We start from the raw sequence: 72089 nt of genomic DNA on the forward strand, positions 1-72089 counted from the left end.
GATAACAGACTAGCTAGCATACATTCTAAACTTGTTTTCCATACAATTTAGTCTCCCTGAACCGCTAAGGCTTGGTTAAATCCCTACACAGCACAGAAGCCTCCCTCGGTCATTTACTGGGTATATTATCTGGAAAGCATATTGGATGCTGCTCTAAGATAGGTCTACGAGTGCCCTGGTTGCACACACAAATGGCTGTTTTGAGTATAAATAATGCAAGGCTCTATTTCCCTTTAACCGTAAGAATTAAAACAATACTTATCACCATACAGTTTGATATTACTTCCAATAAGTACAATATTTATTAAACATATCTTCAGTTGTTTTGTTACATAGTGTGCAACAAATTACAATATTCTGCAGCCACAAATTATATGCAGAGTATGAAGAAACTATTAATCAGATAGTGTAATCTTTCCGTTTATAACTCTACAAGGAAGAACTAGCAAATCAGATCTTACATATAACATCTCACTAAACTTTATGCATGGAAAGTGACAGACACTGGTTGTGCTGTTTGATACAAAATGGCTGAACTTCATCTTCAGAAGACTAAACCTGACATCTAAACATGCCAATATAAACATCAAAACAAAATATATTCTAACCAACCACGGGAAACAGTCTGGTATCAGGAAAGCAACAAGGATTACACACATTATTTTATAAACCAGCACACAAAGGTTTAAAACAGTTCTGAAAATGAAGTTAGCTGTCTTGAGTCAAGGGAATAAAAAAAAAGTCAGTATTGACCATTTACAATCTCTGACCTTTGTGGAGACGGTAAGAATCTGTTGTAGTGCAGCTACATACAGTACAATTCAGGCAATTTTGTTTTTTCACTTGGGTTCAGATTGCAAATTCTTTGCTGTGAGAGAAAGACGGAGGCAAATTTTAGCAGCAACCTCCACCTGACTGCTTGACCGGAGTGCTCTGAATTTTCACATTGGACTTCTCTGCACCACCAGCTGTTGCTCCAGGACCCATTCGCTTTTTAATCTCAGCTGCCATCGTCATGAAAGACTGTTCTACATTCGTTGCGTTCTTAGCACTGGTTTCCAAAAATGGAATTCCAAGGGAATCCGCAAATTCCTAAGAGAATAGGAAGGCTTAATTAACACTGACAATTTTTTCCCACCTAGTGCATTTCTATCATCTGAAATGGGGAGTGAGGAAGGACTAAGTTTAAGTGAATCCATAGATACTGCATGGATTGTCACTATCTGCGTGATCCAGTGCACTTATGTAGGCGGCTATGGCTGTCGTGTGACTCCACACCCACACACAATTCAAACTGAACACCTTCAAATTCTGGCTGAAAATCAAACTTGAAACATACCTTTGCTGTTGTGTAGTCTACTACTTTCTTTGTGGTCAGATCGCATTTGTTCCCTACCAACAACTTGTTGACGTTTTCACTGGCATAACGGTCTATTTCCTGCAGCCACTGTTTAACATTATTGAAGGACTCCTAAGAAAACAGACATTTTTAAGAATGATCATAGCTCTGGACACAACGGCTCTAAACAAGCAAGTAAAAGGTCTTTCCTGGCCTAAGAAGAAACTAGTGAGACAACTTGAGCTGTGCTGGGAAGAAAGTGAAGTGACATACTAAAATGACTAGCCGTACCTGCATGAAAAAGAGATTAGAATTTTAATGCTTAAGAAAGAGAACACACCAGTTCATCATTAAACTACAGCTCAGTCAAATCTAGCTGTTTTGGAATATGCAATTTAAATGCACCTATAAAAACCTGGTTTTTGAAATTTGATAAAACGCTGGTTCATATACTAGAGTGCCTACCTACATGTTAATACTAGAGATATCAAAAGATATTAAATAAATGGGTCCAAGGTAAAGAAAGATGTTTTTCTTTTTCACAGACCTATTGAGGGGAGGAAAATTTTGATACTTCATAATATGGTAATGACTTGAGATTTTTAAAATTAACATCATATCTTCTATTGACATCAGTGACCCAATACTTCTAATGGCACTAAAGTCTAGGATTCTAGCTATCTCTTAATTAGCTATGATTTCACGGTAGCAGTGAGATTTAACATCTGCCCCCAAGAAAAATGTTATTTTAATAGTCAAAGTTTACCTTTCATTATTTGATAAGAAAAAAATGACCCTGAAGTTTTCTTATCAAAAGAACATTCATGGCCCCTAGACCACCATCTTCACACTACCTCTATATCCCCTATGTTCTTTCAACAGCTTATCTTTAAAAAGGGGGGAGGGGAAAAATTTTTTTAAAAAGGGGGAGGGAGGGGAACAATGAGCATCTAAAGATTATTTTATTTTTTAAAGATTTTATTTATTTATTCATGAGAGAGACAGAGACACAGGCAGAGGGAGAAGCAGGCCCCACACAGGGAGCCCGATGCAGAACTCGATCCTGGGTCTCCAGGATCAGGCCCTGGGCCAAAGGTGGCACTAAACCGCTGAGCCACCAGGGCTGCCCCAAGATTATTTCTTTTAGAGTGAAAGAGCATGCTCAAACGGGAGGATGGGGCAGAGAGAAAGAAGCAGCAGACTCCCTGCTGAGCATGGAGCCTGATTTGGGGCTTGAGCCTGAGCTGAAACCAAGAGTTAGCCACTCCACAGACTGAGCCACCCAGGTGCCCCCTCATTGTCCTCTTAAAAATCTTCCTCCGGCTCATCCTATTTCGGACCCATATCCTCCACACACAGAGACCTCTAATCTCACTTTAGACAACTCTAAGAGGTCTAGCAAATTCCTGCTAATACTTAACACCAAGAACACAGTACACACTAAACAATCCACAGTTCCCTATGAACTCTTGCTGAAATGATCAAAAGATTTCGTTGATAATAAATATAAGCAGAGTCCCTTGAAAGCAAATGTAAAGCCAATTACTAAATTTTCTATTAAGGGAAAATAATGTAAAATTTTGGTTGGATATTCAAATAATGGAGGGGAGAAAAATACCAGTGTACCTGCTTTAAACTTCCTACTTTGTCACTAACAAAACGTACCCCCAGAACTTACCTGATCTGTCACGTCATACACAACTATGATGCCATGGGCTCCTCTGTAATAACTGGAGGTGATTGTTCGAAATCTTTCTTGGCCTGCTGTGTCCCACTGTTAAAAACAATCAAGAAATCCAAAAAATTCCATTAAGTAAGAGTTGGAGGAAAGGGAAGGAAGAGGGAGAACAGTTTAATTTACATAGTTTTGGAGATTATCAACATTTGACATGGAAACATGACACTCAGTGCTCACACTACTAAACTGCTAATGGTTATTAGCAAATACCTGAAGGCTCAGAAAATGGATCATACTTTTCATATACCCTAGAGCCCTTAGCATTAAGCAAGGCATTCAGTATGAATGCAGAGACAGGCTGACTTATTAGGCCGGCAGCTTTCCTAACACCTCGCTAACACTATACTTCCACTTACTGGCACAGGCACTGAAAGGACCCAAATCTGGTACCTACTAGTCAAGACAGCGCTTCAACCATCTCAGGAAGATACTATGTCAATCCGAGGAAAAACAATTTAAAGAAGATGATTCCTTATACCTTTATAAAACTAATTTTAAGAGCCATTTACCACACTTCAACCATGTAGGCTTAAGCAATGAAAAGAAATGCTTACGTTGTTACACTAAAATTCTGGGTTTAAAAAACACTGTTAAAAACATCAAGAGGCAAACTCAATTGTTAAGGCTTGGTTTTAAGAAGAGCAATTACTCCTACTCGATGACCTCTTCTTAAAATACTTTTGTAATTAGAATAGCTACCTACCCCACTAAAAGCTACTGGTAAAATATAACACCTTGACTGATGGGGAAATAGCACAGTGGTTACTTAATGGTTACCAATAACAAAACAAAACAAAACAAAAAAATGGATTCGATGCCTAAGTGGAGATTAAGACGTAACAGCCTTTTAAAAAATTATTAAAAATTTTATTTTTAAGCAATCTTCACACCCAACATGGGGCTCAAACTCATAACCCTGAGATCAAGAGTCCACTGACCCAGCCAGGCACCCCAACAGCCTTCAAAGGTAAGAACTGTAAGGTTTTGTAATATACCTATGAACTTGACACTGATCTCCACTAACATCTTAAATGGCAGAACTAAAGGTTCAGGAACACTCAGTGAAATTTTTTTTTTTTAAGACCCAGCCCACTTAGGGGTGTTAAAAACAAGTTGCAATCCGGGGGGACATCCAAATACAGACTGGATATTAGAGAATATTATGACATTAGTGTCAATTTTGTTAGATGTGAAAATGGTGGTTACACAGTAAAACAGATGCATTCTAGAGTATTTTTGGAGTAAAGCATAATGTCCATAATTTAGCATGCTCCAGGAAAAAAAAAGAATGAAGCGAATAAGGTAAAATGTTAACAACTGTTAATCTAAAGCAAACAAACAAAAACAAGTCACCACAGCTTGATTACCTTTTCTGTCCAAAGTACTAAGGTTGAGAGCGCAGAAGACTATTTAGATCTACTGTATAAGTGAGGAGCCTCAAAGTCTTTCAGGATATCCGTGAAGAAGCATGAGCTTTGGAGTCAAGGCAACCTGACTTCAAAACATCAAACCTACATTCCTGGTTATTTTACACTAGGGAGAGTCACCTAACACTTTCCTCATCTACAGATCCTAGGTATCACTCACCTTATTGAGCTGCTAACAGGGTTTAAATGAACTAATGTTTGCAAAATGCCTAGCCTGATTATAGAAGCTGCTCTGTAAAATAGGGGTTCCCTTTCCACCCACCAACCCTTTTCACAAAGAGAACGTTAGACAAGAAAAGGAAGAAATTGTTTCTGAACAAATGTTAACATAAATAATCGTAGCTAAGCAGAGACATCCAAAGAGTAAGATGTCTGATGTCTCCTCTCCGCTCTGAAAACTCCTGTGACTTTTCATCCTAACAGTACCTTCCTCTCTAACTGATCACCCTTTGTATCTAATTCTCCTTACCCCTCATAATCACAGGGTAACTGATTTTCCCACGTTTGTCTTTCCCACTAAAATGGAATCTCCTCCTATGGGGCCCTGTTTCCTTCATCTATCTCTACAACTTCATATCTGACTGGATTTTGAGGGATCCCTGGGTGGCGCAGCGGTTCAGCGCCTGCCTTTGGCCCAGGGCGCGATCCTGGAGACCCGGGATCGAATCCCACATCGGGCTCCCAGTGCATGGAGCCTGCTTCTCCCTCTGCCTGTGTCTCTGTCTCTCTCTCTGTATGACTATCATAAATAAATAAAAATTTAAAAAAAAATGAATGGATTTTGAGAAAAGGGCATGAATCCTGAAGTGCAAGGGAGGAGAAAAAAAATTCAAAGTCCAAATCAAAAGAAAATTTGCCACATGTAGTTCACACTGGCTGGACTATCTCATATTTGATTTGAGGAATCACATTTTAATAAAAGGCATTCATACAATGTGCAAGAGTGACTCGAACTGTAACAGGCTCTGGAAACATGCTTCCAGAAAGGAATGACTGACTTCAGGGGTAGAAAGTTGTGGTAAGATCAATCTAAAAGGCAGGTTGCCAATCAAAATTGAATTGTGTTTAGGCAGTGCCAAAAGGCAGAAGAATATGAGAAATTAAAGGAAACTGGCTTCAGCTTAATATAAAGAATTAACAATCAAAAGTTATTTATTAAGAAAAAAAAAAAGGTGTGTGGGGGGGAGGACAACCCTCAGCAGTTTAGCGACGCCTTCAACTCAGGACCTGATCCTGAAGACCTGGGATGGAGTCCCACATCAGGCTTCCACATGGAGCCTGCTTCTCCCTCTGCCTGTGTCTCTGCCGCTCTCTCTGTGCCTCTCATGAATAAATAAAATCTTTTAAAAAATTATTTATAAATGGAACTGCTTTGAAAAATGGTGAACTTCCCAGCAGTGTTCAAAAAAAGGCACCAGCTAGCGAAAGGAAATCCCCATTGAAGATGAAAGGAAGACTGAGTATCTGACCTGTAAGATGCCCTCCAGCCACAGGGAAGTAATAATAAATGGATGTTTCACAAACATACACTCAAATCTTATGAGCTCAATGATCACACATAATCATTTCACATCAATGATTAGACAGCTGAGTACATCTTTTTTTGCAAAAGTATTTGTGATACACCAAGTATACAGCTGGCAATCTACATATAACAGGAAAAATCAATATGGCACATACTCTCACCAGTTCAAAGAAAAAAAGCTATTTTTGATAACTCTATCCTTGCAAGTCCTAATTTATAGTATCAAGTATGTTCACTTGTATTGAAGTCCACAGTTCTTTTGTAATGTACCTTCTTTTTTCTTATCAAAGGCAGATGAGAAAAGGGAGCAACTAAAAAAAAAACCTGTCAAACATCCATTTATTTGGGTATGTCACATGACCAGTAGCATTTATATAATGCCCAAAAGTTTACGATGGGCTTTCACATACATCACTGTGTGCACATACAGAACTACTAAATTTGGTTCTCACAACTACCTTTTAAGTTAGTAAATCAAGTATCATCATGGTCATTTTAGAGATAAGAAATGGAGTCCCAGGAAGAAGGCTGAAGTAAGTTAAACGTATGACTCTTTCGCTAGTAAATACCAAAGTGAAGACAACATATCCAAGTTTTCCGACTCCAAATCCAGAACTCCTAGCAGTCACTGGTTTTCTATGTTACCTCATATGAAGAGTCAACACCAAAAGATACTAAGAAATTAGTGTTTTTAAAGACCACTGGTATGTCCATACTGGTAGTGCCCAAACCCATACAAAGGTGATACAACTGAACTACAATTGCCTATTTTTAATTTGGGGTTGGGGATGGAAGGAACCCATAAGGGGGCTAGGATGGCACAGGGACATAAAATACTGAAGAAAGCTGTAAGTCATTTGGTTCTGCCACTAACTGTGGACAAGTTATTAAATCCCTTGGCATTAATTTTCTGAGCTCTAAAACATGGAAGTTTCCTCTTCAATAAAATTCTTTCTACAGAGTTGGTACATACAATCTAATAAATACAAAAGAACTAAATAAAACTCTTCAACTGTCCACATATGAAAATCCTCTCCTAAGGTTCCTTTTAATGTTTCGCAGTATTCGGCACAGTAAGACACCAGAAAATGCTTAATCTACTTTCACTATTAAGACAAATTTCAACTGAGACCCTTACCCCAACACCTCCCAACCCTGCTGGTAAAAGCACAAGAACTAGGACCAAGTTTGACTTAACAACATGTATTTCTTTGCTTTATGAAAAGCAAATTCAATGAGGAAGGTAATCTTAGAGAAATCATTTTTTTTTTGAGAAATCATTTTAAGTCTAAATCTTATTCTACCATTCTATCATAGGTGCGTGATTCTTACGATCCTTTAAATTTTAGCGTATTAAAAAATAACATACTACATTCTAAATTTACCAAAATAATTTCCAAAAACAAATTCTAGTCTAAAAATGACTTACTATTTGAAGCTTGATTGTTTTCCCATCTAACTCTATAGTTCTTATTTTGAAATCCACACCAATTGTGCTGATGTAGCTTTCTGTATATGTATCATCCTGAAGGGAAAAAAGGTCAACAAATAAAATTAATGTTCAACAGAGGAAATAAGAAAACATGTCAACTTTTATCTACAAAGCTGAAAAAGCTTATAAGCCATAACATGTTGAGAACAGCTACTTTATCCCACTCTAGTACTCAGTTCATGTTCAGATTACAATACATTGTTTAATAGTAGTTTCTTCTTAGGATTTTCTAAAGAACTGTCCTCTAATGTTACCAAACCTCTCTAGGCAAATTCTTTACATACATCATATCAAAAGAGGTCGCATATTTTCATTGATTACAAATGATTTTTCGAATCGCCTAATCAGCAAAACTTCTGCTTCTCTGACCCTCCATCCAATGTATTCACCACAAAGAAATGATCATGTCATTCTCTTCCAGTGTTTTTAGAAGTCAATTTCCTAGCTATGACTTTTAAAAATCAAGATATAATGCATATACCATAAAATTCACTTTTATAAAGTACACAACTCAGTGGTTTTTAGTATATTCCCAAAGTTGTGCAACCATAACCATTATTTAATTGCAAAACATTGTTATCACCCTAAAAGGAAACACTGTTAGTAGCAATCGCTCCCTATTTCCTCATCTCCCCTTTAACTCCAGAAACCGCTACCAATACACTTTATGTCCCTATGGCTTTGTATATTCTGGACATTTCATGTGAATACAATCATGTATGTGGCCTTTTGTGTTTGGCTTTTCATTCAGCATAAAGTTTCCAAGGTTCATCCATGTTACAGCATGTACCAGCACTTCGTTCCTTTTTATGACTGAATAAGTTCATTGTGTGGACAGACAACATTTTGTGATCCATCCGTCAGCTGATGGACATTCGGGTTGTTTCCACTTCTTGGCTACTATGAATAATGCTGCTATGAACATCTGTGCATAAGTTTTTGTGTGAACAATGTTTAAACCCAAACTTTTAAAACTGCACCTGTTTTTCTCAAGTATCTGTTATTCAGAACGGAAACAAAACTTTTAAGTGAAAATGTTTTTCAAAAAGATATGTGAATAGAGAAATGAGGCTATCACCACCTAAACCCACTGAATAATCTTAAAGATGCAAGCACAAAGCAACACCTACCAAGTACTCTGCTAACGAAGATGGGCCTAAATCTATTAAGAGCAGCCTTAACAGGGCTTTGATGATGGAAAGGTTCTATAATCTGTGCTGGTCAATACAGTAACCACTAGCTAGTGAGAATAAGGAACTGAATTTTAAATTTTATTCAAATTTAATTAAATTTAAATAGCCACATGAGGCTAGTAGCTACTATAGGAATATCACAGTTCTGGGGCTTCCAAATACTGTGTAACACAAGAAATAAAGGAATAATTTTAAACTGGCCACAAAGAAACAAAGTGACAAATCTAAAATGTTGGATAATATATATGACAACTGCCTAAGTTCTGTGAAAAGTTAAAAGACACGAAAAATACATAAAATAAAAAGGAACGTTGGAAAAACTCTAAGATTTAAGCAGCAAACAACCAAATGGAATGTACAGACCATGCCTGAATCCTGATTGAAACCAACTATGATACCACACTTCGGCGACAATCAGTGAAATTTATTTTGTAAGCTGACAATTGCACTATTTTATAAGAAAATGACCAGTTTTTTACATTTTTTAAAAAGATTTTAAGTAATCACCTGCAATGTGAGGCACGACTCACAACCCCAAGATCAAGAGTTGCATGCTCCACCAATTAAGCCAGGCAGGCACTCCAAAAATGTCGTTTTTAGAAATGCATAATAAAGTACATAGGAATAAAATGACACATTTGGGGAAGGGAAGGGGAGGGGAGGGGAGGGGAGGGGAGGGGAGGGATCAGTGTGGGCAAGTCTCAGTAATGATGAATGTAATGTATACATGAAATTAAAACAAAAACGATCTCTTAAGAAAACTGTAAAATGTGATGAGAAAGAGTCCCAGGTGGCCAGAAGTAGCTATGCACATGCAGAATCACTGGGTAAAAGGATATTTTTAAAGCACTGAATGCAATGTGACAAAATGCTGGGTCACCATTACTAGGCATTCATTTTTTTCAAATCTTCTTTTTAATTGAATGTCTGGTAAGTATCAGGTACTACAGAAAGTGGATGGAGAATGAGTGCATTCACTTAGCACTCCCACAACAGGCATTTTGTTGTAAGTACTTATTATAAATGCTTTGTCAGAATTCTTCTAGGTCCCTAATGTGCCTTACTTGCATGCCACTGTGCCACTGCACATGCTCTTCCTTCTGCCCAAGCTTTCAACATCTCTTTCTGCGTACCTCCTAATCCCCAGCTCCTGGGTCACAATTTTTATTCATTCTTCAATGCTTAGCTCAGGTGCTACCGACTGTCCAAATGTTCTTGAACTCCTTGGCTAACAGAGATTCTTTCCTCTGTGCTCCTGCAGCTTATACATTTCTTTATTATACCTCTGCAACTCATCTCTATTCTAGGGGCCCGGAATCAGTATTTCTTAAATGCTTCCTGGGCAATTCTACTGTGCAGGTACGCAGTACTGAACACCTGAGACTTAGATCAAAAAGCATCCCAGAGAGGATTTTCTCAGACACAGACACCTCAGGCTGTAACTATGTTCATCAAGAGATGCCAGATTCTTCCAACATAACCTAGCACTGCTGATTTAATATTAGGGATGATTCCTGATTTTACTATTTACCAATTTAATAAAAATTAAGTACTACCTAATTTTAAAGTCCGTGATTTCAAATAAAACTGAAATTTTCATATTTATTGTCAATTTGTACTTTTTTTTGTGAACTGCCTGCTTGTGTAGTGTTTGCCCATACTTCCATTAGGACAAACATCCTTTTCTTATATATTGAGACTATCATCCCTTCCTCATAATATGTATTTTTGCTAGTATCGTGTTTCCTAACATTTTCATGGATGTGACATTAATTTTAATGCAATCAAATTTAAAAACCCTTTCTTTCCTGATATGTTTCCATGTTAGAAAATATTTTCATACATGATTAAAGAGCCACCTATGGGGGGGAATAAAAAGAGCCACCTATGTTTTATTCTAGTAGTTCCTTGGTTTCACTGTTACATATAATGAAATTATATATTTTTTAAATGATATTAATATAGTCACTCATCAGAAAAGTCACAGTATCTGGCATCCTATCAAACTCATAGTGATGAATTTTAAGTTTTCTAAACTTCTAATTTTCCCTTGAAAGCTTGAGTTTCATTACAGCAAATGCTATCAGATATTTTCCTTCAAAGATAGTCTCAGTTGATTTGAGGAAATGTCTGTGCAATACCACCAAATTCTACATTACCAGTTTGTCCATTCTTTCAAGTAAAACAAAAGAAACAAAAAAAAAAAAAAAAAGGAAAAAAAACAGCTATTTCAGCTCACAACTCAAACACCTATACAAGTGCTTTAATCTTCCTCAAGACAACTAACATACTTCAGTCTGCAGTACAATGTACTCCTCATTTTTTTCCCACACGCAACATTGAAAAAAAAAAAAAACTCAAGGATCAAGATTTTTAAAAATGAATCATTTTTACTGTTCTCATTGGACACTCTTAAGTGAAAATCCACCTCCCCACCACCCACCCCACGAATACAGGTAAATATTATGACTATGAATACAGTTCAGCACTTAGCACTGCCTTATTGTGGTGATGAGGCACCAGCAATTTTACCCACCACAGCATTTGCATCATCAGAGCAAATGTCAACACAGTGAAAAAGGCAAATGTCTTTTGTCTTAGTACTAAGTAAGTACTTACTTAGTAAATACTAATGGCTTAGTATTATTAGGATAAAAGTTTTAATCTCATGGACCCTCTGAGAAAGTCTTGATGATCCCCAAGGGTCTTTGGTCCATACTCTGAGAACCAATGACCTAGACAGTGAGAAGGAAAACATGCTAAATTTGAAGGCAGTTGATAAAGACTATGAAGGAGACTGTGGATTCTATTCAGTAGGTTCAAAGTTATATACCTATTCGTAAAGTGCAGCATATAGAACACTATGCCATTGTCAAAAAAAAGTTAGTACCAGGCCCTTTTTCTTTAATTCTACTAAAATTTTAGTTGAAAATTCATTTTTTCATCAAGTCACTTGAACACAGGCCAACTATTTGAACTCTACCAAGAGTATTAGACATTCTAAGTTTAATAATCATGCTTTGCTGAATTTCTTTTAAAAGCAAAAGCATTTCTTCTACTTTAAGAGTCTACGATATCACGGGGAATATATGCTTGGAGGCTTTTAAATATATCAATTCTGGAAGAACTACTTTAATCTGAATAAAACTGTTTAATCCTTTGTCTACCTAGAAAACACACACGGCATTAATATCTTTAAAGGCATTTCAATTTCAACTTACTGCAAACCTAAGAAGGAGGCAAGACTTTCCAACCCCAGAGTCGCCAATCAGAAGTAACTTGAATAAATAATCACTGCAAAAAGAAAAAGAAGATTATATTAATAAAAAGCATACTGCACTGTAAGTTCTACAACAAAAATATAGCCAAGAATAATAGCTCATCCGAGGACTTCTGAAAGGCCCATAAATGGCTTCAGAAGCCAAAACTGCAACCAACAGCAGAAACCCTTTTTATGAATCACTGGACATGACAGAATTATGTAAAGTTAAGATATAAGCAATGCCACCCATGGTCTCTTGAGATCAACGAACTTCTACTTCCAAGGAAGGAATGAAAGAACATGTAAGTAATGTGTACTCCTGGAGAGCCCAAGAGACTTATGCTAGATAAATCCAACTCCTCTGCACTATTAGAATACAGGGAGTTAACTTTCCACTGTTCTTGCCAATGAAACATAAATCTTTCTTTCAAATTCCAAGACCAGATCAGTATTTCATAGCAATACTCCAATGAAGGGGCTTTTACAACCCTTTCCTAGCATCTAAGTGGAATTCTCCCCATTAAAAAAAAAAAGGATCATTTAACTTCTGAAAACCTGTATCAAAATATTTTAGACTAGAGATGTGGTAAGATCAAATGCTGTTTATGTCAACACACAACAGGAATGCTTCCTAAGTGTGTTACAAATTATATTATGGTTAAATGAAATTAGTAATCAATTTTCCAAAAATCAACTTTTCCAATTACCATATTCTTCATTTAATTGATGAGAGTTTCTGATAATTTAAGGTTCACAGCTACTATAAATAATATGAACAGTTGAGCAGTCTTCTCTGCAAAGAGATAATTATTGCTAAAGACTACTTTTGTTCTCTTCCAAACCATCAGCTTTACTACATGACCAGAGAAACGGAAGAGAATGGCAAACAAAATCAAAATTGAATACACATACCTGGAGAGTGCAATTAATAGCATGTTATTTGCATTGGGGCATTTAAAATTACCTACAACTAAAAAAATGATAACAAAATCACCTACTACTGTAGTAGCTTATCTCTAAATTATTAATTTCCAAATGTTCAAGAGAATTCAGAGATTTGAGACTGCTTAAAAACATTTCTCTATAATTTATGAAACAGAACACAGTAAAAATATTGACAAAAATATGCAAATCTAAAAATAGAGCACACAGGTGAGAATTCTGGTATAGAGAAAGAATAATTTAACAACCGGTAAGACTTTACACCTATTTTTCCTTCATTCCCCAAGAATTTGGATTTTCAGTCTACAATATAATTTGACTTGAGTGAAAAAACTGTATTATTCTAGTTCAGGAATCTATAGAGTTACAACTGTTAGTAATCACTCTTCCACTTTAGATTTTCTAGCAAACCCTATTCACTGTTCTCAAATCAGAACTTCCTCTAGTTTTTTTCATGTCTAAATATTTAGACACTGAATATTTTCTCCTTGTAAGTAGTCTAGAGTTTATTTTTCCCTACTCTTATGTCTGACATACCTTGTCTATAAACCGAATTATTATTCTGTGTATCCAAAATCTAGCATTGTACTTTTACATAGCACATGCTAACACATTAAAGAACATTTTAATTTTGCATTTTTTTAAAAGATTTATTTATTCATGAGAGACACAGAGAAAGAGGGACAGGTAGAGACACGGCAGAGGGAGAAGCAGGCTCCGTGCAGGGAGCTCGATGTGGGACTCGATCCCAGGTCACGCCCTGGGCCAAAGGCAGGCACTAAACCGCTGAGCCACCCAGGGATCCCTAATTTTGCATTTTTAATCAGGTCTCTTTCATTGTAAAACACTACTAAAGATGATCTACAGCCAACCTTGATTAACATTTTGGGCAAAAAAACTAGGGGGAAAAAATGGATGGGGCCGTGGCATGTCAAAAGGACACAGGAGCCAACCTGAAAGAAAGTTCTCTCGCTGGCCAAAGCAGAATAACTTGAGCCACAAAATAAGCAACCATGAATATGGGATTATAAGCCAAAGAATAAAATAAAATCCATGAGTTCATACTGGTTATCAATTATTAAATTAAAAAGTGGGATAAGAGACTAATCTTCCTTACTTACAAGAGTCCAAATAGTATGTGTTGAAGGAATTCAGAGGTAGAAACTCATCAATAGATCACCACAGTAATAACTGCTACAGGCAAAATCCACTGGTGAATGCTAAAATTTGTGAATGAAACTTCAAGGAGAAACAAGATATTTACATGGCCTCAAAGTATGTCCCACCCCCAAATATTACTGTGGCAGCTTTAACATATACCCACAGATTCTTTGAATACTCCTCCCTCTAGAGGATGAACTTAATTCCATTTTTGCTGAGTGTGGGCTCTTAATAACTGCTAAGAGTATGGAAAGGGAAATACAGTAACTTTACAAAGTAGAAACTTGACAGACACCACCTTAACTGATTAAGGTGAGTAACACCAGGAAAAGATCATGTTGATATCATGTACCCTCTGAGATGACTTGATGAGTAGAGTGCTTCACCTTTACAGTATCTTCCCCCAAAGTCCATAACCCCAGTCCAATTATGAGAAAACTCATACAAATCCAAACTGAAGGACATTTTGAGAAAATACGTAATAGTACTCTTTGGAAAGTGACAAGATCATGAAAAACAGGACACTCAGAAACTCACAGACTGAAGGAAGCTAACACACAGAACAACTAAATATGACATGGTATCCTGGACTAGATTCTGCAACAGAAAACAAACAGTAACAGAAAAACTCAAGAAATTGGTAATAAAAGTCTATAGTTAATAACACACCAATGTTAATTTCTTAAATGTACCTTGGTATGAAAAATGTTAATATTAGAGGAAGCTAGGTAAAGGGTATATAGGAATTCTCTGTACTATTTTTACAACTCTTCTAGAAATCTAAATTTATTTCAAAATAAAAAGTTTAAAAAAAAAACACTAAGTATGAAGACGTTAGTGAAATGGGTACAAAACCACAATCTTTTTGAAAAGAGTTTTTAAACCTAAGAGAGACATCATGTTTGTGTTTTCTCAAGTTAAATCAACATAAATAAAAACTTAATACCTGCTTTTGAGGCACGAGTATTTTTATTTTTTATTTATTTTTTTAAAAGATTTTATTTACTTATTCATGAGAGAGAGAGAGAGAGAGAGAGGCAGAGACACAGGCAGAGGAAGAAGCAGGCTCCATGCAGGGAGCCCGACATGGGACTCGATCCCGGGACCCCAGGATCATGCCCTGGGCTGAAGGCAGCGCTAAACCACGGAGCCACCTGGGCTGCCCACAAGTATTTTTATTATCAGAGAAAATTATTTTGAGATGCTTGAACTTAATAGCAACGCAAGCAGATATTATTTTAATTTAAAAAAGAGAAAATTCAGTGAGAAAGCAAAGAAAGGTAAAACTGACACAGATTAAGGCTAGACAGGTAGATTCAGGGAAATTAACAGCCTTTAACAACTGGATGGTGGGGCATCAAAGATAATAGCAAGTGAAAAATGTTTTGCTATCAGTTTTTCCTATAAGTCGATTCGTGGTCTATTTTGGCATTATTGGAGATTCTTTATGTCCAATATTTAAGATCTGAACATAATCTTGATACCTCTACCATCTTTGCGTGCAAGCACTAACAGAAAGTTTCCTGTACCTTTAAAAAAAAAGACTATTGTGAGAGTATGAAACATTGCACTTTTAAAAAGTCACGAAAATAAGCTTTGGTTCAAAATTCTACTTAGGTAAAATGGTTTCCTTCTCATGGAGTTACCAAACTACGTACAAAAAATATGTAGTAAGGGATGAATCTGCTTATGTCGGAATCTAAAATGCTACTGGGAATTCTAAACCCTCTAAAAGGACTGTTTATGTGAAACATTCTCATTGTGAAAAGATTATATTTTGTTTAGTATAACCCATTTCACATTGTTTTAAATTTTCACAAACATAAAAAATGTGGGGGAAAATGGACACGTCTAAATTTTAGGATTACAATTGATATTTTCTTTTTTATACTTTTTTTGCAGTCTGCAGCAAGTCCATGATACTCTTATAGCCAAAAAACAACAAAAAAAATGCTGACAAGAGGAATAAGTTTTAATCAGAGGGCTTGTTCAAAGACTTAATATCTTTGCAAGTTTGCCCAGAGTAACTGACATAAAACAAATGATTTCTAAGTAGGTAGAGCAGGGAAAGTAAATCTGTTTTTTCATCTGGAACAAATTCACTTGCATGATAGGAATCATGTTGCCATTTTATAAATGTCATAACTTGAAAATAGCCTAAAACTAAGCTTACATATAAAATTTAAAACAAAATTATGACTGATATTATGACGTAGTGGCCAAACATATTTTAATTCACTATTACACTATATACACTATTATACTTTGGGGTATGGAATGATTAATTAAAACTTGGGCTACAGTTTAATTGTGTCTGAACCTACATGGTCCTCTTCACTCATCTTAAGTATGCTCCACAGAAAACAATTCAAAATTGACCATCAGGCTGGAGAAGCAGTAACAACTTTTAGTTCTTGCACATATTTGTACGTTGATTTTTAGAAAGCACATATTACTTTGAGGATTAAACTAAATAAAAAAACAAAATAAACCTTCAGCTATGGACAAAAGCAGTCTGTTAGTCAAAATAAACAAAGAACCAATTATCAAGAATCTGAGAGTACAAGAGTTGTTCCTCCAAATTTAAGGAAATAGCTCAGCAATTTTTTAAAAACTGTCCCCATAATCTACTCCTAATACTACACATTTTTCTTTCATAATTAGAGACAATTAGTTTTCCAGATTCCATTTTAGCTCCATTTAGAACAGTGTTCCAAAAATTCAAAGCTGGAATTATGAAAATGAAGTTTGGTAGTGCTAAAGGAAGTGCCAAGTCATACATGAGGACAAGAAAGTAGATAGATGGGTCTTACAACCTATAAAACAAGTATTTGCTGAAAATTATTCCAAGGAGGAGGTGTATCATCCACTGCCTCTTTTACCTTTCAAAGCCTGCATGGGTTTTACAGCTGGAAAGACCTGTATTTGAATCCAGGCTCCATCGCATACCAGCCGTCAGGTCTTGAGGCAAGGGACTCCCTCACCACAAGCCTCAATTTCCTCATTTGTGGGAGATTCTATTAGCACCCTCTACCACCCAATTAGGCTTCTCGTCAGAATTAGAAATAATGCCTCTAAAACCTGTAGCACAGTATCTGGCACATTACAGGGCCACACAACAATAAGTGGCTATTATTATTCCTCCTCCCTCTCCAAATTGCAAGGTAACTTTATGGAAACCTTCAAGAGCTGTGACATTACTTTGAAGCTATTTATCCAAAGCTTCTATTCAGATGATAGGTGACAAAATGTCACAGGAGTTTACCAGTAGAATCTCAGGCAAAAGTTTAAAAATTACACAACTAACAGTTATAAGTACTATGATCACACTAGTCACAACTCAGAAAGTCTAGTAACACTTAAAATAGTAACATGGTCTGCAGCAAATGTGCCCTCTCCAGCAAAAGAAAAGCAATTCTCTGCTTCTTTAGCTTTACTCACAAAAAGACATCCATGACTTCTAAGACTCCAAATATTCAACAATAGTCATGAGGATAGAAAAACCAAGAATGGATGCAATAATTAACTTCAAGCCTAAAGCAGCTTTAAATATCAACCCAACACAAGATGTGGAGAAAATCGAAGACCATAATATGCACCTCATAACATGTACTTCATAAAACCTTAACATTTCTAAAAAGACCTAATCATGAATTTTAAAACAAACTGACCACAAAAATGTTAGTCGCCTAATTAACTGGCTCAAAATTTAAATTCCCAGAGTTAACCACACATAGTAAATTAGAAACAGCATACTAGAACTGTGAAATCACAGGCCCTTGAGTTAAAATTCCAATTCTGCTACTTACTCTGAATGCCCTTAGGCAAGCCATTTAAACTCTTCTCTTCCTCCGTTTCCCCATTTGTATAACGGGACACTGTTTCTTCAGAGGATTGAGGAAATAATGTACATACATAAAATTTCTGCTGGTGGTGACAACTCAAATTGTTAGTTGTTGACCACATCCCATGACTAGCACACCAAGGGTTCTGGAGAGTCCTCCTCAGTGCTCTGTCACTCTCCAGCTAAGCCAAACATAAGTAAAACTTTCTGTTAATGACAGAAATCACACCTCTTTTCTCTAAATCTTTTGTGCTATTTAGCCATCCTATTCTTTATTTTTTTCATCCTATTCTTTAAAAGTACCTATCACAAGGCGTAATTTGTGCTAATACTGCGATATTGATTATATTTGTTTGAGGATGAGTAAGCACGTGGGAGCAGAGTCCATGTTTCATAATCAAAACAACAAAAACAAAAAACCTCCCAACCCCTAGCATACTCTTTCTTGGTGACAGAGAAAAGGCTGGATGTTTTCTTTACCGAGCTTTTTTCTAAGGTTAAATTAACTCTGTAAGTGTGTGTGTGCGTGCACATGCATGTGTATACACACACATACATGTATGCATTTACAGGAAGATTTTTAAAAATCTGTACTGAAAGGATTGTTAAGGTAAAAAACAGACATAATTGTGTGATTATGTGCAAAAAAAAAGCTTTAGAATTGAAACTACTTGCCATTTACATATATTCCAACCTTCTTTATTAGAATATACATGTCAAATAACATCTTCATAGTACTTACTGTACAGTTTACTGTTGAGACTCAGAAGTGAGGTGGTACTAACCATATTTTATGGATAAAGAAACAGGCTCAAAATGCATAAATAGGATGCAGATGTAAGTGGCAGTCTGAACTTAAACCCAGGGTTTAGAACTCCAAATGCTATTTTTTTTTATCATATGACATCCTTCAATGACATACTTTATATACTCAGATGATAAAAATATCAGTAAGTTAACCTAGAGGAATGAATCAAATCATCTATGAACTAGCACACAGGACCTGACCAAATATAAAGAAAAGTGTGATTCACTGCCTAAATTAATTCAGAACATCTGTGTTAGTAGGGAATAAGTTGAGCTTAGCTCAAAAAGCATGGTAAATTTTAGAGCTCAGACTTCATTAGCTTTAGAAAGTGATTAACTCAACTGCTCTTTATGAAAACAAGTATTAGCTACCAATCTACAAATAAAGCACTAAATAATTATCCACAGTGTGCACAAAGTTGCTTCAAATGTCCTTTTGTAAACCTAGCTATTCAACTTATAAGTTTCATCAAATGCTTAAGACTATAATAAACTTGGCTAGGCATTTATCCTATCTACATCCACATGGATTCTTTTTTTTTTTTAAGATTTTATTTATTTATTCATGAGAGACACAGAGAATGAGAGACAGACAGATTCTGAGGTAGTAAAGATACTAGAGATAACCTATTGTTCTTAACGCAAATGCTAATGTTCTGTGAACTTATTAGTATGCCTCATTTCAAAGCTCTTAGAAACAATCATATATTAGTAACTTAATGAGAAACAGAAAGGTAGCATTTAAAAAAAAGAGAACAGAACAGGTCATCAAAATAAAATATGCCCAAAGAAATCTCACATTTTAAAACTAATTAGTAGTTCAGGAACAGATTTTAAATTAAACTGTCAGGGGATCCCTGAGTGGCTCAGCGGTTTCGCGCCTGCTTTTGGTCCCGGGATCGAGTCCCACGTCGGGCTCCCAGCAAGGAGCCTGCTTCTCCCTCCTCCTGTGTCTCTGCCTCTCTCTCTCTCTCTCTCTCTCTCTCTCTGTCTGTCATGAATAAATAAATAAATAAATCTTTTTTTTAAAATAATTAATTAATTAATTAATTAAACTGTCATATTCAGGGCAGCCTGGGTGGCCCAGCGGTTTAGCGCCATCGTCAGCCCAGGGCCTGATCCTGGAGACCCGGGATTGAGACCCACATCGGGCTCCCTGCATGGAGCCTGCTTCTCCCTCTGCCTGTGTCTCTGCCTCTCCCTCTCTCTCTCTCTCTCTGTCTCTCATAAATAAATAAATAAAATCTTAAATAAAAATAAACTGTCATATTCAGGTCTTCATGTTTTCAAAGAGTAGTAGTAAACATTCTTTTCTGTTTTCAATCTCCTAAATCATTCTTAAACTTAAGGTTCTTTAACTTAAGGTCCATTAACAGGCCCAGAAAATATTAACAGCATACACTTTTATGCAAAATGTTATGAGCATGTATGCACAGGGGGAGCAGGTCCACAGAGTTCATCAAATGCTCCTAGGGGTACATGATCATAATGGGTTAAGAATAATTTCCCTATATACCCAAAGAATACAAGACACTAGTTCAAAGGGATACATGCACCCCTATATTTATAGCAGCATTATTTACAAAAACTAAGGCCCGAAAGCAGCCTAAGTGTCATCGACTGACGAATGGCCAAAAAAGATGTAAAATATATATATTTATATATAATGTAATATTGTTCAGCCATTAAAATAAAAAAAAACCTTTGGCATTTGCAACAACATGGATGGAGCTAAAGAGTTAATGCTAAGCAAACTAAGTCAATCAGAGAAAAATACCGTATGATTTCATTATATGTGAGATGTAAGAAACAAAGGGAAAAAACAAAAGAGACAAATCAAGAAACAAGTTCTTAATTACAGAAAACTAATGGTTATCAGAGAGGAGGGGAGTGGGGGGATGGATGAAACAGGTGACTGGTATTAAGGAGTAAATTTTTGTGATGAGCACGTGGTGATGTATGGAAGTGTTGGATTACCATATTGTAGACCTGAAACTAATTACACTGTTAACTAACTGGAGTTAAAATAAAAACTTAAAAAAAAAAAAAGAGTAACTGCCCTCAATCAGGTTGTTGGGAAAGATCTATAGGCAGAGTGGAAAAAACAAAGAATAATTCCATTTAAGTACTACTGTTATTCATAAGAAATACATTCAGACAAGTTGAATCCATTGCTGTTCCTGGAAAATCTCAATTACATAATTTATTCAATTTCACTTGTAAAGCTCACTAGTTTGAAGCACAGACTACATAAAATGCCCTGTGTAAAGATCTTATGCCAAGTGGCTAGCACACAGAGTAAGGACTCATTAAATAGTAGCTACTATTAAAAAACGGTGTTTCCAAAGAATGGTCCCCTTTGTGAGCAAAGGCACTTCCATGTGACAGGACCTGTCAGAATTAGGAATACACACACAGAAGAGTAAACTATCACAATCTTGGATTTAATAAAACAGAGTGTTCTGACCAACTGACCCAACTAGTCACAAAACTAGCAAGAAAAACTTCATTTCCTAGTTCTCCTTTGTACCCCATTTCTTTAATTACTAAAGTCAGTCAACATACCACCACTTGTTCCCTTGCTCCTCAAGACTATTTTTTTTTTTCAAATATCACCCCACCATTACCCTCTTATATTCTGAAACATTCACAGAGCAGTTCCAAAGAAAAGCCAAGACCTGGGTGTTCTTCCCTAAATTCTATTCTAGACATCAAAGAAGCAATAGCAGCTCCACCTTCTACAGGAAAACAGTGGAATAGTCTGACTACTCCCCTCTCCCTGTAAGATTAAAAAAAAAAAAAAAAAAAAGGCAGGCATTTTTTACTAAAAAACTAGAGTTTTTCTTACTAAAACTCTAAAATTGAATTTACAGTGGTAAGCTGCTAAGCTATATATCTAAAATACCTCATGCACTGGCATCCTAAACTCATTTTGGTTTATTTTCATCTTAAAAACCCAAGTATTTTTTAGCAAATCTTAAAAAAAAATCTCAAAAACTTTAAAAAGTATTTTACTTGACCTTAAATTTCATGTTAAAGAAAAAGTAGATAATATTAGCAAAAAAAGAATCTATTCTTAATTATCAAAAACAAAACTATCACAACTGCAAATAGTAAAACTATCATAAATTTATAGTCAGAAGTTGCAAGAAAACACACACAAAAGACTGCGAACAGGATATGAACATAACAGAATGTTAGTACAAAAAAAAAAAAGAATGCTAGTACCAAAATTACTAAGATTGCTTCCAGAATAAAAAAAAAAAAAAACTGAAATATCCAAGAAATAAAATTACTTATAAAGCAAAATTCTCCTTAAAAGTCAGAGAGTTGTCAAGAGAACATTTGATTCTGAATTCTGAAGCTCTTCCATCTTCAACATTATTTTTTAAACTTTAAAAATTTTATTTGGAATATGTAAGAAACAGTCAACAATTCTCATTTTACCTTAATCATGAAAAAAATTTTGTAATGCAAAATTTCCGTTATCTTCCAATGATCTTGTAAAATCGTCTATTCACACAAAACTCTTAAGATTCATTCTGTGGAGATCGTATACAGCTCCTAGAAACTTAAACTACCTAAAGAATTACATATGCTGCTTCTCTACAGACATTAAGAAATCATATTGTGAATGGTGAGAATACTGATTATTATTTTTGTTAAACTTTTCTGAATTTTTCAAACTACTACAAACTCCACCAAAAAGTCATCAAAACAACAAAAAGGCAACTTACTTTTAATTGATTTACGCTTCTTTTCTAATGAAAAAAGTTGTAAATAAAAATTATATGAAAGCCAATTAGGACATACTCATTAATGAAATTATACTGACAGATAACAAAACTGATTAAGTTGCTTTTACATTCAAACTCTTATGTTAAAAGACAGATTAATTCGAAACAATGGTGGCAAAAAAAAAAGTCAAATGTTCCTGGAGTCTGCTATGACAGAAGAGCAAAGTTTAAGAGACTGATTAAATCTTGAGCTATGATCTTAAACATCACTCCAGAGCCATATTAAAAAATAAAAACAAGGCACTTACTATAAAATTTTTCTGCATTAAAGAACTACAGTTGATCCAAGCAGACTACTATAGTCCCTCCTATTGTAAACTGGTATATTCATGTAGGTACACATACTTTATTAACACATTCCTTATAGATGAAGTAGCCAAAATGATTTTCTTGACACTAAAAAATCCACTAAAAGCTAATGGATTAGAAAAAATGTTTCTGGTATGAGAATAATGTTAAGCATTTCTTAGCCAGTGTGCTGAAATAATCACTGCCTGCTTCAATACCTAGCTCATAAAATCAAAATCTGTCTTCAGATCTCCAGAAAAAAAGTTCTGATCTTTTCCATCTACCTTTCCACTATTCAGATCCACTTCCAGTTGCTTTTTCTTTTTGTTTGTACTTGAAATTCAAGCAAGTCATTACCCTTAATTTCTGCCATAAAGGTTTCATCCAGGGTTGTCATTTCTCCTGTATTAGCCACATAACACAGAAAGTAATCAAAGGGACAGCTTAAAATTTAATCTTTGACTGATATATTTCTTATTCTCCTCACTCCCAAACCAAGCTTACAATTTGAAGATCATAAAGTAAAAGCATTCAATAAAAAAGCTACCAAGAGGTAACCCTATGTGGACCAATAAATCTAAAATCCTGTTCCTTCTTAGAGAACCAAACCTCTTCTTTTGTCAAGAACCCACTTTCATTTCCAAAGTCAGCAGCACCCATGAAGCAGATTTTAAATGTTTCTAAAAGGAATAAACTAGTAGATTATAAACCAAAACCAAGGAACATTTAGACTGCACTTTAAAACACTACCTAGTACACTACTCTTTCCCATCAGCATATAATGTGTATGCTATATAATACACATGTATTATAATGTATAATATGCCTAACACATATGTAGCTATAAATGCTAGGTATTAAGACAACATCATGGAATCATGAAAGGCACTCACCCACTAAAAGTTTTAATTTAAGAAAAAATACAAGGTTTTAAAGTTTATAACAAGGTATTAAAAGTAAATGGACTTGTATTCAGTAATAAAACTAAGAATTTCTTTCCTTCTTTCTTCTATTTTCCACTAATTACTTTTTGATGGTAACAAACTTAATTAAAGACAAAAACAAAAAAAAAAACCTGCTGAAGTCACATTATTAAAAATCTGCCTGCTGGTTGCCCTTGTGACCTCCTCTAATAAAATACCCATCACCTCCTCTCACTAGTGCTCTTCCAAAGGTTTTTCCAAACTCCTATGTTACTAGTCTAGAATAGAAATACAGTAGACCTGATACTGGCATATAGTCGGTGGCAAAAAAGTATAATTTCTGGGTTTGATTCTGTTAACGTCATTAATTTAATGGATGTTTGGCACGGTATTTACTAAAGAATTACTATCACTGCCATTTATTAACCATTCTTCCTTCTTCCCCCTTGAAAAATCCTCCTCACTCCCTAGTGCTTCTCTAAATCTGTTAATAATTCCCTTAGGATTCTCTTTTCTATAAAATTTTCCTGAAACCAACTAGCCAACCACAATCCTTCACCCTCCTTTGAAATCTTGTTTCTCCTATCCATCCTGTACATTTGGAACAAACTAGATCTACTGGTATTTGACATATATAACGGTTTTCTATACTCCATTATAAACTCCTTGAGGGTAAGGATTGTATTCCTAAATCCCAGCACTATTACGATGCCATACATGTAATGACATAACACCACCTAGAGTCCTCTTATGTTTTCTTTTACATGCACTTAAATCTCACAACTACCCCGATACGAATAATGACTCCTATTATCCTATTTTACAAAAGGGGAAACAAATTCAGAGGCTTATGTGTCATGGTTCTGTCCAACTAATCGTAAAGATCTACTTATGCTACTTGACATACTCAGCAAATATAAGAAACTCCCTGAACGGAGGAGGTTTACAAGTCTCTGTAAAGTGGTAGATCCATGTACTTTATTGTTGCCAGGAAAACCACCAGATTAGGTACCTCAAGTTCCATTCTCCCTAACTATGCAAAACCAACTTTGTCCTCGGAGCCCTTGATAAAGAAACTAAAAACTGCCGCCGTGGCCAAATGTGGCACCATGAGAACACCACCCTCAACTTCTGTAAGAACATAAAATTTTAGTGAAATACCACGGCTTCTGTTTAGTGCAAAAGGGGACATTTCTGCTTCAAACCACTGTTATTACAAAACTTGGAAGTCAGAATGCATTTTGCAAGAGCCATGTGACACACACATGACAGTCAGCTAAACTGATGGGTGGACCTTTATTTAGGGGAAATGTTTAGCAGTAACTGACCAAAGCTGCAAATACATTCACAGCTTTTAAAATACCAATTTTTCCTTTAAAAAAAAAAAAAATTCCCCCCCCCCCAAAGCCTTCTGACGCTGAAGGGGAATACCAATTAAATGTCTGCCAATTATTCATTAATTTATATAGGTAAACCCAAGGAGGAATTTAAAGGGCCATGAAGGAGAGCCCAACGAAGTCTTCCCAAGGAAGGTGAACACCAGTTCCCAGGAAAGGTACCAGGTGTGTCACATATGCTGCGGGGACTTCTTGAGTGAGCAAGAAAAAGAAATGCATTAACTTTTCATGACACGTCATGGAACCTCACTCCCTATCTTCGAGTATTCAAGCAGGTAATCCAAAACCTACGGATTACATAGAGAGCCCCTTCGTTCTCTCTTTCAATTTGACAGCAGTCTTCCTTTAATCTGATAGTATCAGAGGAAAAAAAGAAAAAAACGTTCCTACGTCTTAGTTCTTTATTCTTTTCCTCGACCTTACACAAGACCAAATGACTTCAGTGCCCTCTAAAAAAAGAAAAAAAAAAAAAAAAGAAATCTCACAAATGCTTAGGTTTTTAGGGAGGCAATGGGCCCCGTCGTGACTTCTTGGAAAAAAAAAACAAAAACAAAAACAAAAAAAACTCCAGGAAATAACCTAAACCCCCCTCCACTAAAAATTTAAAATCTCTTCTCCCCATCTACTCATTTCCCCCCCTCCATCCCACGCAGCCCTGAAAAGCATCCGTGTTACCTGCAACCTGGCCAGGGGGGGTGAAAGGACGGAGCCAACGAGCTCAAGATCTGCAAGTGGGACTGGCTTCCCACCGCCACGGTTCTGACAGCTCGGCGGGCGCGGGCGCGGGCGCCGGCCCTGACAGGGCCCTCTAGGGCAGCCCTCCCACCCTAAAAACAAGTCTTCCTTCCAAAGTCACTGCCTCGGCGTGAAGCTACCCCTTCCCACCGCCCCACCCCCCCGCCGAAGACTGTTCCTCCGCCCTGGCCCGGCATTCAAGGCCTCCAACCTGCCCGGGCGCCCCCCCCGTCGGCCCCCCCGGCCCCCCTGACGCCCCCCCCCCGGGCCGATCCCTCTTCCGTCAGACAATGGGCCCCGGCTCCCGGCATCTCCCGCCCCACCACCGTCCGCCCGCCCTGGCCGAGGCCCCCACCTCTGCCTCAGCCCTCCTCGCCTCCCCCGCTTAGGCTTTTCCGGGCTGGCCCCACGGCCCCAGCCGACCGGTGCCCTCCTGCACTCACTATTCGGGATTCATGCTGGACATGTCACTGCAGCCGCCGCCGCCGCCACCGCCGCCCTTGCTGCCGCAGCCGCCGCCCCGACTCTCGACGCCACGGGTAATCGAGGGACAGGAACGAGAACGGGCTGTTCCGGGAGAGCAAACGTCTTCCCCTGCTCCGTCCCCTTAGAACACAATCAGCAGCCGCCGCCACTCAGCGATCGCTTCCACCCAAAATGGCCGCCGGCGAACCAGGAAATAGGAAAGCCTTAGACCGAGGGGTCTTTACACGGCCCGGAGGGCGGCCGCACCGCGCGGCACGCCGGGAAAGAGAGTTCCAACGCGGCGGCGGGCGCCGAAGGCCTACGGGGCGGCGCGGCCGCCGCGACTCAGCTTCCCGCCAAGCCCCGCGCCTCCGGCGCAGGCGCACTCGAGCGCTTGTCGCCCGCCCCATGCCCCACTCGCTCACCTCCCCCGCCCCCCGTCTTGCCCCTCCCTGCTCCCCGCCCCGCTGACTCGCTGGCTTAGGACTTCGCTCGGACTCCCCCTAGCGGATTGGCTAAGCCCGAGCGGCCCCGGTGATGTCATCAGTGAGACGTGGCAGCTGGGCGCGTCGGCGCCCCAAGGGGGGAGGGGGAGGGGAGGGGGAGGGGAGGGACGGAGGGCGGCGCCGGCCGCCGACTGAGGGTGGGGCGGGGGCTGCGGGGGGCTGCGGGGGAGGGGGTGCAGCGGTGGTGGCGGGGCGCTCGAGGGCGGGGGCGCGGGGGGCACGCGGGCTGCAGATCGCGCCGGGCCGGTGCTTTGCTGAGAGCTCGAGCTCCCAGCTGGTGCCAGGACGCAGGGGGAATGGAGGGGCCCCCACTGGGAATCTCGGGGGTCCTCCCCAGCCGGCCGGCCCCGCTGGGTCAGGCCCCCGTGCAGGGCCACCGGCCCCGCGCTGGCCGCACACGTTGCCGCCTCCTTTGTTGCGTTGCCTCCGCGCTCCCGGTGCAGCCCGGCCCCGACCACCGGCCCGGAGACGACGGGAGCCGCGGCCTCCTCCCCGCCGACGCAGCCGGGTTGATCTCCCCGAACCCGCGCTGCGTCCCGAGCCCACCGCCGTGTTGCAGGGGCTGCGCCTCTCCGTGGCCGCGGTGCAGCCCAGAGCCGGCCCGAAATTCAGGGTCTTCCCGCCCTGGTCCCGGGCTTCAAGCCGAACTGTAAGTTTAGCTACTCAACGCGGAGCCGTTCTGCAAGATTGCAGAATGATAAGCGAGGGGCAGGTGCAACTAACGCATCGCTGCACGGTGCCTAGAGACTCCGGGACGGCGTTCACCACCTTTCTGAGGCCCGGCTGGTAGTCGTAACTCTTCTTTTAATCAGCTCCGGAATTTAAACCTCCAGTAAACTTTAACACATTATCTTGGGTTGTCTAACTGCAGAGGGCATAGTGTAATAGGTTGTCCAAAGTTTATCTTCCAACTTGCGCTAAGAACCAAGAAAATTGCCTCCTCTGCGAGCGGTTGCAAAAGCACTTTTAAATTCTCATGACACCAAAATATAGAAGGAAGGGAGCGATGATTCCCCACTTTACTAAACGATGTGCTCCTTAACCCCCAAATTCTGCCCTGCGCCTTAGCTGACAACCTCATCCAACAGGGCACTAGAGTTCCTTCGCATCCTGTCGGGGTCTTCTCACACCAAGAGAAGCACCTGAATGGATCGATGATGAAAGAAAAGGAAGGAAGGAAGGAAGGAAGGAAGGAAGGAAGGAAGGAAGGAAGGAAGGAAGGAAGGAAGGAAGGAAGGGAGGGAGGGAGGGAGGGAGGGAGGGAGGGAGGGAGGGAGGGAGGGAGGGAGGGAGGAAGGAAGGAAGGAGAAAGAAAGAAGAAAGAAAGAAAGAAAGAAAGAAAGAAAGAAAGAAAGAAAGAAAGAAAAGAAGGAAAGAAAGAGAAAGAAAAGAAAATGTTTATTCCTCTGGAAAAGAAAATGTTTATTCTTCTGGACTCAAGAAAGAAGGAAAGAAAGGGAGAAAGAAAGAGAAAGAAAAAGGAAGGAAGGAAAGAAGGAAAGAGAAAGAAAGAAAAGAAAATGTTTATTCCTCTGGAAAAGAAAATGTTTACTCTTCTGGACTCAAAGAAAGAAAGAGGAAGAAAGAAGGAAGGAAAGAAATAGAAAGAAGGAAAGAAAGAGAAAAAGAAAAGAAAAAAGAAAATGTTTATTCCTTTGGTAAAGAAAATGTTTACTCTTCTGGACGAAAGAAAGAAAGAAAGAAAGAAAGAAAGAAAAGAAAAGAAAAGAAAAGAAAAGAAAAAAATGTTTATTCCTCTGGAAAAGAAAATGTTTACTCTTCTGGAGAGAGAAAGAAAGAAAGAAAAAGAAAGAAAGAAAGAAAGAAAGAAAGAAAGAAAGAAAGAAAGAAAGAAAGAAAGAAGAAAAGAAAGAAAAGAAAGAAGGAAGGAAGGAAAAAGGAAAGAAAGAAAGAAAAGAAAAGAAAAGGAAAAGAAAATGTTTATTCCTCTGGACTCTTGTCCCTTCTCACTTATTGTGATTTCACAGAAGAAAAACCGAAAAATCTCCAAAGAACTTACCCTGAACTAAAAATAGTTTTTAACTTTGTCCCTCCCCTTAGGAGGTCCACCCCTAAACTTCCTTTATCTATTTCCTTTCCCAAAAAAGAGAGTTACCTCCTAATTACTTCTAACTTCAGTGAGAAAGTAGTTGTAAGAATTAAAGAAAACTGTACAAACTGTATAACACCGTGACTTTGGGGCACTTAACATTACCTTTCTCCTTCCCTTAACTCCCCTGGAAGTTTTCAGGGCCTGGGCCATATATATCAAGAACAGAGCATCTCATAGGTTAGTCATGCTGGCGTGATACATGAGGGGATCAGAGGCAGCTCTCGCTTGGGAGTGGTGGGTGGTCATTTCCTGCCTTATGTCCTTTACATTAAGGTTTCCTTCCCAAACTTGAGCGTCAGTTTTGCTGATTCACATGTCAATATATTTTATGTTTAGGTGTTTAAGAGTAACTGCTTTTGTAGTTCAGAAAAATTCACTAAACTAGCATGGGATTCTGTTGGCTGCCCCATTGCTGAATCAGAATTCACCTTAGGCTATTTGTCCATTTATTCCTTGGCTCATTCTTTTCTTCCTTCCTTTTTTTTTTTCTTTCTTTCCTTTCTTCTGGCCTTCCTTTCTGCCTTTTCTTCCTTTTTCTCATTTATCAAATATTTATGACCTGGCATGTAATAAGTACATTTGGAACTTGTGCTTGGAACCATGAGCAATACAAACGTGAATGATTAGAGCTCTCTGCCTGCAAGGAGATTACAACCCAGTGAGAGAAAGACGGGTACACAAATGAGGCCTATAGGGGAAAATGCAAAAATACATTTAAATGATGTGAGGTGTGTGGCACCAAAATTAGACCAATGATTGCCAGGAACTAGGAATGGGAGGAGGGAAGTGTCTACAAAGAGATACAAGGGAATTTTTTGGTCTCACTAAAATATCACTTCATTGTAATGAGAGTTAATTATTCAACTATATGTTTTGCTTGGCAAAACTCAGAGAACAATACACCTGAAAGGGGTAGATTTTGCTGTGTATTAATCATACCTCAATTATGAACCTTACTTTCAAAAAATGATATAAGCTGGAAATACACAGGAAGGAAACAACTCAAACTATTAGGAAAGCTTTCATGAAGGAGGTGATATTTGAATTAGGCACTGAAAAAAAATAATGGTCATTGGCAGAAATGGGGAAGAGGGAGCTGTATATCCCAGAATGACAAAATAATGTGAGCATAATCCTTGAAGTGTGAAGATACACATGTCTTTAAAGAATAAACACCATAGGTTCCATGGTAGATAAGGTAGGAGATGTTTAGGTTAAGGTAAGGTGGGGTGGGGCGCAAATGCCTTCTAAGGAGTTTTAGCTTTGTTCAGTAGGCCAAGTAGGTGGTAGAGAGAGCCAAGGAAAGTTCTGAGAAGGAAAGTGAGGTGATCAGCTCAGTGATTGATTGATTGATTGATTCAGTCAATGTTTTAAAAAGAGCATTTTGCAGTTCTTTGGAGACTAGAGGTAGGGAGATTAGTTAAAAGGTAATTAGATTCATTAGGCAAGAGACCATATGTCCTAATCTAGGATAGTTGCATCCAGAATGGAAAGGAGGGAAGATTCCAGAGAGGAGGATGTAGAACTTAAAGGTGTGGAGGAGGGAAGGAACCTAAAGTGACCCAGAGACATTCAGTTTACCTGCCAGCATGGACACCAAGGCCCCAGTTAAAGTCCGAGAACTGAGGGAAAGGCCATGGAAAGGGGTACAGGTGGAAGATTGGCAGTGCTATGCAGTTTGAGGGCAGAGTTAAAGCTGCCCTGGTATAGAAGTAGTAGGACGTCTGGAAATTGTCCTCTTTCTGAGTCAGCATACACACACACATACACACACACACACACACACACAGGACTGTCAAAGACAAAACCAGAAAACCCTAAAGACTCCACCAAAAAACTACTAGAACTGATAAATGAATTCAATAAAGTTGCAGGATCCAAAATCAATCTACAGAAAAATATTGCATTCCTATACACCAACAATGAAGCAGTAGAAAGTAAAATTAGGAAAGCAATCCCATTTATGATTGCAGCAAAAACAATAAAATATCTAGGAATAAACTTAACCAAAGAGATGAAAGATCTATACTCTGAAAGCTGTAAAATGCTGATGAATGAAATTCAAGACAACACAAAGAAATGTAAAGACATTCCATGCTCATGGGTTAGAAGAACAAATATTGTTAAAATGTTCATACTACCCAAAGCAACCTGCAGATTTAGTGCAATCCCTATTAAAATACCGACAGCATCTTTCGCATAACTAAAACAATCCTAAAATTTGTATGAAACCACACACACACAAAAAAAATCCTGAATAGCCAAAGCAATCTTGAAAAAGAAAAACAAAGATGGGGGTATCACAATTCCAGACTTCAAGTTACATGACAAAGCTGTAGTAAATTTTTAAAAGACGTTATTTTTAAGTAATCTTTACATTCAACATGGGGCTTGAACACACAACCCTGAGATCAACAATTGCATACTGTTCTGACTGAGCCAACAAGTTGCCCCACGAAGTAGTAGTAATTAAAACGGTATAGTTCTGGCATAAAAATAAACACATAAATCAATGGAACAGAATAGAAAACCCAGAAATAAGCCTACAATTATACGGTCAATTAATCTTCAACAAAGGGGGAATGAATATGCAATTGGAAAAAGAGTCTCTTCAAAAATGTTGTTGGGAAAACTGGACAGTTACATACAAAAAAAAGGAACTGGACCACTCTCTTTCACCATACACAAAAATAAACTCAAAATGGATCAAGAAACCTAAGTGTGAGAACTGAAACTATAAAAATCCTAGAGGAGAGCACAGGCAGTAATTTCTCTGACATTGGATGTAAGCAACATTTTTTTGGATATGTCTCCTGAGGCGAGGGAAACAAAAGAAACTTCCGGGACTATGTCAAAATAAAAAGCTTCTGAACAGCAAGAGAAACAATCAACAAAACTAAAAAGCAACCTACTGAATGGGAGAAGTATCTGCAAGTGATATATCTGTTAAAGTGTTAGTATTCAAAGTATGTAAAGAACTGATACAACTCAAGACCCATAAAACAATCCAATTAAAAAATGGACAGGAGACGTCAACAGACATTCCTCCAGAAAGACATCCAGATGGTGAACAGACACATGAAAAGATGCTCAGTGCCACTCATTATCAGGGAAATGCACGTCAAAACCACAATGAGATATCACCTGACGCCTGCTGGAATGGCTAAAACCAAAAACACAAGAAATAACAAGTGTTGACAAGGATATGGAGGAAAAGGAACTCTCTCGCACTGTTGGTGGGAATGCAAACTGGAGCAGTCACTGTGGAAAGCAGTATGAAGGTTCCTCAAACAAGGGAAAACAGAATTACCATACGATCCAGTAATTCCACTACTGGCTATTTACCCCCAAAATGCAAAAACATTAATTCAGAGGGATACGTGCACCCGTTTGTTTATTGCAGCATTTTACACAACAGCCAATCTATGGAAGCAACCCAAGTGTTCGTTGATAGATGAACGGATAAGGAAGAGGTGGCATAAATATATAGTAGAATATTACACAGCCATAAAAAGAATGAAATCTTGCCATTTGCAACAATATGAATGGACCTAGAGGGCATAATGTTAAGCAAAATAAGTCTGTTAGAGAAAGATTTCTGACATGATCTCACTCATATATGGAATTTAAGAAACAAAACAAATGAGTGAAGGGAAAAGAGATGGAAGCCAAGAAATAGAGTCTTAACTCTAGAAAACAAAAAGACGGCTACCAGAGGGGAGGCGGGTGCGGGGAGGGGTGAAATTGGTGATGGGGATTAAAAGTATACTTACCATCATGAGCACTGAGTAATGTATAGACTTAAAAAAAAAGACAAAAGTAGACACTACTTAGAGAGGTCAGAATAGACTTCATTCAGTAGCAACCACGGCAATAGGGAAGGCTCAGCGTGAACCAAACTTACCATCTGTGAAAGGAGAGAGAGACTTTCTAAAGCTCCCATGTGCTAAGAAAAGGCATTGACAGGTTGACAGGTGTTAACGGGGTTGGTCCACGTGTCTAGGCCAACCGGGTTTGTCAACAGGCACTTTTTGCATCTTTGGGATGGGAAGCAGCAGCAAGTTAGAGCAAGGCGCCCGGTGCCCCGCGGTGCCACAGGGCTGCGAGTGAGTTTCCTCTTGGAATGTTTGCATTTCAAAGAAACAGAAGAAGGGAAGGATTTACAATTAGAAGTGTTCTAAAGTGACTACGAGGGGGTTTGGGGACCTCTCTGCCTGCCACCGCGTTTTGGCTAGAACAAACAATACATTCTCCAGGCAGCATTGAGCTTTCTCAGGCAGGCACTAAGAGGGGCCTGGTTGTCCCAAAGATGTGGCCTTGAGCTGTCAGAAACTATCCTGGTGTTTGTTCAAATCTTGTAAGTGTATGTTGGTGGACAAAATAATTTAGGCTGAGAGTCTGTAGTTTTTATAAGCCAAGGTTGAGACCTACTTGAGAAGAGGGTTCCAAGGAGACTGACTAGAGTTTAGTCAAAGAGAGTCTTTGTCAAGACAAAACTCTGAAATTTAAGATGTCTGGTAATTGTGTAAGAAACATCCCTTTTTGTCAATGACTCTGAAGTACCACATTTGATCTGTAGTAATGGTAGGCAGGAATGGAAAAAAAAAAAAATCTTATGTCAAGTTGGAAAATGTTTCCAGGACTTGAATTTACCAGTTACCACCAGACACCCCTTCCCTATACCCAACCTTACTCAAATACATATTGCAAATACACGTTAAACTCATTCTCACTTCAGTTGAAGGTGTTCCCTTCTTCTATTCCACCTTTTCCCACCTTTCCCAACCTATCAAAGACCCCTGTTGCCTTAGGGGTGAGAGATACAGTAGAAGTGAGGTTCCCATTCCTTCACCTCTGTTTTCTTCCTCCAAGACAGGAGGGTGTAGAGGATGTAGTAGACTCTTGCATCCCTATACCTCCCCCAACCCCTACTTGTAATGACTCTATTCTCTACCCTGAGCAAGACTTTAAGTTGGGTGATATTGAATTGCGTCATCATGTTCCACTAAAATGTGGGGGGAATTGGAGAACCCTGGTACAGGACAATGTTGGAGAATATTTACTAAAGAACCCTTGTTCCTTTTTAGACCAACAAAACAAAACAAAACAAAACAAAAACAACTAAGCCCATGTGAGTTAATGACATGGCAGGAATAGAACCCATGTATCCTGACTCCCATTCTAGTGCTCTTCCCATTGCCTTTAAGGTTATTTGCTCAGACCCCTGGAAAGGAAGTGTCACAGAGCTCTAAAGACGGATAATTGTCTCATGAAATCCAACCATCTTTTTAACACAATAGATGAATGAAAACTGAAATAAGATATCTACTCTATTTAGTAATTATTCTCTGGTACCCCCAACCGTGCTCTGAAAGTCCCCAGGAGCTAATGCCATCTTCTACATATTGTCCTCTCAGAATGCTACTTATTCCTAAGGATCAACTCCAATCACACCCCTTTCTGGAAGCCTTCCCTAATGCCTCATACTAAGCTGTCCAGGTCAGAAACCTTGATCCACATATGGCTATTTAAAGGAGTTAAAGTTAAGTTAAAAATCCAGTTTAGGGGATCCCTGGGTGGTGCAGCGGTTTAGCACCTGCCTTTAGCCCAGGGCGCGATCCTGGAGACCCGGGATCGAATCCCACGTCAGGCTCCCGGTGCATGGGGCCTGCTTCTCCCTCTCCCTCTGCCTATGTCTCTGCCTCTCTCTCTCTTTCTCTGTGTGTGTGTGACTATCATAAATAAATAAACATTTTTTAAAAATTCAGTTTAGTTCCTTAATTGCATTAACCACATTTCAGGTGCTCAACAGCCCTACGTGGCTAGTGCCTGCCATATTAGACAATGCACACTAAAGAGCATGAGGAGGACGGAGGGGCAGAGGGAGAGGGACAAGCAGGCTCCCCACTGAGCAGGGAGCCCAATGCAGGGCTGGATCCCAGGACCTCAGGATTATGACCTGAGCTTAAGGCAGACGCTTCACCGACTGAGCCACCCAGGCGCCCTGGAACAGCACTACATACTGTTAGTTATTTTTTATGTGTATGTTTAATATTTTTAGCTCCTTGAGGATATTATCAGCTCCTTGAGGAGTTTTTCAACTCTATATCCCTCCCCAGCTTAGCCCAGTGCTTTATACCTAATAAATATCTATTCATTGATTGGCTCCTCAGGAAAGAATTGCTTCATTAGTAAGCTCTAGGACTACTTAAATCTTTTTCCTTTATTCCCAGCCAAAAATAAAGCCCAGTCCATCTTCCCAGAAAGAAGAAAAATGTGTTAAAGGCTAATATATAAGAAATTCCTGTCCATCTAGGCATGGTCAGCGGGAAGAAAGGACAAAGGAAAGGACTGGCCGTAGTGCACTATGCTTGCCATAGATATCAAACTCCAGGCCTACAATATTCTGAAAAGAACCTCTGTCTGGACACCTGGTTCCCTGACTTTTACCTCCTATAGAGTTGTCCCCAATATGGAATATTTGTGAGGTCAGGGTGCTGCCAAGGTCACCACAGTGTTCAGCAAATGGCAGGATGGGGCCACAGGTGTGTCAAATAAAATCAAATCAAAAATTCCCAAAATAGGTCTCAGAACCATTACAGAGGAGTGTGACACCTGTGCTAAAGGGTTCTGCGAGCCAATCTGGACCTGTTTCAGAGCCCAGCTCTAGCAGCCTGACCTTCCCCAGCTCTCAACTACCTACCTGATCTCAGTCAGGAGGGTTTTGGGATTCAGTTACTGGAGACTCCTCTCTCCCAGAAATCCACTAGCAAGCAAGAGCTGAACCACACTTGACCATATTCAGTCCAGTGTTTTCTTCCCTGTCATCTTCTATGGTCTTCTAATTGTTCTAACTGTAATGCTCGTGCCCTTGAAAGCAGAGAACTCATTGTCATCATTGTCTCCCATCTTTTTTGAAATGATTAAAAGGTGATGTCTGTAAAAATGCCTGCCGTGGAAGAGGCCTCAAAATTGTCTCTGTCCCTGGCATCTACCCCTGAGCTAACACCTCCTTTGTTCATTCCTCCAAGTCTTCCCCCTTCTAAAGGTACAATTTAAAATCTTCTTTCTCTCCATGAACGCTCTCCTTAAACCCAGCAGGAAACGATCCCTCTCACTTCTCAGCTTGCACTACCACGCTGCTGGGCCCCTCCACACTCTGTTGGCATGAGTATTGTCACCTTTCCGTGTATGCATCTTGAGTATTTTATACTTCTTTGGGCCTCCAGGGCTTAGCCCGGAATAGATCTTCTATAAATATGTAGTGTTTGATTTGTTTGTAAAACCAACAAATATATTTTAATAAATAGCTGATTATATTGAGCACACAAGCATCAGTCATCTTTCTCCATAATGGAATATATTCAAGACAAAGGCTTTTATTTTTACTTATTTTTTATTTTCTTAAAGGTTTTATTTATTTATTCATGAGAGACACAGAGAGAGGCAGAGACATAGGCAGAGGGAGAAGCAGGCTCCCTGTGGGGAGCTGGATGCAGGACTCCACCCCCGGACCCCCAGACCGGGATCACGCCCTGAACCAAAGGCAGACGCTCAACTGCTGAGCCACCCAGGCATTCCTTTTTATTTTATTTTTTAAAGTAATCTCTACACCTAATGTGGGGCTCAAACTCACAACCCCAAGATAAAGAGTCTCGGGTTCTGAGCCAGCCAGGCACCCCAGAACAAACCATTTAAAGTGCTTTTCAAAAATACTCACTCATATTTCAAAGCACTTTACATAGTGCCTAAGATGTTTTAAGTACTGAGTAAATGTTGATTGAGTGAAGTTTCTAAATAAGCTCCGTAGGAAACAAGTCATTCTTCTGGCCATTTATATTCTAATATACATGTACCAGTGCATGTATCAGCCATGCTAGTGACGGACAAATCTCAGTAATGGCTCTTCTTATGGGGCATGTTCCCATGCCACTGCCACCATACCATCCATGAGTGGGGCACTGTCATCTTCATAGGATCGCTCAAATTTCAGTTGACACTCTTTCAGGAGAGCATCTTTTTCCCTTTATTCATCTTAGGTTTATTGGCTAGTGCCCCGTAAATTAGACTGATAGAAAACAGATTGACAATAGAAACATAGAAGTTTATTAACATATGCATCATGCATACTCAGAGATGAGCAACTCAAAAGAGTGTTTAGAACTTGGCTCATACAGCATTTCAACCTAAGAATATTACATCTGTAGAAATGTGACAAAAGAAAGGAAAGACTGGGTTTCTGGGGGTAGCAAATTATGGGAAGGTATATATCTGGGGAATGAATGGAAGATACGGACTAGTTATAAGATTTGTTATGTAGATTCCTCTGATGTCATCTCTGGGCCAGTAAGTGTCTAGAGGTGTCTCTGATAATTAACTCCTCTCTTCTAGATATAAAAAAGAGGGGTACATCTTTATAAATTTATGTCCTGCTTTGAGGCAAATAGGCAAATAGCAGAGAGGGTTGATTTTTTTGTTTTGTTTTGTTTTGTTTTTACATTTGCTTCTTCTCAATTGCCTTCAGCTCAAAACAATCTTTATGCCAAAATAGCATATTTTGGGGTGGCATATGCCACTACCCTTCACTCTTCAATTACCCAAGTCACACCGACGTATTATGTGCTGCTAGGAACTCATTTTCACTCACTTCTAAAACAATGGCAACCCTATGGACAATTTCTACTTTACATAACTAGTCTGGGCAAATCAAAATCATGAACTAGTAGATAAGCAACTGTATGACAATATGAGGTCACTGTCAGAGCTCCTTTTTTTTTTTAAGATTTATTTATTTATTTGAGAGAGAGAGCTAGAGCGAGGAGTAGGGCAGAGGGAGAGGGAGAGAGAGAATCTTAGGCAGGCTCCATGCTCAGCACAGAGCCCAATGTGGGGCTTGATCTCACAACTCCAAGATCATGAACCCTGAGATCATGACCTGAGCTGAAATCAAGAGTCGGACACTTAATCAACAAAGTCACCCAGGTGCCCCAATCATCAGAGCTCCTTGTAAAACCCTTATAGTCGCGTGATGTTCTCTGAAATTGGGTTAGAACAGAAGGGTGAGAAAGTGGAGCTATCTTCCCTGATTCGTTTTGCCACAAGAGTCTCAACCAGGAAGTCTCATCAGTAAGAATTGTCCTTCTACTTCATGAAATCCAGCTTTGTCTGTCATCTACTCATTGATCCACTCATTCATTCAACAATTATATATTAAGCACCTATTCTGCTCTGACATGGAGATAAACCAATGAGAAAGACTGGCTGGGTCTATGCCCTTATGAAGAATATAAATTCTCATAAGAGGTATATCAGTCAACTACTAGGTTTCCTCAAATCTAAGGTATCATTGATTTCCATCATGGATTTAATAATAGCTTTTCAGGAGGAAAAAGTGCTACCACACTAAATATGCACAGTGATTCGATGTCACCATCACAAATTCCTCTCCAAAAATATCACTAAAGCAATGTGTTGGTATGACAAAACTCAGTTTATTTCTTACCTCGGTAAGGGAAAGCATTATCTAAATAGGCTTTGTAGCATCTCAGGGGAGGATAAGGACAAAATTGGGCTATTTCTTAAACTTTAAAAGTCCAGTTTAATGTGAGTCTTTCACTGGAAGGTGGGGGCGGGGAGGAGTCTTGGTTAGCATTGGACAAGGATCGTGATATGATAGTTTAGGGTTGGTACACACAGCAATTGAGACAAGGGGCTCAGAGTCTTGAAATAAAAATTGTCGTTTGATGCTTTGTTTTGAAGAATAGAAGAGTCTTTCAAGCAAATCCTGGAATCAACAGTGAAGTCATTTGTAACTTTTATCTTCCTGGTAAAGAGTTGCCTGGAATGGTGAAGTCATGTTGATGTATAGACTAAGCTACTTAGATGGTGCCATCAACACGTGAAAAATATGCCCCTTCAAAAAAATAATTACACAATTAAGGGTATGTAATTATAATTGCAAAACATGCTGTGATGAATAAATATAGGGTACTATGGGAGCGTATAACTGGGGCACCTCACCTACTCTGCAGAAGTCAGAAAAAGCATCTTTGAGGAACTTGTGTTTGAACTGAAGCAAAATGATTAATTCAGCAAGTTGAAGAAATGGAGAGGTGGGGGTAGGAGGATAAGATAGCACTCACAAAGGTCCCATAGCAGGAAGGAATATGGTATATGAGGACTTGTTGAAAGATTAGCAAGACTGAAGCATAAGAAAGAGGCACACAGTGTAGGCCAATTGGCTGGGAGTAGGCAAGAGATTGCTGTCCAGGGCACCTGGGTGGTTCAGTTGGTTGGGTGTCTGCCTTTGGCTCAGATCATGATCCTGGGGGTCCTTGGATCAACCAACCCCATACTGGCTACCTGCTTGGTGGGGAGCCTGCTTCTTCCTCTCCCTCTGCCTGCCACTCCCCCTGCTTGTGCTCTCTCTCTGTCTCTGTGTGTGTCAAATAAATAACTAAATAAAATCTTAAAAGAAGAAAAAGAAGAAGAAGAAGAAGAAGAAGAAGAAGAAGAAGAAGAAGAAGAAGAAGAAGAAGAAGAAATTGTTGTCCACTGCTATGCTTCAGAGTGACTTTCTATTTTTGAGACAAAAAAACACTTAATGCTCTGAGATCTGAAGACCATATCCCTAGAATCAAAATCTAACATTCTCAAAGTTTAAAAAGAGTGATGAGTGAACCTCCGTGGTAGTCTACCATAACAACATCAGATTGAAATTGTTGCCCAACAACAGCAGAACCAGTTCTAGAATATCCTCCTACTTGTGCTCAGACTTGTGATCAAACAGATTATCTTGATTCTGATCTGGAGACTTAGCCATGCCCAAGAGGCCAGATAAATTTAAATTAAGGAAGAAAAGTTATTTCCAAATGTTAAATTTATAATTGAGCAAATAAATATTTTTTAAAAGCCCTGGGATTGGGATCCCTGGGTGGCACAGCGGTTTAGCGCCTGCCTTTGGCCGGGGCGCGATCCTGGAGACCCGGGATCGAGTCCCACGTCGGGATCCCGGTGCATGGAGCCTGTTTCTGTCTCTGCCTCTCTCTCTCTCTCTCTCTCTCTGTGACTATCATAAATAAATAATAAAAAAAATCTTTTAAATAAAATAAAAGCCCTGGGATTAAAACTTCTGCTTTATGGTGATTTTTTGTTTTATATACAATTATTCATTAATTCATAAGAGTACTTCAATGATATCTACAGGGTACAAGCCACACACTAAATCTTGACTGAAACTTACTTTCTGTTTCTTAGGATTCTAAGCAGTTGGGGATGGGTTTAGAACCATGTGATCAATTGAAACTCTTTATTCCGGGGCCTCTTTACTCTAGTTCTCTATGGCTGCATACAACAATTTGTTATTACCTGCCATGCGTTGACTGGGTTCAACTCAACAGTTTTTGCTTAATGTCTCTCATGCAATTGCAGTTGAAGTCACCTGGGACTTTGATCATCTGAATGTTCAACTAGGGTGAGACATCCAAGATGGCTCGCTGACCTGGCTGGCAGGTAATGCTAAATGTGGGTCAGGAGCACGGCTGAGGCTGTCACCCAGAGCACCCACATGTCATTTCTCCACATCTATCCTGCTTCTCACAACATGAAGGCTGAGTTTTGACAGGAAGCTGCCAAAGAACAAGTATTCCAAGAAGCAGGAGCAGAAGCTGTCAAGCTAGGAGAGAACTAAGCCTAGGACTAAGCCCTCTGTTACTTCCGCCATATTCTATTAGAGCAGTCACAGGGCCCTCCCAGATTCAAGAGGATGCAGATTGACACCATCTCTTGATGAGGGAGTGACAAGTTAACATTGCACAAGAGATATCACAGCAATGTCTGGAAAATATAACCTACCGTATTGGAATCATGATAATATTTGGACCAGCAACTTGTACCAAAGCTTATAGGGTGGAGAAGGAGCATACAAAAGAGTAACAACCGTGATTCCTTTGAGGTAGTACTTGGCAATGCTAAGTTCACACTTGAGAGAATTAGGGCACTTCTCACACCACATACCAGTAAGTGTGGACAAATGCACAGGCATCTCCCATGCAATATCAAAAAAGCTCTTCTGAAAAGTAGAAACTCTGTGTGAAAACCAAACTGGGAGACTATTTAGTATTATTTAAAGAAAGAAAATTATAACCACTCCAGACTCCCAGTCAATTCTCTAAGTCATAACTAAAACACTGCAAAGCACCTACATATAAGTCCTAATCAGCTATATTGGGTTGTAAAATGCTTAAGACATTTGCTACCTGGTCACCAAACAGTATGAATGATCATAAATTGCTGCTTCTTGTCAAGAGCCATGAAGGATTTGAGATTTTTTTTCCCCCACTTGCAAACTAACAAGTTAGTCTGCCACTGTCTTGTGGATGCTAACCAAAGGCAAATCTCCTGGGTTAGTGACAAAGAACAGTTTATTACTCACAGTAAGAGCAGTAGCCAGAGACTCCAATTTCTACAGGTGGCAGAATGAGGGCCAGGTGGTGCCTGCACATGAAGCTAATTGCATTCCAGGAGAGGAACCTCAAGATTAGGAAACTTCAGTTTTGTATAATAGACAGGAAGCAAAACCATTGCTCAACCTTCGCCCCATAGGGAGACATTATCTTTATTGCACTGCACAGCAAACAAACCTACCTTCTGCTCTGGAGAAAGACACTGTCTCCATCTTCCTAAGCTGTACGGTCCAGGAAACGATAGTCTAGCACAAAAGACTGTTGGTGCCTCTGCCCACAAGACCTGAGGAAATACGAGGGACACATGGAAAATTGTCTCCCAACACTTTGTGGGCAGTAAATGCTACATCTGAGATCAAGCAATTGCTGAATTGTGTGCCCTCTTTGTTGACCTTTGGCATTTTCAAAACATCTACATGGAATTCTGATGTTCTAACATTTGTGTTTAGAAGAAAACAAGAGACTTTCCCTGAAAATAATTTTTTATTGAGTTTCAAAAGAGAAAGAGAATGGGTAATAGATGATTTTTCACTCCCCAATACACTGAGAACCAAGGCCATGGATAAGGATGATGAGATCATGTAACCATCGGCTTATTTTCCCATTCTTGCCACTCATTCATTCATTTATTTAACAAATAATTATTTAGCCCTGAGAATTATAGAAATTAAAAAGACAGGGATGTTCCTTGCTCTCATGGAGCTTAGGGTCCAGTGGAAGAGGTAAACATTAAACAATACACAATGGATTTTTAGAATGATAGTTTAAAAAAAAAAGCATTGTTTAACTTTGCCCTTTATTATTATATTTTTTCCATTTGAAAGTAGTGATTTATTAACTGACCAGATTACAAAAATAATCATAGTAGATACCTTAGTTAATCTTTCTAATAAGCCTATTGATCTGGTCTTTCCTGTTGTCAGCATCTCCACCTTCTACAAAATGGATGGTCTTTTTCTTCATTCTGCCGCGTGGAGAAGATAATTTGAAAGTTGTTAAAAAGTTGTTCGCTTCTTTGAAACATTTTCCAACGGTATAGATCGCGTGAATCAGATCCTTCATGCAGATGATGCCATATTTACGAAGAGATCAGGCAACCAGTGTGTCATCTGTCAGGGCAATTCTCTTGTTGATCTTGCCATAGCCATGCTTGTAGATCAATTCATTCATTGACTTCAGGTTTCGGTACCTCCATGCTATATATGGTTCACGATCTTGGCATGTAAACCGAAGCCTTATTGAGCTTAACAAAGGTGCCATTGAAGATCTGGCAAAGTGCCCTTTATTATTAATTAAAAGTTGAGGCTCCGTAAAATTACTAGCATGTTAATTTGTGTCTGATAGAGATTTGAATAATTTTTTCCAGTGAAAATTGTAGCATCAGTGTATGCTGGTAAACTGGCGGGGGTAGAAAGACTGGCTTGCAAAATTCCTGAATATATAACAATCAGCTGGTATGAACTAGCTCCAGCATGCCACCTGGTAACCTCAAAAGTTAGGGTTTGTTACCCGGTAGGACATTAACCAACTTTGTCTCTAACTTAGCAATCTGTACCTAAGATTTTTCTAAAGGATTATATAAACCCTGGTTTCTCAAAATATTCTTTGAATGAGCTTTACTATATTATTGGGTTTCCTTGATTTTTTTTTAAGATTTATTTATTTATGATAGACACAGAGGAGAGAGAGAGAGAGAGGCAGAGGGAGAAGCAGGCTCCATGCCAGGAGCCCGACGCAGGACTGGATCCCGGGACTCCAGGATCACACCCTAGGCCAAAGGCAGGCGCCAAACCGCTGAGCCACCCAGGGATCCCCAAGGGTTTCCTTAATTTTTTTTTAAGATTTCACTTATTCCTGAGAGACACAGAGAGAGGCAGAGACATAGGCAGAGGGAGAAACAGGCTCCCTGCAGGGAGCCGGATGTGGGGACTCGATCCCAGGACCCCAGGATCATGCCCTGAGCAGAAGGCAGATGCTCAACTGCTGAGCCACACAGGTGACCCTGGTTTACTTATTAATTAACTTGGTTAAATTTTGACACATTTTCATTTTTAGATTTGTGTAAGAGTCAAGATTTTAAAATATTTAAAACTTACACTTTCATTTCTAAAAGTGTAGCTTCAAAAAATAAAAAAAATAAAAGTGTAGCTTCGTGGAAGCCAAGGAATTACTTATACTCAAGAAGAATTAGTGTATCACGATGAGAAACCACTCCATATGCACAAGGATGGCTAGGTCAAAAAGTCAGATAACAGTAAGCACTGACAAGGATGTGGAGAAGTGAGCACCTGCATACGGTCCTGGTGGGAATGTAAAATGGAGCAGCTGCTTTGGAAAACAGCAGGCAGTTCTTCAAGTGATTAAACACAGGGTTACGACATAACCCAGGTATTCCACTCCTAGGTATATGCCCAAGAAAAATGAACACATATGTCCACAGCAAGACTTATACACAAATGTTTATAGCAGCATTATTCATAATAGCTAGAAGGGGATACAGAAACAGTAGGAGAGAAGCTCAGAGCGGTACACGTGAGGGTGGGGCATAGAGCTCATGTAGGGCCTGGTAGGCCTTGAATAGACTTTTGCTTTTACTCCAACTGGAGTGGTCTGAGCAGAGAACTAATCTCAACTTTTTTTTTTTTTTAATTTTTTATTTATTTATGATAGTCACAGAGAGAGAGAGAGGCAGAGACACAGGCGGAGGGAGAAGCAGGCTCCATGCACCGGGAGCCTGATGTGGGATTCGATCCCGGGTCTCCAGGATCGCGCCCTGGGCCAAAGGCAGGCACCAAACCACTGCGCCACCCAGGGATCCCTAATCTCAACTTTTTAATGTAAATAATTATAGGGACTACCCAGCTTGTAGGCCTTGCTACTTCTCTCTCTCCCCCATTAGATGTGCTCCCATATTTCCTCCCAGGGGACTTGCATGGGGCCTGGTGCAGAGTCATCAGTCAACCAATGCTAGTTACGTGAATCCTGAACATCTCCTGCTCCAGAGGCATGCAGAGGAGAAATGGCCGATGCTTGAAGTGGGCAACGGCCTGGGGAGGCAGCAGCAGAGTTCTTAACTTCTTAAGAATGTATCAGTCACAAGCACCTTGGCCTAGCAGTCAAGAGAACCTTGAATTCCAGCCTCTGTTCTCAGGCTCACTTGCTGTGTGACCTTGAAAAAAATCATTTCCTATCTCTGGGCTCTATTCCTAAAACCAGAACACTGGGTAAGGTCATCTCTAAGGTATATTCAGTCCTGACTAGACTCTACTACAACATTGAAAAAAAAAAATCACTGTGTGCCTGGGTGGCTAACTCTTGATTTCAGCTCAGGTGATGATCTTAGGGTCCTACGAGAGAGGGCCATGCTCAGTGGGGAGTCTGTTTGATATTCTCCCTCTCCCTCTGTCCCTCCCCTTGCCCTCACTCTCTCAAATAAATAAATAAATCTTTTTAAAAAGTCATAGTAAAAAAGGTGGACACAGCCCAAATGCTCACCAACTGATGAATGGATAAAACTGATGTATATCCATACAACGGGATGTCATTCATCCATAAAAAGGAATGAAGCACTGATATATGTGTTACTTGGATAAACCTTGAAAACATGATGGTAAGTGAAGGGAGCCAATCACCAAAGTCTACATATTACATGATTTTATTCTTCTGAAAGTCCAAAACAGGCAAATCCAGAGAGACAGAGGCAGATTAATGATTGCTCAGGGATGGTAAGAGACGACAGGTTGAGAGAGGAGTGACAGCTAAAGGTGGCAGCTTTCTTCATGAGGTGATGAAAATGCTTTAAAACTGTGCACATATTAAACACCATTGACTTGTACACTTTAAGAGGGGGAACTGAAAAAGAAGAAGATGTGGTGTGGTTCATAGTGTTAAATGCTCAGAGAAATCAAATGGGAAAAGAATAGTGCAGTGGGAGGTGAAGAAAGAAATGAGTTAGATGACTTTCTCAGGACGTTTGGCTGCGAAGGGCAGGGAGATATCCAAGTGGTTGTAGTATTGAGGAAACATGGTTTTTAGACCGAAGATAGAAAAAGGTATCTCAAGATGTCAGTAGAAACAGAGAAGGTAGAGAGATAGGAGGGATGGTCATGGATAAGTAGGGGCCCCCGAGGCAGGAGCAGGAGGAAAATCTAGGGCAGGGGTGAAAGGTACAGCTGGAGACAGTAAAGTGAACATCTTTTTAGGTGAAACGGCAAGGGATGGAGAAAGGCAGGTGGGTATGGAAGCAGGTGGGTTTGCAGGTTGGGTCATAGGAACTTGGGGAAGTTCTCTGATGGCTTCTGTTCTTGCTGTGAAATAGATCTGGCCATCTGAGGGAGCGAGGAAGAAGGCAATTGGGATAGAAGAATGAGGACTGGAAAAAGTTTGAGATGGTTGCTTCTGAATGGGAGATCGGGTTTCGGGTGTTGCAGGAAAGACTGTAGTTGGAAGAATCTTATTTAGTTCCCACCCAGAAAGTCTGGAGAACTTGGATTCATAGATATAACCTCCAAGATGAGCAGGAGAATGACAGACCCCAGGGTTAGGGTGGCCTATTGGAGACTCCTTTTAGGGTACGTAGTTCTGGGTCTGGATCTAGAGACCCACATTCTAATTTTAAGGTAAACTACTTGTCTGTTGTATGGTCTTGAATATCAATGAACACAAGGTACTGTGCTTCAGTACTTCTTTCACTGAAATTGTATTTTTTAATTTTTACATTGAAATAATTTTAAGTGTATAGAAAATCCAAAGATCGTAAAAAGAGTTTCCATATACCTTTCCCTGAACTTTCCCTAATATTAGCATTGTACATAATCATGGCTCATTTATCAAAACTCATAAATTAACATTGGTACAATACTAAACTACAGATATTATTTGGATCTTACCAGTTCTTCCACTAACATCCATTTGCTGTTTAGGATCTAATTCAGGATGCCACTTTGCATTCACTCCCCTCGTTTCCTTCAGTCTTGACAGCTTTTAAGTCTCTTCCTGTTTTTCATGAACCTGACACTTCTGAAGAGTACTGACGAAGTATTTTGTAGGATGTCCCTCCATTTGGGGGTGTCCGATATTTTCTCCTGTATTTAGACTCCCATTATGGATTTTGGGGGAAAAAGAGTATAGAAGTGATGTGCTCTTCTCATCATATTAGGTGGCACATGATATTAACATGACTTATTACTGGTGATGTTAATTTGATCAGTTGGTTAAGGTGGTGTTTGCCAGATTTCTCCGTTATAAAACTATTATTTTCCCCATATTCTATTTATTAGAATTCATTCACTAATTCTGGCCTATATTCATGGGGATGGGAATTCTGTGTTTCTGGTTTGAATCTTTGCGATGAGGAAGTTTAGCCCCCAAATTCTATGGTTCTAGGCTGTTTTCCATACTGGTACAATGTGAGAGGAACCAGGATGTTCCTTTAACATTAATCATCTACCTATCCTAGCCCGTGATTGAAATTCCAATGTTAATGACACATTCCTTGTGGTTTTGCGTTGCTTACTTTCTGCAGGTCTTCTTTCAAAATGCAATCATTTCTGAGAGAACCAGTACCATCTCATTGTGATGGGTAGTTAAGGATGCTCAGAGGAAAAATAGTGCAACCTCTCATACAAAAGGCAAACTTTTTTTTTTTTTTTGAAAGAGAGAGAGGGAGAGTGATAAGCAGGCTCCATGCTCAGAATGGAGTTTGATGTGGGGCTCGATCTCACGACCCTGAGCCAAAATCAAAAGTCAGACACCCAGCCAGCTGAGCCACCCAGGAGCTCCCAAAGTGGAAAGATTCTTATTGTGTGTATGCATGTGCAGCCTGAAAGTGCCTGTTGGGTAGACCTTACTCTGACCCTTTGTCCCATCTTGAGACCAGGCAGAGAATTTATTTCCTTATCTACGCACCTAAAAAATTATTCCCAAAGTGCCATTCACTGACATTTTCATGGGCAGACTAAGCCAAACAACCAGAAGTTCCCATTAGACATCTTTGTTCTTTCTCCCAAACCGCTTCTACTTCACCTGACCAGTTCATAATCTTTATTCATAATCTGTCCCCTACCCTACCCTCCATCCCCTCTATTATCCCCATCAATAAGTACTCAGCATCTCCTACTAGTAAAACAAAACCCCCAAGCTTTTGGGGCTTTGGTGCTAAAACAAAAACCCAGCTTTGGTGCTAAAATAAAAACCCAAAGCTGGTTAGGTAGGCGCTGGGGAGGATCCTAGTCCAACCTGTCCTATCAAGATCATATCCTTTGAGATAAAAAGCTAAGAACTCTGTTCCCAAAGAACTAACACTTTTACCAACAGCTTGCAAACATCTCTAGGAAGATCAGTGGACTCTTAAAGCCCAACCTTGAACCTTCCCACTCAGGTTCCCAGTGCTTCACTGCGTTCCTGAAACCAGGGCTCTAACTTCTGCTTGACTGTGTCTGAGAAAGGGAGTCAGTAGATATATCTGTTCCCTGGAGGGACAAATAATGAATCAAAAGCATGTGACTGCTTTCGCTGTATTTGAGGATTGTCAATATAACCCTTACTGGTCTTCCTATTTTTCTGACCGAGCAGCTTCATTTTCTTCTGTTATTTCCTAACATGATCTGTTTGTAAACTGTCACCAGCCTGGACACTCCTAATTGGATGCAACACCAATTTTCAGAGGCTTTTAAAAATGTGATACCTTCAGTGAGATGCCACTTCACACTCCTCAAACTAGCAAATCTGACAGTACTATGTGTGGCAAACCACTGTTAGGTGAGTAAATCAAAGGGTATATCCATTCAGTGGAATACGACATAGCCGTGAATGAATGAACTAGAGTTACATGTATCAGATAAATCTTAGAAATATAATGTTGATCAAAGTTGCAGAATGATACATATGGTATGATTCCCTTTATATAAATATAAAAATACATGGAAAACATCTCTATATATGTAGTTTGATTTTATTAATATAAACATAAAGATATATGAGAGTAATAAATAGCAAATTCTGGAGAGAGGGGAGAGGGATGAAACGGGAAGAGTAAACAGGATAATTCAACTACTGGCATTGTTACGTCTTAAGTTGGGTAGGGGATACATAGGTGTTTCTGGTATTGATCATAATGTAAAAATAAAAGTGGATCCAAGATTGGTCATAAGTGTTAAAAAGCCTCAAAATTGTTTATACTCTTTCATCTGTTCATTCCTCTTGTAAAGAATTTTCCTAAGGGAATAATGAAAGATTTATACAGATATACATGTGAATGGTTGTGGTGCTCTCTTTCTATTAGTGAAAACAATTATAAACAACCTAAGGGCTCAACTCTAAGGGTTAAGTTAAAGATTACGTTCCATTGACATGATGGATGGATAGAATGAAGCCATTAAACTTTTTGTGTTGGGAGAGTATATGGTGGGATGGGAAAGAACTGGCATTTAGTGTAGGTTTTTTTTTTAAGATTTTATTTATTTATTCATGAGAGACACACAGAGAGAGAGAGAGAGAGAGTAGGAGACACAGGCAGAGGGAGAAGCAGGCTCCATGTCGGGAGCCTGACATGGGAATCAATCCCAGGTCTCCAGGATCACACCCTGGGCTGAAGGCAGGTGCTAAACCGCTGAGCCACCCAGGCTGACCTAGTGTAGTTTTTTTTTAAAGGATGCCACAAAGTAATATGCACTATATAATTTAAGTTTAAAAATGAAGACATATGGACACAGGGAATGGACAAATTGTGACACATTCCTACAATGCAGTACAGGGCAGTAATTTAAAAAAATAATAAATTAGCTCTCAAGTACCAGCGGGGTAGATCTTAAAACTATAAAGCTCGACAAAAAATGTTATAAAATGATGCTACCATTTATAAAAACATTAAAAACATATAAGATAGTATCACATCTTGATTGTGGATATATACTATTTGAAAAACACTTAGAATAATAGTACCTGGCACATAATAAGTGCTTGTGGCTAGTTGTGTTTTCCAAGATGGCCAGAGTAAGACTTCTTATCCTACATGATTTTCCTACACTATGACATTTACATTTCTCCCATCAAGAAGTAAGGACTGGATCCTCTCCTTGGATCTGGCTAGACCTATGACTATCATGGATATAATGCCATGCGACTTCTGAAGGTAGATCATGAAAGGTGATAAAATTTCTACCTGTTCTTCTTGGAAGAGTCCTTACTGGAATCCAGCCACCATGCTGGAAAGAAGCCCATGCTGCATAAAGAGCCACATGCAGGTGTTCCAGCTGATGATCCCAGATGGGTGCTTAGCCAGCAGCCAACCTTAGCCTCCAGGTCAGTGAATGAGGAAGGCTTCATGAGGATTCCAGCCCCAGCTGCCATTTGACTGCGACCTTATGAGAGAATCCACCTAGCTGACCCCAGGCAGCCCATTGAACCATGAGAGATAACAATTGTCGGTTACTTTGAGCCAGTAAGTTTTAGGGTGACTTTTAATGCAATACATAACTGTACAATGTTGTATGAATGTTTATAAAAATAAATAAAATAGTAAAGGTATAAAAACAGAGACAGGAGATGTATCTGCCAACCCTATAATTATAAATGCATCGGGGAAGGGAAGAAAGAAGATTGAGACTGGGGAGGACTTAATATTTTGATTCTTTAAACACAAACAAAAAATTAAATATAAAAATTAAATACAAAGGACAGAAAAATTGGCAGTTGTTAATTCTGGGTTTGAAGGTTTTTAATAGGGATCCCTGGCTGGCGCAGCGGTTTGGCACCTGCCTTTGGCCCAGGGCATGATCCTGAAGACCTGGGATGGAGTCCCACATCGGGCTCCCGGTGTGTGGAGCCTGCTTCTCCCTCTGCCTGTGTCTCTGCCTCTCTCTTTCTCTCTCTGTGACTATCATAAATAAATAAAAATTTTAAAAAAATAAAACTATATTAAAAAAAAGAAAGTTTTTAATAAAAAAAGAAATTGCTGGGATGCCTGGGTGGCTCAGTGGTTGAGTATCTGCCTTCAGCTCAGTGCGTGATCCCGGGGTCCTGGGATCGAGTCCTGCATCATACTCCCCGCGGAAAGCCTGCTTCTCCCTCTGCCTGTTCTCTGCCTCTCTCTCTGTCTTTCTCATGAAAAAATAGAAAAAAATATTTAAAACAAATTATTGTCTGGCCCTCCTGCCCCAATACACACATATACCTCCAAAAAGGAGATACAGGTGTACAAAATGGACTGTCAACCTGTCAGGTTTAATCAGTGCTATATTGCCTGCCAGAGGAGGCCTGGAGCCTTGAGAGGCTCCCGAGCGTGCTTGCCACTTGGAAAAAAATAAAAATAAAAAAGCTGGGGGTGTGCCCAAGGCACCTCCACTTCCTTCACAATTTAGGGTCGACTACGAAGACGGAAGGTCACTGCATGTCTTATTACCTGTTGCCTCAGCTAACCTAACTCTGTCTCTGATGCAAGAATGATAATAACCCAACTCCTTCTGGAGTGGGTTATTCCAGAGTTCCATGAACACTCTGCAAGGGCACATTTTGATATTGCGTAAGGTCTTGGAGGAAATGGGTCCTGTTGGGAAAGGATTCAGAAGACCAGAAGGGCAGGAGGATTGGAAATTGATTCTCCATCAAAGCACTGATATTTGCAGGCGAAAACACTGGCTAGTGCGTGTTTTCACACTCGAAGCAGAGCAGCTAAGAAGGATAGATAGTATTGTTCTGTTGCCTAAAATTTATGAAGACACTCGTCCTTGGAGAAGAGTGTGTAGTGCCGAAAGAATTCCCTACAGCAGCACTTCTCAAACTATCTGCGGTGAAGAACCAGGATTTTTCATTTCAATCCAATACGAAGTGACACTTTTGCTAAATGAAATGAAAATAAAGTACTAGAAAAATAATTATGCTGAGATTGCTATAAAGCTTCCTGTGTGCTTACTCTTGATTTCTGCACTCATGTTGTCATGAGTGAGTGAGTAAAAAAAAGTTTGGCAATGGGCCCAGTCAATGGATCTCACCTTGAGTAGCACTACAGTTTGCCCAATTTCATAATAAATAGGTCTCTCATAAATGAAAACCCACAGAAAGGTGGGAGTTTCTTGTTACATTCTCTAATATTAGAGTAAAATCTGCTCACCTTCTATGGCTTACCTTTCAAGGAAGTTACTTCATTCTAGTAAATATACAACTAAACGTTTTTTGTGGAAGAAATCAGGACAGGCTTGCCTTTTATAAACTCAAGGCTTAAATATAGAATATGACAGATTGGAGTCTCAGGAGTCAAGCTACTTTTCCTATCTGGCAATTTTTATTAATTGATCTATCAGTTAATTTACAAATAAAAAAAGGAGAGAAGCCTTGCTAGTTAATCTAGAGCATGTGTTGTCAAAAATTGTTGAGCATAAAGTTTCACTGCTCTTGAGACATCTCGCACCTGCCTAACTGAGCCAGGTGCACCTGTTTTCCAAGACAGCTCTAAAGACAATGCATCTAGTCAGGCTGGCAAGAAAAGAATGAGTTTCACGCAAGGACATGCATTTGGGGCTTAATGAGGCACACAGGATTATTATTTATAACACAATCAACATACGCAATTTATGAAGTGATTAAATCTTGTCCCAGAAGAGCTCACATGGATCCATGCCATGATGACCCAATTATTTAGAAGATTTTTTTTTCTGTCATAATTTGCTCTCCTGTGACCAAAAAAGGATTTGAACTACTCTGAGATAAAATGCAAGGCCATAATGGCCTTTGTTTTCCCCAAATTAAATGGTAGCAGAAACAAAGACGTAGCTTAAAAAGCAAAACAAATTAAGAGTAACCTCCCCCTGAACCCCCAGATGGAGCTGTGCACATTATGATCTTTGCTTTATCATCCTTGGTATTTTTATGTCCTTTGATTCCTTAGGACTTTACATTTATGAAGTGACACTTTGACACATTTACATCTACATGTTTGTTATTCTTTGAAAATGTTTTTAGTTGCCCTTCAAGATCCTTCCAAGCCTTTTTGGGTGGGCAGTGTAGTTATTACATCCACTTTGTGTGGAGAAAATAAAATATTTGGCTTGGGCACAAACCAGTCCAAATGAGGCATGAACCAATCAGAAGCGACACCAGCAGGGAACTCCCGGTTCAGCTGGAGGGGAGCCCATGAGGCAAACTGGCCGTGCCTATTTATGAGAGGAAGGAATGGATGGTTAGGAAAACTGTGCCTGGGGTCTCATAGTCAATATTTTCTATTTCGAGGTCGTAGGACTGCTTCTAGACTGTCTGACTTCCTATCTGAACCCCCCTCATTCGTATTTCTAACCACTTTAAAATAATGCTGGAATTCCAAAATGAGTAGAGACGAAGGTAGATAAACTTCTTTCGTGTCACTACCAAAAGGAAGGAAGAAGGAAAGGAGGGAAAGCTGGCAGGCAGGAAGAAAATAATATTCTTTATGAGAACTGGAAACATAGCCTCATTGTGATCAAGTGTTTTCAAACACCTATTTTGTCCTGGTTGATTGGAATCATTCAAGATACTCTATTTCATGCTGGTTTTCTCAACAGTGGCACTAGTGGCACTTGATATTATGGGCCCCATAACCTTCCTGTGGGGGCTATTCTGTGCATTGTAGGATGTTTAGCAGCATCCTGGCCTCTACCTACTGGATGCCAGTAGGACCCTCCAGAAAACTGTTTTCAGATATTGCCAAATGCCTCAGACAAGCCCTCCAGTTGAAATCACTGGTTCAGTGTGTTTGTTCCAAATATATTATCAAACTCAATTCATTTTATACCTGAAGGTCAGAAGTTGCAACCAAGAGCTGGAATTTATATAAAAAAGAAAATAACAAGATTCTTTCATTAAGAGAACTCTGAAATTTGATCAAAAATGCCCCCAGTGCCCATTTTCTGACTGAATTTTGAATGCAAATGGAATCATTAAATTAGGCAACCAAGAATAGCCACCTACCTTTGAACAGTATGGTCCATAGATCTGTTTCATGCTTCTACCCATTATGAAACATAGAATGGCATTTGATATTTTTCTAACATTTCCAATAATTTCTAATATTTGTTTTAGATTTGTAACCTATTTCCTCTCACTTTTCCTTAAGTATAATAACTACATTATCTGGGGAATTTACTTAAATTCTTTCTAATTCTCTCATGCAAAAGTTATTTTCAAAGTATTATGAGATAACTGAAAAGTGCTCTGTAAGAAACGTATCTTTCAGCTTGCCCTACGTCAATGCTCCTAGAAGTGTGTTATGTGCTATATTCATAGTAGCCAAAAAGTGGGATCAGCCTCAGTGCCCATCAATAAATGGACAAAATGGATGAACAAAATGTGGTGTACACATACAATGGAATATTACTCAACTTTAAAAAGGTGAGAAATTTTGACACATGCCATAACCTGGATAAACCTGAGGACATTATGTTGAGTGAAATAAGCCAGTTGCAAAAGACAAGTATTGTACAATCCGTTTACATGAGGTCCTGGAATAGTCAAATTCACAGAGACATAAAGTAGAATGGTGACTTTGAGGGGCTAGAGGGAGCGGGGAATTGGGAGATTTTCTTTAATGGGTACAGAGTTTCTGTTTGGGATGGTAAAAAAAGTTCTGGAGAAGGATAGTGGTGACGCTTCACACAGCAATGTACTTAATGCCATTAAACTGTACATTTAAAATAATAAAATGGTACATTTTATAGGTTTATTTGCCATAATAAAAAAATCAAACCAAAATATTCAGCAATATAAAAATACTCTATGTACATAAAAAATACACAAACATAATACTTCATTCACCAAAAAATCCTCTTCTCTGGAGTAAAGGGGGTGACATCAATGTAATATCTATCCATGGACACACCCATTGCTCCTTGGAATCTGGTCAAATGCATTTCTAGATGTCCAGCTGGGCTGCATCTGTGGCCAAGCCAACCACTTCAGTCATCCCTAAAATCCAATTGCTGAGGCAAGTCAGTCTCATAGGCGGAGCTCACTGAACTAGTTTGGACAATTCAGAAGAAAGAACTCACTTTGATTTTCCTTTTTTTCTTTTCTCAGAGTCTCAACCTTGGACTCAGTTCATCAGCCCCAAAAGCTGTGCAGAAAATTAAGAGTTGAGAAGTAACATTCTCTCTCTCATCCACTGGAAAAGCAAGATGGAAGCAGCACCCCATTTCTTTTCATTGCACAAAATACCATTAATAAATACTTGACATTGTGTCTATGGAATTGATTTGTTTTGTCAGTAACAGAAAATACTGAGTGTCTATCAGGTACAAAACTATACTCTATATTGCTCGATTAAATTAAAAGTCATAAAAGAGAGGTAAAATGTGGGATGAAGCACAATCAGTATCCAAACACTTATGTATAAAACAAGGCATTTATTGTCTTGTTACTGCCAGTGTAGACACCCTACTTCCACCACTGATCCTACATCCATGTCAGTGTTAGCTAGCATGTATGTGCACATATGGAAGGAGCTTGAATTTTGTAACAGAGAACATGGAGAGGAAGTCTGGGGAGGGGGAGAAGCTGGGAGGTGAAGCAATTGAAGAATGGAAAGAGATAGAAGGGCTTCCAGTGTCCACCTAGTTCCTTGGACTGGTTTGAGCTCACTAATGGGAGACAGAAGCCGAAGTTGATGGAACTCTTCAAAAGAGGCTTTGAGAGACCTGTCAAAATTAGGGAAGGAAGAGGAGGAGGCTCCCTTCCTCCCATTTCTAGTTGCCCCAGCACTGTTCTTGGGCTCTAAGAACTGGAAATATTGGGAGCACCCAGAGACCACAGATTGGAGGTGTGAGTCAGGGGGTACCACCATGAGACTACAGACAGCAGCAGTGCACCAGATGAGGGAAGATGTCATGACAGGCAGTATTGAAGCACCCTTTTGTTTGTTCCCAATAGCAATGCTGGGTCACTGTGGGGGAAAGGAGATGGGAGTATCTTTTTAGGAGTTTAGTGATTCATAAAAAGTCAATAGATACTGAATCATACATAAATTGTTTTTATTTAGCCCCTAAAGTAAATCCTGTGAGGGTAGCATTATTATTATTCCCATTTTACAGATGAGGAAGCTGAGAATCAGAAAGGGTAAGTATCCTTCCTGAAGCCACATGACTATCAAGAGGCAGAGCTGGGATCAGACTCCAAGTATATTTGATTCTGAACCCTACATCCTTAACCACTGTGCTTCACTGCTTCCTAATGTAGGAAACAAGGACAGGTTAGGAGCATCAGAATTCCAAGTGCTGCTGGTTGCTCTATTTCATGCATTAACTATCACTTTATAAAACACTGTTAAGAATGCTGCATTTAAAAAAAAAAAAAAAAAGAGGGATCCCTGGGTGGCGCAGCGGTTTGGCGCCTGCCTTTGGCCCAGGGCACGATCCTGGAGACCCGGGATCGAATCCCACATCGGGCTCCCGGTGCATGGAGCCTGCTTCTCCCTCCACCTGTGTCTCTGCCTCTCTCTCTCTCTCTGTGACTATCATAAATAAATAAAAATTAAAAATTTATTAAAAAAAAAAAGAAAGAAAGAAAGACTTATTTTAGAGGGAAGGGAGGAGTAGAGGGAGAAAGAGGAAGTCCTCAAGCAGACTCCCTGGTGAGCATGGAGCCCAACATGGGGCTTGATCTCACGACCCTGAGATCATGACCTGAGCTGAAACCAAGAGTCACATGCTCAACCGACTGAGCCATTCAGGTGCCCTTCTACAGGTTTTATACATGCATGGTTTTGTCATTTTGCTACTAACTGCTCTTGAAAAAGACTTAAAGTGTTTCTTATGAGTTCATACACTCTTAGTCACTGTTTTTCTTTTGTTTCCTTCTATAATACTTGAAAAACGCTCCACTTAAAAGTGGGAGTCCATAGCCTGTTTCAAATCATTTTAAGATAAGGTTGTTTAAAGACAAATACCCTTTACATGAAGATGAAAGGTACAGCATAGGGACTCTAGTCAGCGGCATTATCATAGCGCTGGATGGTGCCAGATGGTAGCTACACTTGGGGTGAACAGAGCATGACATACAGACTTGTTGAATCACTACTTGGTACACCTGTGACTAAAGTAATATTGTCAACTATACTTCAAAACAAGGAACCCAATGAAAAATAAAGATAAATGTGCTCTCTAAAGTACAATTCTGAAAAATTAAGGAGTGCCTCCTACTTTCTTTGTAACCTGAATACATACATGCTTCATACATTGACACTTACGACTGCATCACATATTGTTTTGTCTGATACCTTCTGAAGTGTGCTTACGTTTTTGGCTTACAGTCTCTTCCATAACAAGCTCCTTTATCTTAGTTAAACACATTCCAGGTATTTAACAAGACACCCTGGAGGCTCTTTGTAGAATTCCCTCTTTCAATTAGCTCACCTATTCAACTGGGTTGAAGAAGTCTTCCCCCAGCATGTTAACTGTCTGAGAACAGGGGCCTTATTTTGCTCTCTGCTGTCTCTCTGTAGCCCAGAATCAGGCCTAGAGTCAAGTAGGTGCTGGACACGTATTGACTGAATGAATGACGAATGAATGCATCCACACTCTGAAGCAAAGCAAAGAGATGGGGTATTTTAGATACAAACACAACGGAACTGTAGAGACTATCAGACCCCTTGGGAGCTCCAGGCATTGCCCTTGGTGACTCGGTTGTGCCTGGTGAAAATTTCTAGTCTGAGTGGCCCAAGAATGACCATGGCCCCCTTACACGGCATCATCTTGTATTTTGAAGCCCAGTCTGTGGATGACTTCTTGGGTCAGAGGCCCCGTGGGTGCAGTCAGGGGGGACGATGGAGGAGGAGGAAGGTCAGTTTCAGCAGGCACCATGGCTGACATGCCCTCTTCTTTGCTCTTTAAAGGGTGGTCGCTGGGGGCGCCTGGGTGGCGCAGTCAATTGAGCATCCAACTCTCAATTTCAGCCCAGGTCATGATCTCAGGGTCGTGGGACTGGGCTCTATGTCAGGCTCCACACAGCTCCTCTGCTTCTCTCCTTCTCCCTTGGTCCCTCCCTATGCAGTCTCTCTCTCTCTCTCTCTCAAATAAATAAATCAATCTTTTAAGAAATAATAAAAAAATTAAGTGTGATCCCTGGATTGGCAGCATCAGCATTACCTAGAGCTTGTTAGAAATGCAGATTCTTAGGCCCACACTAAATCTACAGAATCAGAATCTGCATCCTAACTTGATCCCCAGGTGATTTGTAGGAACACTGTTTGCAAAGCACTGTTATGCAACACCATTCTTGCAACTCCCTGCCAAACACAGTGCTAATCATATACAGTATGCCCAGCACAGCCTTTCTGTAGCATCTTTTACCTCAGTAGTACCATTTTTAAACTCTTATTTTTGCCCCTTATTTTATTTTTATTTTCCAAACAATAGAAAAGCAGCTATTTATTGAGCTCTATGAAATTTTTATCCTCTTTTTTTACACACAAGGAAATTGAGGATAAAAGATGTTATACTGTCTTTTCAAGAGCATAAGCACATGGGGGGCCTGAGTAGCTCAGTTGGTTGAGCGTCAGGATCTTGATCTCAGGTCAGGTTTTGATTTCAGGGTCGTGAGTTCTAGCCCCACAGTGGGCTCCATGCTGAGCGTAAAAGCCTACTGAAAAAAATAAAAGACTATAAACATGAAGTCAGGAGTGCCGCATAATTCCTAAGCATTCCTTGCCACACTCAAGGGTTAAGTTCTTATGAAATCTGCATATTTTAAGTAATTTCCTCAAAAGGAAAAGTCATAAGATTTTGTTGCTTCATTTCCAGACTTTCAGAGTTGAAGTGAGGTGGCCTAGGTGCCTTTGGCTTGACCCTAGCTAGAGAAGGAACTCTGGAGAACCCCCAGAAGCTTCAGCCAAACATTTCTCTCCAGTAGGCCCCTTAAGTCAGGGCTCTTGACCCTGCTGCACTTTAGAACCACTAGGGGAGCTTTAAAAAATACCACTGTCTATATTCCATCTCCAGATATCCTGAACTAATTAGTGCCGAGTGAAAACTGAAGACAAGCTTTTCCTCTTCCCCTTTCCATTCCTCTTCCTATCCTCCTCCTTATTCTTCTTCAAGTTCTGTAAATAATTCTCATGTGTACTCAGGGTTCAGAGCCTATGTCCTAAAATGAGTGAAGCCAATGATTCCCAGACGCAAGCAGGAGATAAATATCTAAATATGGCTCTGTTGAAGGCCCCTTGCTGACTTTTTGATGCCATAGCTTTCCGATGAACTAGATTACTAGAGGGACATTTTTCCTGATGTGATACAAGGCTAATTCACAGGCAGTTTCTGTAATTAGAGGGTTTTTTTTTTAAAGATTTATTTATTTATTTATTTATTTATTTATTTATTTATTTATTTGGGAGAGAGTGCGCATGCACATGTGAGTGCAGGGAGGGGCAGGGGCAGAGGGAGAGAATCTCAAGCAGACTCCCTGCTGAGCGCAGAGTCCAACATGGAACTTGATCTCATGACCCTGAGATCATGACCTGAGCTGAAATCAAGAGTTGGACGCTTAAGCAACTGAGCTACTCAGGCACTCCTATAATTAGGGTTTATTTTGTGGCACAAATAAGCAAAAAGGCATAAAAAGAGTGAGTCAGGATGGAAACCACACTGGTGGCTCCCATTAGCTGGTGACTAACTCCTTCCACCTCACCGGATAACTCTGGTACTCCAAAGGGACAGTCCTCCACAACACTTGTCAGGGCCAGTAGGTCATGTCAGTGGTATCTCTGGGTCATTTAAAGGTCTAAAGAGAAAGTTCAATCCATTTGAAATTCTAAAAATCTCCTGAGAAGTGAAAAGCATGTTTTATTCATGGGACTGAATTAGGCCTCAGTGAGGAATGACAAACAAGACCAGGCACAACACCCATTAATTTCATTCCTGGCGTTTTGAAGAAGATGGTAAATACTTTTTGCCCCATAAAACAACAATAATGTAATGCAATGGGATTTTTTCTTTTTTTTTTTTTTAAGGACAGGAAGAAAGAGAGAAGAGACAACAGCAACACAATTTTGGAAACTGGAACGCAGGAGGCAAGGAATTTAGCAGAAGAGAGAAATCTAAAGGTTGATGACATCAAAGGCCTACCAACCCACTGGCCTAGCCAGATCAACCACAGAGCATTTCAGTAAGGGCCAGGCATGCACCCGAAGCTTCAAATTCGATTTTCAGCTTCCCCATGCTCCCTTTCATTTTTTTTTAAAGATTTTATTTATTTATTCATGAGAGACACAGAGAGAGAGAGAGGCAGAGACACGGGCAGAGGGAGAAACAGGCTCCACGTGGGGAGACTGATGTGGGGCTCAATCCCCGGTCTCCGGGATCACACCCTGGGCTGAAAGCAGCGCTAAACCACTGGACCACCGGGGCTGCTCCCCATGCTCCCTTTCAAATAAGAGCATTGTAAGATTGGGAAGAAGACAAGAACACCCACTTTCACCAATTCTATTCAGTATGGTACTGGATATTTTAGCCAGAGTAATTAGGTTAAAAATGTGTGTGTGTGTGTGTGTGTGTGTGTGTCACTCAAATTGGAAAGGAAGAAGTAAAATTATTTCTTTTTGCAGATGGCATGACCCTATATATAGAAAATCCTAAAGAATCCACAAAGAAACTATTAGAGCTAATAAATGAATGCAGCAAAGTTACAAGACACAAGATGAACCCACAAAAATTAGTTGTCTTTCCACACACCAGCAATGAACAATCCAAAAACAAAATTAAGAAAACAACTCCACTTATATTAGAAAGAATAAAATACTTAGGAATGAAGGCAACCAAGGAAGTGCAAACTTGTACCCTGAAACTAAGAAACATTGCTGAAAAAATTTAACGAAGACCTAAGTAATAGAAAGACACCCTAGGTTTATGGACTGGGCAATTTAATATTGTTAATGTGGTGATACTATCCAAAGTGATCTATGGATTCCCTGCGGTCTCCAGCGAAATCTCAATAGCCTTCAGGTGCCTGGGTGGCTCAATGGGTTAAACATCCAACTCTTGATTTCAGCTCATGTCATGATCTCAAGGCCGTGGGATCTGGGCTTCCAGCTCTATACTCAGTGCAGTCTGCTCGAGATTCTCTCCCTCTGTCCCCCACCCCAACTCAAGTTCTCCCTTTCTCTCTCTCTCTCTCCCTCTCTCTCTCTCTCTCTCCAATAAATAAATAAATAAAATCTTTTTAAAAAAATCTCAATAATCTTTTCTTCAGAAATTCATATGGAAGTGTAAGAGACCTCAAATAAGTCAAAACAATCTTGAAAAAAGAAAAAGCTGGAAGCCTCACACTTACTGATTCCAAAACTGTATAAATCTACAGTAATCAAGAGAGTATATATTTGCATGCAGATAGATATATAGATCATTGGGAAGGAACTGAAGTCCACAAATAATACATTGATGGCCAATTGATTTTCAACAAGGGTGCCACAGACTATTCAATGGGAGAAAGGATAATCTTTTCAAAAATGGTGCTGAGACAACTGGATATGCAAAAGTAAAAGAAATCAGTGAGCTCTCACCTCACACCATACACAAAATTAACTCAAAATGGGTCTGAAATATAACTGCTGAAAATATAAAACTCTCAGGAGAAAACATAAAACAGGAAAATCCACATGATCTTGGATTAGGCAATGGTTTCTTAGTCATAACACCAAAAACATAAGCTACAACGACAACAAAAAAAAGCTACGTTGGATTTTGTCAAAAATTAAAACTTTTGTGTATTAAAGTATACTACCAGGAAAGTGAAAAGGCAATCTACAGAATGGGAGAAAATATTTGCAAGTCATATATCTGATAAGGGTGCAGTTTAAAAATACAATTACCACTCAATAACAAAAAGAACCCAACAGAAGAAAAGCAGACACCTGAGGACTGACATATCAGAAAGAAGCTTCTAATGTCAAAACATTAGAGCAGGACAACAAACAGAAAAAAAGAAACTTGTTGGAAACAGGGATAATGCAGGGTGCAGCCAATAGGTAACCACAAAACAAGAACAGGGTGCTACTGGGGGAGAAAAAGAAAACATTTAGAGAATGGTCCTAGAAGTTAAAAATAAAAAAGTAAAAATGAGGAACTCAATAGAATGGTTGGAAGGGCTCACCTGGGTGGCTCAGTCGCTTATGCTTCTGACTCTTGATTTTGCTCAGGTCATGATCTCAAGGTCCCAGGATTGGGAGTCTGCTTGAGGATTCTCTGCCCTCTCCCTCTGCCCCTCCCTTGCACACATATGCACGTGTGCTCTCTCTTTCTCTCTCTCAAATAACTAAATAAATCTTAAAAAAAAAAAAAAAGTTTTGGAAAATAAGCAGAAAGTGTCAAAACTGTCATTTAAGCCCAAGTAAGCCTTACCCACAGCCCATGAAAATCAAAGAAAGGCTTCTTAGATTTGTAAACATTACCTAACCTGAATTATGAACTTGTATTTCCTTGTGATGGATAATGCAGCTATTAGCCATCATCGGATATACTGGGATATATATTGGAATCTACTGGGTCATCGGTAGAACTAGAAGTAACCTATTACTTTTACTTGTTCTGGAAATATAAAAAAAAATAACAATAACTTCTGGTTTCAATCCCTTTATGAAATCATTGTATGCAAATTATGGAATGCCACTCATACAAAGGACTTCCTGGCTAAAGCCTCACAATATACATGGAGTTTTGTTGTTCATTTGTTTGTTTTGGAATGGAGAATCTCATTTTGGAAAAAAATATAAGAAAGCAGTACTTTAGGATTATGGAATTCTGGAGCTAGAAGGAACCCTAGATTTCTTCTACCCTTGCTTCTTCACCTCAAATTCACGAAACACTGAGCTGGTTAGTTACTGACCTGGGACTGGAATTCAAGTTTGCTAGCTCCAAGTCTGCTGCCATTTCTGTTCTGAAGAACCCTTAGAAGTAGAAATAGCAGGAGCACCAATGTCCACATATAATTACTTTAATACCGGGAAACAGTAACTAGGTCATCTGCTTGTACCCAGAATAAAATGAAAATGAGGACAGAAACACATAACTTTGTTTCCAAATTGTAGTGCTTATGGAAACAAAGACCAAATCTTCTAATTTAAATTTTTCTACATATAATCATCAACGAGTGTTTATGGAATATAAAATACCTAACAATGCATAAAGCCATCAGAATTTAGAGTGAAGCACAAACAGAATTGCTGTGCATAAGCTGTCTACACACTATTAAACATCATTTGGTGCAACATTCATTAGTATCAATGAATAACTAGCTTAGGAATATAATATACGACCTTGAGTTCCTCTCACAATTAAACCACTTGACCATTGTCTTTCTAGGTGGTATTACTTTTTTTTCATATAGAGAATAAACTGTAAGAGATCATAGCAAGATGAAATAGGGCCAAGCCTAGCCTATGGAAGTAAGAGTACTTTCCAACATTTTTTAAATGACTTCTTCTGGGATCCCTGGGTGGCGCAGCGGTTTGGCGCCTGCCTTTGGCCCAGGGCGTGATCCTGGAGACCCGGGATCGAGTCCCACGTTGGGCTCCCGGTGCATGGAGCCTGCTTCTCCCTCTGCCTGTGTCTCTGCCTCTTTCTCTATCTCTCTGTGACTATCATAAATAAATAAAAATTTAAAAAAAAATTTTAAATGACTTCTTCTTATTCCAGATATAGTATATTTGTAGTGAAAAAAGCTGAAATGCAGGTAAGCAAAAATAAAAACCAGAGCTCATCACATGAGTGCATATTCTAAATCCTTATCTTTGTAATTATTAACTAAAATTAGATTATGTTGTACATACTGCTTTGTAACCTACTTGTTTTTCAGTCAGCATTCTCTGTCCATTTTACTAAATTTCATCTGCGTTGACTCCCAGATCCCAAATTGGTTTATTCAAGAAAATTCAGTCCCTTTCCATTGCATCTGGTTATTCTGTCCTCTAAATCTCTTTTCATCTAGCCCAGGCTGTTGAGGCATGACACTGACTTAGTGAAGAACTGCAGCTAGTTGTCCCACTTTCTGGTTTCATCTGATTGCTTGCTTGGGTATATTAGCTTGATCCTCTATCCCTTGTATTACCCACAAATTGTAAATTGGATCCAAAAGCTTAACGTGCTCCAATTAAACGTTTTTTTGCTAGACTGTCATGGGTGATATTGTTACTTCCTTGTATTATATCAGAAGACATAATATCTGGCTGCCCAAAAGAGTAGTTATGAATTGCCCGCCGTGCACCTTGTCCCTGGCAGTACATTATTAGCAAGTAACCAGGTGGAAAATGAGAAAGGTGTCCAAAACACAGTTGGCACATTAGCTTTACCATCCTCTCTTTCAAGGATCAGATCTTTTTGTAAACCCCTGCTCAACTTCTATACAATTCATTTCCATTTAGTGCTTTATTTTATTTTTTAAAAGATTTTATTCATTATTGGAGAGAGAGGGAGAGAGAGAGCATGAATGGTAGAAAGAGGCAGAGGGAGGGGGAGAAGCAGGCTTTCCACTCAGTGGGGAGCCCAACGTGAGGCTCCATCCCAGGACCCTGAAATCTGACCTGAGCCAAAGGCAGATGCTTAACTGACTGAGCCACCCAGATGCCCCTAGTGCTTTATTTTAGCTGTTTTCCTCTGAATTCACCAAATTTCATGTCCTATTAGAAAAGGAAGAGATGGAGTTCGAAGGATAATCTGAACTTATTCTACTCCCTAACCATTGGGTTTCCTTCATTTAAAACTGTGAGACTCAGTTTGAGAAACCGAGAAAGGCATTTAACATGTCTATGAATATGGTCAAGCCAGAAAAAAAAAAATGGGGCAACCTTCTAGAAGAGACTATTAATAGTAGCAGAATTACTGTAGAAAAGAAGGGTGTTGCATTATAAAAATAGCTCTTCCTGGGAGTATAATGATAACTCTGCTTCTGCTATATAAGGAATCAGCCAAGAAAGGTTGGAAGAAATCTATTATGCTACCAAAAAGAAATTTTTTATGCTGGCCCAAAGGGGTTAATAACATTTAAGAACACAGCTTGTTACTGAACGTAGAGTGTGTGGGGGTGAGTTTTAGAGAGAATGGATATCAAAGGTGCATCTTCAGGGGCACCTGGGAGGCTCAGTCGATTAAGTGTCTGCCTTCAGCTCAGGTCATGATCCCAGGGTCCTGGGATCAAGTCCCCGCATCAGGCTCCCCGCTCAGTAGGGAGCCTACTTCTCTCTCTCCCTCTGCCTCCCTCTCCCTCCATCAAATAAATAATTTTTTTTTTTAAAGGGTACAGCTTCACATCCCATGTGACACTTGCTAGAATTCGGCCAGTTTAACAGGTTTTATTCTTACTCTGACTTTAATTCACACTGATTCTCACATATTAAGTAGTGTCCTTTCACTTTAAGGAAGTACTAAGTGAAATGAATGAAACAGCTAAATTGACAGGCGTTCCAAGAATTGCAACATGCGGAATAAAAAGATCAATGAAATCATTCATACAAGAGCCCATTCACAGACAGCTTTGTGCCACTGAAGTAAGAAAATAAAGACCAAGCTGGAGTGAGAGTGTAGCTCTGGATTTGAAAGAGTTTTGACTTAAGTTTAATTTATGGCCCCATAAAGCTCACATTACAGGTTCTTTCTCAAGCAATACAATCAACGTGTGACTATTCATTCAGCTCATTCATTGTGCAAATATTCAGTACATGCCAGGCCCCATGTTGGGCCAGATACAGGGCATTTGACAACAGCAAAACACCCCTATCCTCATTGAGCCGATGTTCAAGTGGAGAGACAGCTGATAAATACGTTACGTCGGTACATTAGGTCACTGTAGACGGTGGTGAGAGCTACAGCGAATAAGAGCAAAGTTGGATGGATCTAGCATGAGTGGAGGAGCAGGCTGCATTCATGAGAGTATTGTTAAGAAGTAACAATAAGCAAAGACTTGGAAAATGTGCAAAAATTGGGGGAAGAAGACTTCCAGGAAGAGGTAACAGCCAGTACAGAGTCCCAAGAAAGCAGGAGCATCTTGGTTCATTCCAGAAACAACAGAGGAGGCCAGAGGGACTGGAGCATGGTGGGCCAGGAGGGAAGTAGGAGGAAACCACGGAGGGCCTGGGGCTGTTGAAGGATTTCAGCTTCCAGTCTTTCCTTGTCTACCCTGAGTGAGACTCTGCTCTTGAGTAGGGCAGGAACACAATGTGAATCCATTTTGGAAGAGTCACCCTGGCTTCTTGGTTGAGAACAGACCGGGGAGGACAAGGCCGATACGTAGAGATGACTCGGGAGGTGACTGGAATGGTCTGAGGATGGGCTGGGGGCTGGGAGTGGTTTAGACCAGGGCCTAGAGTGGTGGTGGCAGCAAGACTGGTCACGTTCTGGGCATGCTCTGCAGACAGAGCCAACAGATTCGGATTTCCCGAAGGACTGGAAGAGAAAGACAAGAGTCACCATATCTCCAGAGGCTTGGGCTTGAGAAATGAGTTGTCATCAACTGAGGTGTGGAAGCTGCAGCTGGGACAGGGTTTCTGGGAGGAGGGCAGATCAAGAGTTCAGTTTGGATATACTCCTTTGACATCCAAATGCAGAAGCCAGGGGCCAATTGGATATGCAAATCTGGAGTTCAGTAGAGAGGCCCAGGCAGGAGACATAATTTGGGAGTTAGTACAGAGATGATAATTTACTTCTTTCTATTCTTTTAACATGTACAGAAATGTACAAATAATTAATATGTATCCCTTCTACCTCCCTTCAATAATTATTAACATTTTGTCATTTCCAACCCTCTACTTCTCTATTTATATAAACTTTTATTTTGTTTGCTTAAGTAGCCATTTGAGAGTTGGAGGCATCCTGTTGCTTCACTCCCGAACACTCCCGCATTCCGGGCAGGAATATAAAGTCACAAGACCCGAGGAGATAACAGGGGAATGAATGCAGATAGAAATGGAGCTAAGGAAGGAGCCCTGGGGCAGAGCAAGGGTAAGGGTTCTGGGAGAAGAGGAAGAACCTAGAAGGAGCAATCACTGAGGGAGATAAAAACCAAGAGAGGAATCTCTTCTGATTGCTTACATTTACCAAAATGTAAAGAGACAGATACAAAAGCTATTCATGGGCCTTGTCCTTCTAACTTTGGAGTTTTCTCCTTCACACTTGTGCACTGGCAATTTATTTTTTCCCTTGGTCTACTCAAGACTGGAATAATTGTAAAAGGAATCCAGTAACTCCAGATTGTTTTTAAATGAGCGACCTACTAAACCCTGAGCCATAGACTCCATACAAGATTGAAAAGAAACAGAATATGCCACCCCGAAATATGGCACTTTAGCATCTTGATTATTTTGAGCTGAAGTTGTTTGGAAAACTGATTTAAAAAAATAATAATAAGGGCAGCCCGGGTGGCTCAGCGGTTTAGCGCCGCCGTAGGCCCAGGGCGTGATCCTGGAGTCCCGGGATCGAGTCCCACGTCGGGCTCCGTGCATGGAGCCTGCTTCTCCCTCTGCCTGTGTCTGCCTCTCTCTCTCTAAATCTGTGTCTCTCATGAATAAATACAAAAACAAAATCTTTAAATAATAATAATAATTCAGGGAGAGGCTTTCTCTGAACAACCCTCATCGGCCCAAAGCCAGATCCTCCAAAAGGAACTCAGTTGTCGAAAAATCTTCTCCCTGGGATCTTCACCCACCTGAGAAGATTGACTTTTATCACAGGTGAGGAAATGAGAAGTCCACACCACACCCAGGCAAACTTTGTCACACACCCTCATGCCTCCCATCTGTTCTTCTGAGGGCCCATTCCTCCTTCCTAAAAATCATTTACTCTCTCCTAAGGGACCTACATTCTTCCTCCCCTTTTCTTCCTAAGATGATATTTAATCCTGAATTCTAAGTCACCTCTCAGCCACATCCCTGGGTGTCTCCCACATACACATGAGGTGTAGGTGTTAATCAACCTCTGTTTGTTTTTCTCTCACTACATTAATCTGTCTTTTATTAAAAGAGGGCTCAGCCATTAACTCAGAATAGTCAAAGAAAAATTATATTTTCTTCTCTATGTGATGGAGAAGCCAAATCTCAAAATTGTTGTCTGAATTGGTAAAAAAAATTTTTTTAATTAAAAAAATAATAATAAATAAATCAGTTTTCAAAACTAAAGTAAACCAATCACATTCGGAGACTAATTTAGAAAAAAAGCTGAATGACAACTTGATTTTTGTTTTAATCACATAGAGAACCGTTCTTTTTTTTTAATAAATTAATTTTTATTGGTGTTCAATTTACCAACATACAGAAAAACAGAGAACCGTTCTTTTTGAAAGGTGCTATTCGCATCCACCTACACAAAATAAATTGTGGTTAAATACCAAAATCTTTTATTTCCCTTGAAATATTGCTCACAGTCGAACAACAGCCGAGATCAATAGGCTATCTGCAGGTTCAGAGCGGACTTCTTCCCTGTACCTGGTCCTTGGGCGGAACTCTGAAAAATTTTTGGAGACAGGTTGCTAAGCAATATGGCAAATCTCGTCCATTCTTGCACTTCCTAAACCCTGGATCCTCTCCCTTCATGACTCTGGAAACAACAAGTAACAGAATCAATCAGAAGTGGATTCAAGATTAAAAAGGTGCTTTATAATATGTAAAAATGACTGTTATCATCTACAGCCTGGAACCCAGAGATAAAAGACACCGGATTGAAGACTGAGAGTGGGCCCAGGCTTGGGTTCCCCATCATGCCTTCTATTCTGAGTCTAAGAGAGAGTAAGTCGGGCCGCTCCAGGGGAAGGTAGGGCACGGACTGTGCCAGAAATGAGGGAGCCTGCTCAGGGATGCCCCGGCCTTGGACTCGGTTGCTTCTTTCTTCAGCTTGGGGTCTACACCCAAGAACTCCTCACTTTCCCTTTTCAGCCCAGCACCAGGTTCAGAAAATCAAACCTATCTGCTACCCTTGGGCTGCCTGGTTCCGAAGGACACCCAGGCCCCGGGCCACAGCAGCTCCCTCCGGAGCCCTCCAGAGACATTCGAGAAGGAAACAGAGAACAGAGACGATCAAAGGGGAAGGAGAGGGGCCAGAAGAGAAGACTGGAGCAGAGGAATGGACGGGAAGTGGGAAGAAGGCCTACGATGACTATTTTCCCCCCAGGACGCTGTATACTAAATGCAGAAGGACCAAAGCAAAAAGAAGGATTCTATTTTAACAGGAGCGGCTTGCACATTCTAGGAGGGCTGCCAAGGGATGTCTCTCGGTGGAAAGGCACTGAAACGGGCTTCTGAGGCCCAAGCAGGCCCCGGGCCAGGCCCAGGAGCAGGGAGTTGAGGGAAGAGGAATGAAATCGCTCTGCACAACCTCCCAGGTCATCTCCCGGGGGCCTTTGCAGATGTGTCCCTTGGACACCAACCTTCTTTTTCCACTTGAAGTGAATTTAGGCTGGTGGCCCTAGGAGCGGCGGGTCGTCTTGGGACATGGCATATGCTGAGTTCTGCCTAAGAGCAACCAGCAGGCCATGGGGGCTAGAGCCACAGAGGGGAGCCGAGAACCGGCAAGGCCTGCCTTGATGGCCCCAGGGACGTGGGGTTCCCCAAATCATGCTTTCAGCTAGTGCGCCGAGCATTTGTCACGTTGGAGGTGCTGCTCTGAGTGCTCCGTCCCTGTTACAAATAGAGCCTCATGAAATAAAACCCTACAAATCACAGGGCTTCATGGTTAACAGGTGGGGAAGGGGAAGAGAGAGGCCAGGGGCAGGGTCAAGCTGGCGCAGGGGGCAAGGGGGGCAACAGAGCTGCAGACTCAGGATCCTAACCACTGCACCACACTGCCCTTCGAAGAGGATGGGGGCTGGGGGGGGTCTTACTCCCCCTCCTCACCCGGCCCTGTGAACCTCCTCTCCAGCCCTCTTCCAGGCCCCAGTACCTGCCTCACCCTGACAGCGTTACTGGAAAAAGCCAACCTGGGAAGTGGACTGTTTTGGGTTATTACAGCTTGAGGATTATCTTGGTAGCTGGGGGAGGGGAGAAGCCAAGCTCCATGGGACAAGGTGGAGGGTGGGATGACACGGAGAACTGAAGAGGACAGGGAGGGGATGGTCCTGTGAGTGGGGTGGGGAGGGTGGGGGCAGGGCTGGGGGTGCACGGGCTGCCGGGCCCTACGGCCTCCCCGGGTGGCAGCCCTCATCCAGGGGACAACCTGGACCTGGTGGAAGGTGGCTTGATTAGGGGTCCCAAGCTCCCCTCAGAGCCACGCTCCGGATCCAGGCCCAAGGCCTGGAGCTTATGCTGTTCAATGGCTGAATAAATGAATGAACTAACTCTATAGCACATGCTCCTCTACAAGCTGTTATTTTTTCCCTTGTTTCAGCCACATACTGAGCTTTCCTGGTTGCAACTGCATGGATACCTTTCCCTCTCTAGCTGCTAGAGAATTGTGTTTCTTGTACAAGCCCCTTGCTCATTTTGTGAGCGGCCCTGCAAGGACTGGTGCTCCGACACTGATTGTGTTCCACCCCGCTTGCCCCTTTCCTACCAACCAGCATTTCCTGCCTCGGCCTCACAGTCTGGGTCATTGAATGGCTTTTGACTTCACTCCAACAGTAAACTTTGAACTGTCAGTTCTTTACAAGTAATTAGCTATCTTTAAATTTTCTTTTAAGGGGCACCTGGGTGGCAGAGTTGGTGAAGCATCTCTCTTTGGCTCAGGTGATGATCCTGGGGTCCTGGGATGGAGCCCAGAGTCAGGCTCCTTGCTCAGTGGGGAGTCAGCCTCTCCCTCTCCCTCTGCCCCTCCCCCCTGCTCATATTTCTCTCTCAAATAAATAAATGAAATCTTTAAAAATTAATTTTTAAAAAAATGAGTTAAAAGCTTAAAATTTTGCAGATCTTGAACTCAAAACCCAATAAGCTGGTTTTCTGAAATGCCTTTATTAAAACAGCATAGTGAAAAATAAAAATAAAAAAATAAAACAGCATAGTGTTATATGCCACATTGTCTAAGTGCTCAATATATATTACTATTTTATTTTTTTATTTTTAAAGATTTTATTTATTTATTCATGAGAGACACAGAGAGGGACACACACACACACAGGCAGAGGGAGAAGCAGCCTCCATGCAGGGAGCCTGATGTGGGACTCGATCCCAGGTCTCCAGGATCGCGCCCTGGGCTGAAGGCGGCACTAAACCGCTGGGCCACCCAGGCTGCCCCTATATTACTATTTTTAAAAGATTTATTTGAGAAAGAGAGTGTGCAGGCAGGGGGAAGGGCAGAGGGAGAGAGATCCTCAAGCAGACTCCCCAATGACCATGGAGCCTGACCCAGGGCTCGATCCCAAGACCTTGAGATCATGACCTGAGCCAAAATCGAGTCAGCTGCTTAACTGACTGAGCCGTGGAGGCGCCCCTTAGTGTATATTTCTTGAGTGAAACATGAGGCAAATGGATCACCACACAGGGAACCTAAACACCTGTGTCCTCTGCCTAACTCTGTCACTTACCTGCTATAAGATTGTAAAGCAACTCATTTAATCAACATCAATGTAAACTATTAAAAAATATTTGCATTCTAATTGAAAGTTTGGGGGGGTTTGTTCCCTTTTTTTTTTTTTTTTTTTTGTCTTCCAAGGATTTTATTTAAATTCTAGTTAAAACATAATATGGTATTGGTTTCAGGTATAGAATTTAGTGATTCATCACTTACCTATAACACCCAGTGCTCACCATGACAAGTGCCCTCCTTAATACCCATCACCTGGTTACCCCATCCCCTACACCCCATCCCCTCACCTGCCTCCCCTACAGCAACCCTCAGTTTGTTCTCTATAGTTAGGAGTCTTTTATAGTTTGCTTCCCTGTTTTTTTTTTCTTATTTTCCCTTCCTTTCCCCTATGTTCATCTGTCTTGTTTTTTAAATTCCACATTTGAGTAGAATCATATGGTATTTGTCTTTCTCAAACTGGCTTGTTTCACTAGTTCCACCCACAGCATTGCAATGGCAAGATTTCATTCTTTTTGATGGCTGAGTAATAGTCCATGGTGTGTGTGTGTGTGTGTGTGTGTGTGTGTGTGTGTGTGTGTGTGTGAATACCACACCTTCTTTATACATCCATCAGTTGGTGGACATTTGGGCTTTTTCCATAATTCGGCTATCATTGATAGTGATGCTATAAACGTTGGAGTGCGTGTGCCCCTTCAAATCAATATTTTTGTATCCATTGGATAAAAATACTTAGTAGTGCAACTGATGAGTCATGGGGTAGTTCTATTTTTAACTTTTTGAGGAAGCTACATATGATTTGGCAGAGCAGCTGCACCAGTTTGCCTCCCCACCAACAGTGTAAGAGGGGTCCCCTGATTCAACATTTGTGATGAGGAACTTGGTAGACAGAATAATGCCCCCCACCCAGAGAAAAGATGTCCACATCCTAATCCCCAGAAGCTATGACTATATTAGCTTTAGAAGGTAAAGGGGAATTGAGTTTGCTATTCAGATGACATTAAAATAAGACTATTCTGGAGTATCTAAGTGGTATCAGATGTTGATTTCAGCAGGTGTTGAATGGATAAATAAAACATACTATATCCATTCAATGGAATATGATTCAGCCATAAAAAGCCACAGACCATTGATACATGCTATAACATGCTTGAACATTAGAAGCATGCCAAGGGGAAGAAGCCAGACACAAAAAGTCACATAGGTGTTACATAATTCTATTTATACAAA

At 40.1% G+C, this 72089-nt stretch overlaps 1 protein-coding gene across 1 annotated transcript; it reads right to left on the reverse strand.

The window, feature by feature from the left end:
* Nucleotides 1-279: 279 nt before the first annotated feature.
* RAB1A (RAB1A, member RAS oncogene family) lies at nt 280-26521 on the reverse strand. Its single transcript, XM_041757356.1, has 6 exons — nt 26314-26521; nt 11936-12008; nt 7459-7554; nt 3018-3113; nt 1340-1471; nt 280-1092 (listed from the first exon to the last, which is right to left on the reverse strand). Exons 1-6 carry the CDS (start codon nt 26334-26336, stop codon nt 895-897), a joined length of 618 nt encoding a protein of 205 aa, XP_041613290.1. The 5' UTR covers nt 26337-26521; the 3' UTR covers nt 280-894.
* Nucleotides 26522-72089: the final 45568 nt, after the last annotated feature.

Source organism: Vulpes lagopus, chromosome 5, assembly GCF_018345385.1.
Source record: "Vulpes lagopus strain Blue_001 chromosome 5, ASM1834538v1, whole genome shotgun sequence".
Lineage (NCBI taxonomy): Eukaryota > Metazoa > Chordata > Mammalia > Carnivora > Canidae > Vulpes > Vulpes lagopus.

What these genes read in the sequence shown, in the direction of transcription:
- RAB1A (XM_041757356.1), bottom strand. Translation starts at nt 26,336, where the DNA reads ATGTCCAGCATGAATCCCGAATA. An exon ending in GCCTCCTTCTTAGGTTTGCA is followed by an intron (nt 7,555 to 11,935) that starts GTAAGTTGAAAT and finishes TTTTCCCTTCAG; the next exon opens with GATGATACATATACAGAAAG. An exon ending in TAGACTACACAACAGCAAAG is followed by an intron (nt 1,093 to 1,339) that starts GTATGTTTCAAG and finishes CTATTCTCTTAG; the next exon opens with GAATTTGCGGATTCCCTTGG.